We start from the raw sequence: 72,089 nt of genomic DNA on the forward strand, positions 1-72,089 counted from the left end.
ATTACACCAAATTAAATTTAACCAAGATTAATTAAAGCCATTATATTAGAGGTGAAAAGGGACTAATAACAATTTCGTCTAATAATTGAAGCTGCATATTATATTACATTTTATTTATCTCCTCAGGGAATCTTATATTGATCAGTCAAAAAAGGCAAAAGGAATACTTCTGAGTAGCCTAAGTTGGCAAATTAACATGGGATGACTCCATTTGGTACTTTTTTTCAAATATATAATAATAATTTGACCAATATTTATTGCAGTTTTTTTAGAAAAAAAAAAAATAGGGGCCGAATTTAAATGTTTGGGCATGATTTTTCATTAACACATGGAGAGATGAGGATAAAATTAGGAAATTAGGTGGAAATTCGATTGTACCAATTTTTTTTAAATTTACAAAAAAAAAAAAAAAGTTATATATTATAATATTCATCCAAGACTATGGTTCAAATTTAGAAAAAACACTAATAAATTAAGTGTATAAATCTTTTAAAGCTTATATGATGTTGGTACTCTACAATTCCTCGTTCGAAAAACATATTTCATGGTTCGGGTTAGATTAAAAATATATTAATCTCAAGAAATTGATCCATGAAATTGTTGAAAGTTTTTGTGGAAGATGTATTCTCTTGAGTATTTTTAATACAAAACATACGGTGTAACTTTGAGTCTTTGACATAATTTTATATTTAAAAAATGCATACATGTTAATATTTTGGTAGCTCAACAAAAGGCGAAATATTAGAATATAAATCTATTGTCAACATTGTTGATTATTACTTGGCAATTATTTGATTATGAAACTGACATGAAATCAAAACAAAAATGGGGAAACGGATTCACATTTTGTGGCCAAAAAATGAGTTAGAATTCGAAGCCATGAACTTTATTAATATACCAAATCAATGCCCAATCTTTTTGTGATCACCGATGATCTTTACAATCTCATTGAGAAGGCGATAGCTGCAACACGTTTCAGTTCACATTCTAAAACTATTATCGACTTCACACAATATATATATATATATAGTTACTATTTTATTAAGTGTGCATATCTTATTCTAACTGTTTTTGGTGTCATTGTCTGTTTTCTTCAAAAAAAAATTCCTTTTGTACCCTACACTCTCTCCAACTCACTTATCTCATCTTTTTTTTCAACTGTTCGCATCATCTATTCTTTTATCATATCTCTTTTTTTCAATTAAAATTGAATTTTATTTATGACTATTTTTTTATATTTGAAAAATAATAATAAACAAGCACTTTAAAATTAAAAAATTATTCAATATACAATACATTATATATATTTATATATAATATTTTACACACGTAACGCGCGTGCTCTGTCGCTATTATATACTTAAATTTAAGACATTTTAGTGTCATGGTCTATCATCGCAATATAAAAGTTACCATAAATTAATTTAATATTCTTTTGATAGCTCTTTAATTACGAAAATTTAATATTATTTTGGTGGATATTTATATATAGAAATGTCATTTTTGTATTTTTATTTCACATATTTTTTTATTTTCATTAAAAAAAATGGCTATATAATCATGCAAGTTGCAACACGTGCATATGAGTACTAGTATATCATTAAACATATACAATAATAATATTAAGAAAAAGAACCCTCTAATTTTCACAATTAAAATAAATAATTAGCATTAATAATTAAAGATTGCTCGGCGTACATGTCGCGGCACATGACTCCGAACAGCAAGGATTCCATACGTTTTCACGAGGAAACCTGTTCGATTTCTTTAAAATAATATATATTAATAATAAAATTTAATTTTCCTAATCCAAGATTTTCAATTTGAAATTAATTTTTGGAGTCCAAGAAAGATTTTGTGTGATCTTTTTGAGCATGCATGCAGTGTAATATTACTACTTTATTGTATTGGACGGGAACCGACTATCCACCGATCTCCCTCATTTTTTAAGGTTTTTTTTAATATAATATATATTTTCAGAAAATAATATATTGTTTTTCGGGATTTTTTTAATCATACCATCGTTCCGTCGGTAGTAGCAGTGACAAAAGGTTTTGTTAGCTTCTTAAACAAGGACATTTGGTTGATTTAATTTAATTAGAATAATCCATTTATTAATAAAGATGCATTTATATTCTCTTCTTTTTCCCCGTAGGATCACCTTTTACTTTTATAATTTAGCGCCAAATTAATTAAACTTTCATGGTAAACAAATTTGCATAAATTTCAAAATATATGCACCAAAATAGACCCATTAGATTTCTTGTGATACCTACGGTCTCACGAATCTATTTTAATGAGATAAATGATTCGGTCTATATTCGGAGTGAAAAATAAGACTTTTGACATAAAAACTACGTTTATTTGCTATAATAAAAGTATATGATTATATTAATAATCTTATCGATATCATGTTTACTTGTTTTTTAAGGTACATATTAACTCATAAAATCTATCCATATTTAGCTAATTTAAAATTTAAAATTTGATTATTTATCACAAATAAAAAGTGTGATAAATAATAATTTTTAACTAATTATCTTTTCAATTGAGAAAAATTATATTAATATATTTTAATTTCAAAAAAATAATATATGAAAACCCCCCATTTAAAAAAATTATAAAACATGAATAGAAATTTCAAATACTTCATGATATATTTAATAAATTTTATTTGATTTTAATATATTAAAAATAAATTTAAAAATTATAGATTAATATATTTTATTAGATTTTATCCTTATTCATGGAAAACTTTTTTTTTATTAAATTTATTAATTTTTGTTTTAAAAAATAAATAATATTTATATTCAATAATTTACACGTGGATTAATAATAATTTACATTATTCAATAAAAATCACGATCTTAATTTTACAAATACAAACTAAAAATAAGATTATATATTATAAATTTATAAGCAAAGAGCAAAATTGTAACGCTCATCTTAATCATTATTTCAATCACAAAATTGATCAATCAAAGTAAACATGTTATTCATTATCCATCATTATTTAATTTATTTCACATCATATAAAACTAGTTTAATAGTTTTAGTATTATTTATCTGTATATAATTAATCTAACTATAAACACATCTATAAAATAATATTTTTATATTAGCTAGGTCGGATAAAAAATTCATCTTATAAGACTGATTATTAAGAAGAGTTTTTGTAAATAACCAGAAAAGTTATTAATCTATATTTACAGTTTTTATTATTATTATTATTGATTTAAAAATTTCCATAACAATATTATAAGGTTTTTAACCGCCAAAACAGTCCATTCCGACCACCTTGTCCTAAAGTTTTAGCATCCTGCGAGTAATTATGTTAATTATGCTTGTAGGTTATTTGTTTAAGAGTTTGTATCTGTTTGTACGTTACCCGATCCCAAGAGTGCCTACACAGTACACGCTACGTAGTTTATTATTTTCTAGCTAGCATCTAATGTCATATCATTTCTCCCTACACACACATAAATAAATATATATATATATATATATATATATAAATTTTTTTCAAGTGCCCACCTATCATGCCCACCAATGATGTGATACTATTCTATTGAATGTGATAAACATGTGATAAATTGTAGGTCCAATAGAATAGTGCCACATCATTGGTGGACATGATAGGTGGGCACTTGAAAGAAACTTATATATATATATATATATATTATACCGTTTGATCGAGGATAAGATAAATAATACTTGGATAAGTAATATAATGTAATATAAAATAAATAAAAAATGATAATTAATTTAGTATTTGATTTGATTGATTGATTATAGTTTATTTGATTTGATTGATTGAATTTTATATTAAAAATATAAATTACCATTTGTTTTTTTAAGAATAAATAAAATATGAATAATATTATTTATAAGGGTAATATAGTAATTTAAATTCAATGATTTGATTGATTGAATTTTATATTAAAAATATAAATTACCATTTGTTTTTTTAAGAATAAATAAAATATGAATAATATTATTTATAAGGGTAATATAGTAATTTAAATTCAATGATTTGATTGATGTAAGATAAATGATTAATGATTTGATTGATGTAAAATAAATAATTAATAGATGGATAAATAATATGACGAGAATAACGCGAGATTTGATATGATAAGTTGTACAAGTACTAATTGTACTGTACCAAACGTTAATAAATTGTATATCCATCTTATATATATTTACATGATGTAAGATTATCAGATACGAGAATTAAATTAGTTGTATGTGGATGGAAGGATTTGTGTTCGTGTGATATCAAATCCATATATATAATATATCGTATCTATCGACAATATTACTCAAAATTAAAACAAAAAATTTTAAACTTTTTTATATGGATTTTTTTCATCAATTTCAAATCCACTTTCCAACTTAATCATTTAAAATTACGATCTAATTTTTGTCCATTCAACTAGGTCGCGAAACCAATTACGATCACCTTCACTCCTACCAACCACAAGGCAACCCGGATCAATTGATTAAAAAAAAAAGAAATATTTAGGCCAATTGCTTCCGAAATTGACTTTTTTTTGTTCTAAATAATTTTATAATTAGTTGACCTCCTTGATTAGTTTCCTTCCATGTATTTTTATTTATTTATTGATTTAATTTTTTGGAGTTTAGTCGGGTCGAAAACCCAGATCTGTTCCCATGATTTCGAACCATACAATTGCTGATGATTATAATATATAATCTCCCGATCTTGATCTCACCCATATATCCCAATGGTTAGTATTATAATAAAGATATCCTCCAATTAGATTAATTAAATGCAAATCAAGATTAAAATTATTTTCCTCGTGCAAGTTGATATCGCAAGTCATATGAGTGTGACATGAGGTTTTGTGTAAAAAAAAAAAACTGCTTGTAAAATTTGAAACTACTCAATTTAAATTTAAAATATTGAAAAGGGAGAGTACAGATGAAAATGGCACATATAGATGATCTGCAACACAAATTTTTTCTCATCTTTACACCGAACTGATTGTTTTCTAAATTTCTAAATAACAATGACTACGACGGCTGGATCATAGGCTCGACTTTTGCGCGTAAATTGATATTCATTGCCGTCGACAGCAAAAAACTAGCTCAAGGTGTCTTTCCAAAGAGAGGTATGAGTTGTTTCTCCAACTCTACTAATCTGGAACAACCGGAAAATAGACCATGCGTGTGAAATTGGAATAAGCAGATAGAATTTTACAGATTCGGAGCACAAGAATATAATCATTTACTTACATCTCATATTTCCGTGAAGCTTCACTTTGTTTCGCTCTGTACATCTCGCTGCCTTTGGGTATGGTGCTAGAATTATTGCCTGCGACAATCGACAAGCCATTAGAACTTCTTCATATGCAAAACAAAGGCAAAGCGTCCAAAAGTACTTACCCCACTGATTAAAAAATATATAGAAGAATTCAAGTAGGACATGTGCTATATGTCTATGCAGATGTCCTGATAACATGGATGACATAACCTTTGGGAAGATGAAAGATTTTCAATGGTCAAGATTGTTTCAAGTTAGTAATGAAGTTCAAAGCTTATTTCTACGAAGGACAAAAAGAAAAAAAGAAGATTCAATCCAATAGTTAAAGTACATGTAGAAACCACGGACATAGGTGTGGTTATTTGTTACACAACCAATTCAACAGTTTGCTCAACGATAATAATGCATCAGTTCCCATAGATACATGTTTGACAAATAAATTCAGTTACAAATTTATATTTGAGGGATTACCAGTAGATTGAGGAGACTCGGTAGCTTTCATTTGAATAGCCTGATGAACCCTAGTGGGAGGAGGCAACTTAGCAACAATCAATCCCTGATTAATTTGGAAACACAATGAGAGTTAAGAGTCTATTTCACTCATCAAAACGATAAATGTTTTAAAATAGAAAACTAAATGGCAACTTGAGATCTTAAACAATGAAAGAAATAAAAGGGCATTAGCACGAAATGTGGCCAAGTGTCTTGTCCTACGCCAATCTGATTCCAACAAATAAAAAGAAAGATTGTCAAACTTCAAAACATACGAAAATCCCATGCCAATCTCATGCTTCCTAGTGCCTTCAAAAGATTCAAGCAAATATTTCTTCAGAGATTCAATATCCAAAAGGCTAATCCAAAAAATGAATTGCATTTTCACCAGTGTGTTAGATGAAAGAGGCCATAGGCTATTTCACCTAGGGCAAAATTAAAAATGATGCTCACCAGCAACTTTGGAAATTTCAAAGCATTTAAAACAGTTTAAAAGTGAATGGCAAAATTACCTTCATCATTTTTTGGGGGGAAGAAAAACAGTAACTTGCACACGGCCACGATTATATTATAGCACTCTCCAAAACAAGAACTTTTTCTGAGAGATCAATGACAGAACAGTATCATCAAGTATCAGAAAAATCAGTTTCATTTGCTTCTGTTTTTGAGATTCTCCAAACCAAAAACCTAATTGTTGAAGGGTCTTTTTTTAAGGTGGTTTTGGCTTGAAGATGATGGCAGTGAGTTCTATCAAATCCAATTTCTTGCCTAAGTTTTGTTGCTTGCCATGATGACGATGGAGGGTGTGGAGAAAATGCATATGGTATTAAAAATTGTTGTGGTGCCCTTGATCGCGTATGTGAAAGAGGTGGCAGAGAGGAGAGGTAGCAGCAATTACATCTGGTAGAGGACTGAGCGTAAGGTGGCATCATAATTTTCCGTGCAGAGGCTTTGGAGTGGCTCGATCGATATACGATACTGGGGGCAGAACTGCTATTGTGAAGAGGGCAGTTTGGCTAGGGTGTACTGGCATGACTGAGACTGAGATGGCACATGTTATGATGATGTATCTCCAGGGAAGTAAGGGTACTCGAGGTTGTAGCTGGTGCGGTAACTATGGCAGTGGAGGATGACTGATTCACACTTCTATGAATGGCATTCATAGCAGTGAATTTCGAAAATAGAGTGTATAAGAATTGTGAATTTTGATTTTTCTGCGGCCACCATATAGTACCTTAAAGCCTTTTTCCCTCACTTTCTTATAGTTAATTTCTTATAAAAATGAAAGAATTAGAGAACCACAAGAAGCACAAAGAACTCCAATTTCCGCAATAATAAGGTAATCATTTGAGCAAACGAGTAGAGAGCACATCAACTTGAAAAAACTTTAAAAAAAAATCTAATTTTTATGTTCAATTTATCAAAAAACAAAAAGAGTTGAGGCAAATCAATTTCCTCGCCCGACTACATTTCAATCCGCTAACAAGCATTGTCATCTTAGAAACACGAGAAAAAAAAAAACCTGTTTTTCCTTTCGCTTCAAAATCTTTACATGACACTTCTTTATGTAATGCATCAAATGGTAGCGCGAATGCCTTGCAAACAGATGATCTCTAATTTCTGTGTTAGCATTCAGCCAATCTGATACGTCTGCTGACTTAATTACCTCATCAGTGTCCAGTGATTCTAGCCAAGAATACACTGGCATCCATTGATCGGTACGCTGAAATCTGTGATCGTACAATTTCTCCTGTTCAAGAACAAATTCAGAGCTTTAACAGTAAAATTTACAAAATCGCAAAATTATAGATGAAAAGGGAAATTGATTGTAGTAAACGGGAATTACCATAGGTTGTTGTTCGGAAGTGGCGGCGATTCGGTGGGTGAAAAGCTGTAAACTTGCCGCGATGCGGCTGCAGAAGAGGGGGTGAAAATATGAAAATGGTCCCTACACTTTTGCTTAAATATATTTGTGGTACTTCTTTCCTTGAGTTCTTGAATTTTGACTTCATTTCGATTAAGTTTATTTGAACAGGGAATCAAAATCAAAATCAAAAGTTCAAAACCATTATTTAGGTTGTATTTGAGAAAACTTTTAGAAAAACTTTTAAAATTTTTTTTAACAAAATTTCAAAATTTTGTGAAATAAAAACAAAAAAGTGATTCCTAGAAGATACACTTGTGATATTGAACTCGATATAAACTCTCAATGCAAACATCAATCTTCTAACAAGAAAGCTCGTTTCATGACGTAGTTCAATATATGCGTGAAAATATTTTAACTCAAAAAGGGTTGATTTCGAAGGAGATTTCATCTCACATGCGTCAGAGGCCCATTGACTCATGCGGAGTTAAATCGAGGATGTGCATAAGTGACAAGGATCTGAGGGAGGGAGCAACATAGCCAACCCAGAGCATACCCACAATATTTCAACAAGAAATATGCTCCACACGAGGATCGAACCCACAACGCTGAAAAATTTCTTCTCACGTTACCTCATGTCTTACCAACTCGCCCATGCTCCTATAAACGTGATAATATTTTAACACCGTGAAATAAAATGAGCGAAGGGTATATTACTCATTTGATCTACAGGAGAAAAAAAACAATCAATGCAAATATCGGTAAATATCATTATTAATTTTTTTAAAAAAAAACACACACAAAAAAAAAAGGGTCGTTATTTTTTATTTTTTTTAGTGACGTGGGAACCCGTAGCCGCTACTTCCGGTGTGCACTAGGTAAAACTCCAGACTAACGCAATAGCCTGCAAAATAGGTTAGTCTGTTAAACCACACTAGACAAACTCTGTGTAACATGCTAGTTCAAAAAAATATTGACAAAAAAAATCGAACTCCTCCCTCTAACAAAAAATTCACTTACTTCACTAACTCCACTTCACCAACTTTGAACATAGTTATTATTCTTTTTCTTTATTACAGTGGTCAGTGCATGCTGCTTTCATACCACATGACAATTGACAGCCACGTGTCGCTCTGCTTTCGTCCGCACACGCTTTACACTTTACTCTTTTGCATTCGAATAATAATATTACTTTTAACCAATTTTGGTTTTTGAATTTCTGGAAACATCCTGAGCGCACTCCACCAGATCAAGAAAAACACAACCTAAACAGCCAAAAATCAATCTTTTTTCTTCTCGCATATGGGGGGATCTGGAGCCGGAACCTTCCTGAAAGTGCTGGCCAGCAATTTCGACGTTCTTGCTGGGTAATTCCGCACTAAATCTTGGTTTTATCTCCATCTGAGTGTGGTGGTCTTGAGCTGTTCGTGGGCTATTGATTTGATGTGGCGGGTTTCGCTTTTGATTTACAATAATGTCATGTTTGTGGGTTTACAGTAATTGATCCCTGATATGACAAAATTCATGTCTTTTGAATTTTTTTTCTTGTAAATGTGTTGAGATTTTTGGTTTCTTATTATTAAATTTTTGTTTGTTTATGTTTGCAGGCCTGTCGTTAGTCTGGTTTATCCTCTGTAAGTTTGATTATTTGAGTTTTAGTGACCACTTGTTCCAACTATATGCTGTAATAAAAAAGATATTTGATTTGTGAGTGATAGTTTTTTTATTTTATTTTTGTGTATTCGGTAGATAATGTTTTAGGTTAATTGATGTGCACTTTTGAGTTTGTGTGCAGATATGCATCAATTAGGGCAATTGAGACGAAATCGCCTGTGGATGATCAGCAATGGCTTACTTATTGGGTGCTTTACTCTATGATTACACTTTTTGAGCTTACTTTCGCAAAGCTTATCGAATGGTAAGCATTTCGGTTTGTGTTCTTTTTTTTTGAGCCAGTGGAATTTGTAGCAATTATGGGTTTTTGTGGTGACATTTTACATGGAGTACTTGTTTTGATAGCTTGGCTACCAACATTCAAAAGAAGCTGTGTAGGATAGCTGGATAGGGGTGTTTGGATGAGATTTAATTTTTTAATATCCGTGCGTTTCTCCTTTTCTTTTTGGGTGCAAGCTTAGTTAATAACGAGAGTATAATTTGTGTTTTGAGTGCAAGCTTAATGAGAATATTCACATGGAACTGAGAGATGAGATGTAGGCAACAGTTGAAAAATTAAACATATATAAGCCTGTTTTGTTTCTGAATGTTGTGGTACTGTTTGATGATTTTATTGATATGGAAAACTTATTGATTCACTTTTTTCGTATGCTTAATTGCATTTTCTTAATTTGGCAAGTCCTCTTCCATATAGGCTAAGCTAACGTTGGCTGCAAAAAAATCTAGCACGTGTATGTTTTTTCACTGATTCTCTGAATATACGAATCATTTTGCTGGTGAATGTACTAGGATACTGTGAGTAATGAGGTTGGAATTAACTTCTAGATGGATATAGTTACCACATGTTCTTTTGTTATGGTAGGACATTTTTTTTTTCTAATTTACACCGGTTTTAGATTATGGGAAAAATTTGATTGTTGTAATTAGGAAAGTATTGGATCGACGATCAGGTAATTGTTAGTCTATCGAGATTATAGATCAATTGATGGAATTATATAATGTGAGTTATGTAACTACCTGAACGCTTATGTACTTGTTCGTTCGTTTGTCTTGGTGTGTCTGTTGTACTTGTAATCTCATCTTCGTGAGTAATACAATTTTGATTTATGGATAAAAACAAGAAAGTTGCATAATGCCAGTCACATATGTGAGCTAGTTATAAACATTGGACACTAAAGTCAAACAATGATTGGTTATGCGGTTGAAGAAACACAATTTTCTTATGTTAAGTAGGTGCACCCGTACTTGATAGGCTTTGGGTGGAATCTTTCAAGGCACTTTTACAAAAAGTAATCATTTAAAATCGACTAATTCCTATATAGCACTCAAAATTTATGGTCAAATCCGAATCAATCCAACTAAACATAGCCTGAAAGAACTTTGTATGATTTTAATTTATTATTATTTTTTTACCTGTTTTTCGCCTGGCTAGTGTCTGTATGGCTGATAAATCACACCAATTATCACCGTTGTAGCACCGCCTCAATTATTATGGCGTTCAAGTAATCTGAGAGGGGATTTGTTTCTACATATATCATTCTTAAAGCTCTGATAGCTCTTTAACCATCTTATTGCACATTCGGAATTCCATTTTGTGGTGGAGCTATTGCTTTTCAAGGAAAATGTATTGGGTCCGAGTCACATGGAACCACTTATGTGATTGTAAAAGAAAAAATCGTTTCTTTTCCCGTGCAAGGAAAGATGCGATAGATCTGAATGGTTCCAGGTCTACTAACATTGAGTGCCTTGCGAAGTACTTCCTATGAGATTTGTTCTTCACACAAAAATTTACATTCTTCGTTTACTGTTGCTAGATATGTAATATGTAACTCTGGTCGCGAATTTTATCGTGTTCCAGGATACCGTTTTGGCATTATACGAAGCTAATATTCACCTGCTGGTTAGTTATACCATACTTCAGTGGGGCTGCATATGTCTACGAGCATTTTGTTAGGCCTTACTTGGTAACCAGGCAAAAGAGTGTTAACATATGGTATGTCCCACGGAAGAAGGATGTGTTTAGCAAGCCAGATGACATCCTAACTGCAGCAGAGAAATATATCGAGGAAAATGGTCCCGACGCATTTGAAAAGATGATCCATCGGGTACATGTGAAAACTTACACAAGCTATGAGTAGCTCTGTGTTTTCTTTGCATGAGTATTCTCTGATTTAAGTTCGATCTATATTTGTTTTATACAGGCTAACAGAGAAACTACGTCTAAGGGCAGCCATTACACTTTCTACGACGACAACTACAGGTACGAGGATGACAGGTACTGATCATTGTTGAGTTTCGTGTTCTACCTGTCTTGTACATGGTTACCTAGTGAAACATGGCCTGGTAGCATCGGACCATATCGACCGTGTGTTTTCTAGACACCCGTTTTCAATGTTGTGGTAGACTGGAAGATCTCTTTTCTAGTATCTGTCTGGTTGTTAATCTAATGTATGTGCATGTTCTATAATGAAATCTGGTTTGTTTGTTGCCATAATTTTGTTGTGCTTTCATGCTCTTTGTGCAAAAGCAGCTTCAAGAAGTTGTGAGGAGAAAATAATATATTTAAATAAAGCATTGTTTTGGTGCGGCTAACCTTTACGAATTTCATTATCCACTCGATTTTCTCATAGATTTATACAACAATGCCCACGAATAGGAAAAGCTAACTTTGAAATGTTTCAATTTTGAGATTAATATTCTAATCACAAGAGAACTTATTTCACCCATTTTCAATTTTTCATATGGAGGAATCATAATACTACTTTTTTCTCCAAATTATCTCACACAGAAAAATTGAGTTTTTTGAATTAAAAAAAATTCTGTCTAGTCTGCCAATCACCTATTTTTCAGTTAAGATAAGATAAGAAATAATTTTTTTAAAACAATCCAAAATGATTATATTGCTGTCTAGATAAGTTTAGTTAACTTTTATGCTAATAACCGAGTGTTAGTAATAACCTCTCCTTTATCAGTATTTTTACCATATGTTTTCAATTATTTTATGTTATCAACTATATGCATATAATCAGGAATCGACCCAAATTTGATTTTAAATTCTGAAGTAAAATGCACATTTAACTCGATATATATATATATATATATATATATAAATAAATACACACACACATACGTTGAATTATATATATAAAAAACATACGTTACACTCAATTCAATTACTATCCGGTATCATTTTAAAATATAGGTGTAAATAAAATCACAAGTTTCCGGTTAAAAAAATAAGTAAAGAAAAATTTCTTAAAATTCAACCATTTCTTACTCCGGTCAGAAAAATTAATCGATTCTCCGTTCGATCCATCTCTTTATTTACTTTCACTGATCTGGGTCTGCTCAATAAAGCAAATAATTTTTTCGATTTGTTAAAAAAAATTCCCAAATTCCATTTTAAATTTCGATACGTGCTGAATAACCTTTTAGATTTACCAATAGTTTGCAAATCACATCAGTCAAGTAAGTACAATAAACTCGTTCCAAAAAATATTAATAAAGAAAATCAACATCGTGACCATGAAATCAACATTTTTCCTTTCTACCCAATGGCGAATCCAAGCTAGCTAGCTAGCTGTGACACAATACAATGTCGTATGCTGTAACAATAAGGCTAATTTAATTTAATTTTAATTTCCAAAATAAAAGACAAGTTCAACTCTCCCAATAAATTTGATACTCCAGTACAATAATTGGACGTAGCTGGAGAGACGTCAATATCAACAGTGGGCCTTTTGAGTTGAAAGAAACATTAATCATAACACCCCATAACCAAAATCATCATATTTAAATTAGTGTGGGCACTTTAAATCCCCAAATTTAGCAAATCTTGTTTATGTTAACTACCTAGGGGGAAGATTTGCTCCCAAATATGCTGCAAACTGCTCAATTTTTTGTCACATTCACATGATTAAGTGGCCCCATAACCATTTAAACGCCAGCTATTAACGACTAAATATCTCACTAATGTAATGACGTATAATAATATGCTAAAAAAAAATTCGATACCGCCTGCTATGGGGGTTGGATTTATTTAGGAGACAATTTCGTGCTATGTTAAGCTTAGAGGATTTCATTTATTGGGGCCGATTTGTTGTGAGAATTGGTTCCAATGCATGTGCATTTTCTTGCTACCTAATGACAAATTCAATGTGAATATTATGATGGCTAGACACCGATGTTCCACTCATAAACCAATAAGCTTGCTCAACCACGACTAAGGTTGGTTATATGTATAAATTTGTGTTTTTTTATGTTTGACATTCTACTAACACAAAAGCTATACATCTCATATATGTACATGCAAATAAAAACTCTTATAAGACCGTCTCTGGTTAATTTTGTGAAACGAATCTTATATTTGATCCGACCCTTGAAAAATATTCTTTCCAACTAAAAAAATATCACTTTTTATTGTAGATATAGATTGAATCCATCTCACACGGTTATAGATATGTGAGGCCATTTCAATAAATATATATATTATAAATAATTTGTCTATTAGACAAAAGAGGACATCATCTCTCTCTTTTTTTTTCCCCAAAATTGTCCTTATATGATATATATATATTATACTTTTGTTTTTTGTTTTTTAATTTTGACATTTTAAATTGCAGTTTCGCCTCTCGATAAATTTTACAACTATTATATACTCCTATTTTAATATAAATCAAACTAATTAAAAAAATATTATACAAGTACGTAACGCTGGCACCGATACATTATTATATATAATTTTCTTTGGTTTGTTTCATGGGAAGGTATTAAATTTATTTATGAAATTTAGGTACAAAATATTGAGATTCACCTCCACCTAATTGGAAACTTGAGAGGAAAATAATTAGACTTTTTGAGTTATATATATATATTGGTTGCTAATTTTGGAAAATCAAATGGAATTTTTTAATGAGAAATTGTTGGCCACGTGTGGGCATCAATTGCACGCCTCTACTATGCTATGCGACAATTTAAACGAGATTTAATGCGAACTTTTACCATCAAGTATTATTTTTGATGCCTCCACGGCCGCTTGGCAATTTTTGTGTAACAAAAACATGTTAAAAGTATTAGTCAAAAGGGAAAAAAGAAAAAGCTAAAAGTTGAATGGTTCAATTTGGGAAATTATCACATTATTACAAATCAATTCTTTAAAGAAGAAAAGAAAAGAACAAAACAAAAAAAAGGAAAGGAAAGGAAAATTGTCTAATATATCCTTGACAGCTCAGATCTTAAGTCTAAAATTTTAAATTATCGATTAATTTACTTTCGTAAATATTTAATTTCCCAAAAAATCATCAAATTTTGATTAAAATCTTCTGCATTGGTTACCCTTACCAGGCTGCATGCATAGAATATAGAAATAACAATCGGGATTCCACACGTGCAAAAATACAACTTTATCATCATCACTATGTTTTTTGAATAATTACAACTTTAAATTTCAAGATTCAACTTTAACAAGAATCTACCCAAAAAATAGTTAAAATAGATGATAATAATAAAAGTTTAGTATCTGTGTTTTTCAAGGAAAGGAGGTCTTATTATTTTTTTTTCCTTCAAACGGAAGAATATAAACAACAGAAAGGACAAGGATGTATAAAAGGTGATTGTTACTACCTTAGAAACCAAGTTTCTTAAATCTAATTAATACGAAGCCAACTGAGTAAACCCTAGTTCCTTTGTTAATTTAACTCTAAAATATCATTTAGTCTCGGGTTTTGGAGTAAAAATAAATCCTATATATATTTTTTTTAAAAAAATTATGGGTGACATGATGTTACTACAATAAACAATTATCAACAATCCGAATCTTTAAAAACCGTGTATTTTTTTTTTTTAAATCTATCGTATGATTCCGCCATAGATTGTAAATTCACCATCTAAAATGGTATATTTGAGTTTGACATACAATGTAAGATTCATTTGAATTTACTATGCTGCAAGGTGAGATAGTGAAAAAAAATTTTAATCCATCCAACTAAACATATTATTATTTATTCATAATCAATTTATATCCTATCAAATTATCTTAATAATCATACTTTAAAGTTTAATCTATCCTTGCTCAATCCCATAATTTAAAGTAAACGCAGTCTATATATATATAAATATATATAACAAATATGATTATATATACATTGATTCCCATCATAGAATGCATCGCTAATTAATGATTGTCATCAACACGAAGTTGAGTGGCAAAACTCTAAGAAAATGTGGTTCATTGATGAGATGATGAATAATGTGTGACATAAAAATAACAAATCAATATACTTAGATAAGATAATGGTGTATGACACTAATTCTTTCTAAAACTTGACTAGTATATTAAATAAAACAACGATTATTAATCAATCAATATTTTATCTTTTGTTTAACAAGTTAGCAATTGATTTTGAAGTGGGATCAAGGTAACATCACAATTTGGCAAAACTATTGAAGATTCCACACCTTTTTTTTTTTTTTTTTTTAATTTCCTCTTTTTTTCTTTTTTAGCAAATTCTTACACATTTTTTTTAGAAAAAAACAAAGAACTAATCATTCAGTGAGCCCATTAAAGAATGGGCCCACATAATTCCAACGGTCCAGATTAAATATAAACGTGGGCCAGTCTAAACCCACCACCGATCCTCATGGCGCCAGCGATGCCTACCTCTAATTTATATATGCATAAAAGAAAGAGTGATCCATCTGTTGCTCATTGATGAATTGTACTCAATGGTTAAGCCAATCTCCAGCATGTGGGCCTCACCACCTGAGAACACCTGCATCTGTTCAGATATGGGCCCCCACTAAGCCCAATTACCCGGCCCACCACTCCTCCAAGAACACTTGACCACAGTATGCTGTAAAACATTACATCCCCATATTTTCATTGCAAAGAGAGAGAGATAGTGAGAGTCATATCATATTAAAAAGTTCCCTATGTTCCTTAACTCAAGTTTTATTTATTTCCCTAACTAGTAAAATTTAAGGGTGGTCCACTTGTGTTTTTGGACACATTAAGTGTTCACAAAGTTAAAACAAGATACCATTCATTATATACATGTTGAAATCTTTGGTACTTCAAAGCCGTTGAATCAATATCTTTTGGTTTTATATTTTTATATATATGCAAAAAAAAATCATTCGATTTAAGCTCAATCGCAATCATTCGATTGCTAAAAACAATTAAAAAAATGAAAATATCATTTTCGTTTCTTCAAGATATATGAGTAAAAAGATTTAAATTGCATGGTGGAATCAAACGACATGTATGATGTATAACTAATATAATTTCGAAATTGAAATATGAAATCCCTTATGCAATAAGAATATATTTTCATCAAAAACATACATGGAATCTGAGTCACGTGTGAGTGATTGTCCCAACCAATAGTCAAGAGGTGGAAATGCCTCACGGTTTAGAAACAAAATTGGAAAAGAAGGGACGAAATGACAACTTTACAATATGCTCAAAAATTATGCAAAAGAAGTAAAATATAACCAAAAATCATAAACAAGAGTTCTCTCAAAACAATAATGACATTAATCAAATATCGTGTGACAATATAATTTTTTTTAAAAAAAGAGAGAAAATCAAATGTGGGCTTATCACAAAACCAACATCCAAAATCCCAATGTCAAAAAAAAAGAAGGAAAAAAAAACCAAACTCTAATTTCATCATATTTAATCACACAAAAATTAGGACCTCATCAAGAATAGGAGAAAAAAAATATTTAGAATAAAAATAAAATTAAAAAACTACTTAATCAAGCCTCACGTGTGTGCTTTTACACAACCAATTAAACAACACCGAGTTGGCGGCAGATTTGTAATCATTCAAGAATGGTGGCTCGTTCCGTCGTGCCGATCATTGCAGCCGCCGTGAGATCCATCGGACGGAGATTCCGACACCCCTGATCCGCCGCCGCTTCGGTAAGGATTAAGACCAGCTAGAAGGCCACCTAATTGACCATCGCCCAAACCATTACCACCACCACCACCTCCTCCTCCTCCTCCGCCGCCACCTAACTGCTGGTTAGGCATCAGCGCCACCGGCGTCGTGAAATTCATGAAATGCAGCCCACTAGACATGGTTCCTCTATACAAAGCTGCGGCGGCGGCGGCGCTGTTATTGATGTTAACCGGAGGAAAAGTCCAAATTGGATCGCCGCTCATCCAAAAATTCGCCGGGATCGAAGAATGGCTCGCCGGAATTGTCCCTGTACTTGACTGCAACAAGTAGTTTCCAATCTGGTGGTGCTGCGGATTCTGCAATAATTCATGCTCCGCCCTCCGCTTCCGCGACCCTAAACCTTCCTCCGCCGTCTCCGCCGTTAAATCCAGGGAATTACTCTCACGCATTTCTTGCTTCGTCTGCATCAAATTAGGGTTTAAGTTCCCCGCCTGAAAATTCAGCAGAGTCGTGGAAGAACTCTCCGGCGACAACCCAATGCCCGGAAACATCCCACGGCGTTGCTGAAGATTGTAATTCTGATTAAAATAAGCAGATCTCAATTGGGAAGGCACGGACATGCTCGAACCGGAGCTACGTAGAGAGATATTAAGTGAAGTAAAGTTGGCGGGAATCGTGCCGGTCCCGGTGGCGGCGATGACGGCCGGCTCCGCCTGTTGTAGCAGCCACTCGATGGTTTCTCCGTCGGACTTGTGGCCCAGCTCTCGAGTGAGCTGGAAAACCCTAGCAGCACATAGAGCCGGCATGCGGATGCGCCGCCCACGGCCGTCGACTTTGGTGTGGCGATCCTTGGTGGACGTCCGTTTGGGTGGCGGCTTCTTGGACGGTTCGGCGACGGTGATTTGGAGGCTCGATGATGGTGTGGTGGTGGAGCTAGGGTCGGAGATGGCGAGAGAAGGATAGGCGGAGCTGGTGGAGCAGCCGGCGGCGGGGTCGTCTTCTTTCTTCTCAAGTAACTGAAAAGGGAAGTTGTGGCGGCTGTGTTGGTGGTGGTGGTGATGGTGGTGGAGATGATCATCGCCGCCCTCCATGATCGCATTAGAGATGAAACTACCAAGAAAATCAAAACCCCACAGTACTGCTTCAAAAAATATTTAATCTTTTATCTCCTATCCTTTGTCAAAAGCAAGATTGCTCCCTTATATATTATATATGAAAATATACCCTTAATTCAATTCATATAAGTATATATGTAAAAAAAAAAAAAAAATCATGAAATGGGGGAGAGAATTATAAGTAGCAATTGCTCCCTCTGTATTTTTATTTTATTTTCTCTCTTTTTGGAATTTCTATCACAATCTGTGTGTTTTTGGTGAGAGAGAGAGAGAGAGGATAAGGGAGGAGGAGGAGAAGCTTTAAGCAACAAAGATAATGAGTGGGAATTATATGGGGTGAGCTTTAAAAAGCTAAAGAATTAATAATATATGAATAATAAATAAATAAATAAATAAATGAGAAAACAAGTGCTTTTGTTGGGTTCTATATGTGCCAGTGAGATGTGGGAAAATATAATATTTTATTATTATTATTTTAATTGTATGTTGAATTTAAAATGTTGGATACAAATATTATAACTTTATTTTAATTTTGTAGCTTGTAGAATTAATATAGGTTTTGCATTGATTGGATTCTCTCCCTCTCTTTTTCCCCCCTTTCTTTTTCATATCTTTTTGACAAAAATCCCTTTGTTAAAAAGAGGATGAAGAAAATTTGTGATGATTCTTCTTGGAGTTAAATAGTATTATTTTTATTTTTATTTTTATTTAATTTAGGGGGAATTATGTGGGATGATTGTTTTCTTTCTTTTTTTATTGTGGTTGGACAGAGGTCTTTGGTTCAGACTCCACGTGAGGTGCTCTTTTTATCATTCAATCCATAAAGACAATGGTGTCCAATGTGGGACCCATTCTCAAGTCAAATTAATGGAGTGACGCTCAAATATACTACATTATAATTATAATTATAATTATTATTATTATATATAATTTTATTCCACGCAGCTTAGGGCTTGTTTGGTTCAAGTACAAATAATATTTGTATAACTTATTCTATCTAATTTTTCGTTCTTCTCGTCATATTATATATCTATCTATTAATTATTTATTTTACATCAATCACATCATTAATCATTTATTTTATATCAATTAAATCATTAAATTTAAATTACTATCTTACCTTTATAAATAATATTATTCATATTTTATTTATTTTTTAAAAAGACAAATGGTAATTTATCATGTCTATATAAAATTCAATCAATCAAATCACATAAACTATAATCTATCAATCAAATCAAATATTATATTAACTATCATTTTTTATTTATTTTATATTACTTATCCAAGTACTATTTATCCTATCATCGAACCAAACGGTACCTTATAGTACAAAATTTTCGTGAGCGACCACTCAAATTTGTCAATAGGTTTTAGTGATTTTTGTTTTTGTTTGTTTGCACTACTAAAAATATAAATTCACCTGTGAGTTTTAGTGGTCATTCGCGAAAATTTTGCATTTTAAGACACATGCATGTGATCAAAACTATATATATATAGATACTCTAGCTTACTCAATAATTTAAACATTATCAATGTTCACAAATTAAATAAAAATGTGATTAGTGTAGCCTTATATATATATATGTTAATTTAATCATTCATCAACATTTGATGTCAATTTCTACTAATACTAACATATTTACACACACGATATGTGTGACAAAAAAGTATTTTTTTAATTATACTTAAATTCAATAAAAAATCTATTAAATTTATAGTAGAAAAAAAAAAAATTGGGTTAAGAACGGTAATCATAAGAAGTAGTTAATGCATCATTTCTTCTATTATGCATTTCTCGTTCCATTAGTTTTTTTAAATAATTTGAAATTTGATAAATAAATAGAAATTATTATTAATTTTGTGTGATCATAAACAAGAGACCAAACAGTTTTTGTAAGGCTTTTTTACTTGATATTAGTAATCAATCACACGCACGCGTTGCGTGCTATTCACTTTTTTAATTGAAAATAAAACAAAAATAAAAATAATAAACATTAAAATAAAAAATGACATTTTTGTAAATAAATATCCATAAAAAGAAAAAAATACTGAAAGTGGCATTTTAGTAAATAATTAGCTATCAAGGGGTAAAGTAAAATGATATTTTCGTAATTAAATATATACTAAAGTACAAACAAATAAATGGGTTAGTCATACCAACGTACCAACCACTCAACTTTAATAGAATAGTATAGATAGTATATATATGGACACACTTGATCTAATCACAAAAATTCTATGATATTTTTCAGGATATTACGTTAGTCTGAAGGTTTACCTAGTGCGCACCGAAAAGTAACGGTTGCGAATTCCCCCGTCATATATATATATATATATATATATATATATATATATATATATATATATAATTCTATGAGTTCATCTCACAATTTAATTTTGTGAGACAAATCTCTCTTCGTCTCGTTGATATAGATTTATACGACCGTCTCATAAGAAACTTACTCTCTATTTCAATCCATGACAAATAATTAATAAACTTTATCAATTGTAACAACTCGGTTGTTGAATTTAACTCCCATGTCATGCATAATATAATAGACAAGAATGTACCCGTTTGACACAAATATTTATTATCTTCTGAGTTGTTCGTTGTCTGAAAGTAATTAATATATCAGATTTGAGTTTTTATCGAAGTTTTTGAATCCTTTTTTGAATTATTCAAATACACTGCCATGGTAATTTAAGGGTATATATTTTATCTACATTTGTACTACTACGAATTAATATGATGAATATATACTAATTAATTTCGTAAGTTTTTTTGATATAGCGTTTGAATTTGTCCTCTTAATTAGTAATTAATTAGGAGGTTGTGTGAATTTACTTATAAGTTTGAAACATGGCTGATACTGTGACATCAAATAGATCACCTGTTGGAATCGTAGTGACCAAATGTCGTACGAGATAAAATAATTTATGATAGATATATAATCGAGTAACCTCCGGCTCCTAGCTAATCTTACGTAGCAAAATATTACATGCACGAGATTATGTCTTCATCTTCACATGCCACAAAAATCTTGGGCAGTTTTTGCAGGAGCTTTGCTTTTAAATAAGTATTTAAATTTATATATCTTTCCATTTAATAAAACCTCAAACCCATGTAATTAAAAACTGATTTGGTAATTTATGTGTGTAGACTTAAATACCCCTCAATTTTATTGACTGATAAAAATAATTGAATGATATCGTAATATCCATGACCCATTTTAAATCCAACTTCTCATCCTAAGACCCATGTTCTCCCACTAACCCTTATTTTATGTACATTATATTTCACACACAACGTGTGTGTGTGTCTGTAGCTAGTATAGATAATGAAGAAGCGGGTAATGTTTGAAAAAAAGTGGAACAACTGAAAATAAAAAGGGGACGGAGCCACCCCAAAGGCTAGGGTGAGCTCCAGCCCATTCTTTAAAAAAATAATTGTATTAGTTATAATATATATGTAATTATTTAAAGTTAAAAGTAATCTTAGTCCATGTTAATTGTTGATTTAGCTCAATACTTAGTCCAACATATTTTTTGAAACATATTTGTAATCCTATATTTTTTGAAATATATTTGTGAAATTTGTGTTGTTTGATTTATAAAATTATTTTTTAAAGAAAAAAAATTAATTAATTAGATGAAGCACATCCTCTTCTTCATGCCATTTTCATATTCAAGTTTCTTCTTACTTGTTTTAAAAGTTCAATTTTTATCTCGTTTTTGTGTTTCTTTAAATTAGATTTTGTTGTTTTTGAACTGCTTGATTTTATTGATATGTGTAATTATGAGTTTCTTGGAAATAATTAATTGTGAAGTGTGATTTCTGATATTTTTTAGAAGATGTTTTTATTTAGTTTTTATTATTTTCTATGTCCTTTTTGCATTTTCTTTGTTGAAAAATTGGAAATAACGCGTGTTTTCAGAATATTTACTTATAGGATTTATAAATTTTGCTGGATTCATTCAGAAAGCTTTTGCACCTCAAAATTTCTTCATTATTTTATAATAATTAATGAGGTATTTTTTTTTAGTAGGTCACATATTAATTTTTTCATGATGTGCTCTAATCTCTATATATTATTTGAAAAATCATATTTTACCTTCTAAGTATATTGTAATCTTACCGACTGAAGAAGAAAATTTAATATATAATATATGTGAAACTCTTATTTTTTTATAACCATCAAAATGTTTTCGGAGTCAGTTCATTTGAATCGTCACTTCTTCAGTAGTTTATAATTTTTACCATTAAATATTTTGCAAACGTTTTTTTTATATAAATTACTATTTTTATTATTTTTTATTTTACATTATTTATTTTACATTATTTTATTTTTTTTATCGAATCAGTTAGCCTAGTTTTAAAATATTTTCTGACTACGTCCTGTGAGTAATGTTTCATAAAATAAGTGTTTAGATTTCAATTAAGAATGAATTTGGTTGGAAATACTTGGAATAGCCAATGGTCATAAGCATTTCCAAAAAAAAAAAACTAAAAAAAAATCTAGCGTTTTGTTACAAAACTTGTTTAAAACACTTTTAAAAAAATAATGTGTCCTCCATGGGCGGATTCAGAAATTTTGTTCAGGGGGCGCAATTAAGGACAGAGTTATGTGTTGTTCCGTCAGGGTGGTCGCTTGGGGGACCTACTTTTTTTTTTCTATTTTTTATACATTAAATTTAGTCCACTTTATCAATATATGAACAATTTTAAAAATAAAAAGATAAAAGCTGAATACATAAAAACTAGAGAGCATAGAAAAAATAAAAATTTGGCTCCGTTATTGAATACAATTCATAAAAAAATCATAAATGTGCATTTTATATCAACTAAAAAACGATCAAAAAAATTAAACATTATCATCAATTCATAATAATTCATTATACAATTATTTGATGAGTTGTTAAAAATATTTTCTTTAAAATATAATACATAAATTTTACTTAAAATTGACATATACTATATTTTATTTTATTAAAAAAATAATATAAATATATACTAATAATTTATTTAAAAATTTGAGTGCGGGCTCATGCCCCTAGACCCTACATGGGTCCGCCCCCGCTGTCCTCTAAAAAAAATATTTTGTAGAAACTAGTAATTATGGATGTTTAACTTTTGCTTCTACTTCTACTAGAAATAAGAAATAAATTTTTTTTCAAAATTTATCTAAATTTCAATACCATTTATTTTATTAAAAAAATAAAAACACTTTGAAATACATATAACTTATTTTGTTTGAGCCAAAAAAACAATAATAGTTTTTTTTTAATGTTACAAAAAATCTTTAATATCAGTGGATTAATTTTGCATTGCCAAAAAAACAAATCGCATCTTCAAGACTCGTCGAATATGAAAATTTTATAAAAAGGTAGCTGGTAAGGTATATATGATTGATTCTCCTAGTAATTATTAGTAGAATTAATTGTATAAAGTTGCAACGTAGTGCATAGAGTGATATGATTACTGCTTATACTACAAATAATCCATGTTAAAATAAAATAGAATAAAATTGACAGACATTTTTTAAAAATAAATAAAAAAATTGTTTTAAACAGAAGAAGTTTTGTTAATAAGGGGTGGGTCCTTCCTCCATTCACGTAATGATTTTTTTCGCCTTTGGCGCTTTGCCTTTATAATGCACCTTAAGGATTCCTGTTGGAATTTGCCCCCTTTGCTTTTTGGCCATTTGTTTAGCCTCTTAATCATTTATTATTTTCCACACTTAATCAATAACTAAACATTCTTTTTGTTGCCTTTACATTCTTAATTATTTCTCTCCATTTAGCTATCATTCCATTTACAAGAGACCCATTAAAATTTAAATCATATTTATGATTATATATGATATCTCCAATGAATGTATCATAACTTTGAATCTATCTGCACTCAATACTCGTCTTATTCCGTGTTTACCTGTTTTGCAAATTTTGTCAACCGTACTTCATGCTATTGAAATTGTTGATGTGACACTGTACATATCACGAGTATATACGACTGTCATATCAATTCGGCATCGCAATATAGATTGAAAATTTAAAAAATAAATTAAAGATCCCAAAAAAAACACTATGCTCCTGAATATTGGAAGAATGCATGAAGATAAAATATATTTTTAGGAAGAAATGATTATAATTAGCCATGGTGGTGGCCTAGGGTGGCCAGGAGGATTTGGTTGGATCAGACAACATATTAATTAATCAATTAATTAAATTGGACACGTCTTTTGGTGAGATTTAGGATAAGAAATGGTATGGCTGCTAGACTGGCATGCATCTACCTCTCGGAATTAAGAATGGCAGGTGTCGTATATATTTTTTTATATCTAATAATAATAATCTAACTAATCTAATTAAATATAATAGTAGCTACAGTACATTTTTATTAATAAATATCATATAGAAAGGACATGAAAAATTAATTTGTGCATTTGCGCATTTATTATAACGATTTTGGATTTATTTTAGCTTTCTTAAATCAAATAGCTTGCAAAGTTTCTGCTGTAAATTATCCTTTTAATTTTACGATAAGAGTTCGATTATGTTTCAAAAATGAATATGTTACTAGTACTATATATGATATGAAGTTATCTCAACGCCAAGTCGAAGCATATTTTGAAGCAATGACAGCGTGATGAGAATGCCAATTATCATGTTAGATAAAAATATGCTACATCGAGTGAAATTCACTTGATCGATGATCTATTTTTTATTTGTGTGTTAACGTGTGTTACGAAAGCTTGTACCAACTCAAAGGTCACGGTTATGGCTTCGATGAATATGTACGTATTGACTAATTATTTTACTATCGACCATGCATCCTTAAATTTGAAATAATTAATTAAATGTGTTAATGAGGGCCAAAACCCCAAAAAATTTCATTATTTTCCACAGCTGATCATTGTCCGAAGATTTAACATATGCGTACAGAAAACCATCGTACGTACATGTCCTTGATCTGACACTATATTCCAGCCTTGAAAATTTTATATATAGATGCCATTCTCCGACTGAAAAAAATAAAATAAAAATCAATAAAAATAATTTAATTATGTCATTCTCCGTTTCTATTTAATTACTTGCAATATATATTTATCTATTTTTATATTTAATTTAATATAAAAACAAATATATACGTCTATACGTAATCGTAATTGTGATGTAATTTAAATTTGTCTAAAACATCCTCCATGTTATCCAACTAAATGCACGGTTTTATTATATTATAATTATAATAAAAAAATTTATATTTTATTTTATCTTCCACCATTTCAATTTTTTAAAATAATCATTTACATTTTGAATTTTTTTTAAAAAAAATTACTTCATTATTTAATTATTTATTTTTAGATATACGCATGTCGTGGCCACAATCCGCTAATGGATGTAATGAAACGTTACAAGTTACAGCTAAACCCTTTTCAAATGATTGCGTTTTTTTAGATTTTTTTGAATAATCTCGATCGTTATAACTTTGTAGTTTTATCCAAGATGTAACATCAAAATTTGTTAGAACAAAGTCCATTTTTTATTAAAGAATGTAATTTCTTCGATTTTTAATACATATTTTCGAAAGTTATTATTATGGCAAATTGTGTTTATATTTCTGTTTCTTTTCGATTTTAATTATCAAATTTATGTTGTAGTGTTATATTCAGTTTTGGCAATTTTAGGCATTTGTAATTTGTTATCAAAAGTGTTACGTATCATATATATAAATATATATTTCATGAAAATATTTAGTCATGCACCTAACTGGTCAGAATTTATAGACCATAAACAACAAAATTTATTATCATTAACTGCTAAATTGAAGCTGGATAAATTAATTAACGAGACTCAGACTGACGAATGTTGACCGGCCACGTTTCAATTAAATATATATATGCATATGTGTCAACTGAATGAAATTCATCATGTTTATATATCTATAGTACTGTCAACTCAGTTAGATTTCTCATTCAAAACTTTTATTGGTTATACGACACTCTGATCTTTAATTATAAGTAACAACATTAATTGTTCCAGTATCAATTAAATTTAAATAATTCCAATAATATTATAATAAAATTAGAAAAACAAAAAATAAAATACTATATATATTGTAAAAACATCGATCATGCATCACATTTCGGTGTGTGAGTTTTTATATATAAAATAAAAAAATAGACAAAACAAATAATAATATATATATAAGTGGTTTCCTTTGTCAAATCAAAAAACGTAACAAAGAAATGAACAAGATTGCAGTTAGAAAACCAAATTAATAGATCAGTTTCTGTTCCCATGTGATGGCTTTAGTGGATCTGTTGACAATGCTGCTCCTTTTGAGACCACAAGCTTTGCCCCCCCTTTTCGTGAAGATGACAGCTCAAACCATTTTCCCTTTTTTTCTAAGAAAAAAAAATCATCAAGATACTATTATATCATCCAAATGCTATATATTCAAATCTTTTTATTATTATTATTATTATTATCATCATATTTCGATATACAGTTCAACGATGTACGTATATACTTGGAGATCCCTGAGCCGATCGAATAATCTTGAACAATGAGATCAAGTAAATTTGCACCTTGATCGCGATATATATGTTTTGAAGATGGATTTTTTGAACCTCAAGTTGAGGTCACTTGAAGATCATGGATCCAATTTATAATAAGATGACCATATATAGCTGAGCTGTGATGTGAAAATTAGACTTTTAATTCAACGAAATGGAAATGCAAATGGGCTCTTGAATATTATCGAAGGTTCAATCCAAAAATAAAGATCCATGTATATGGTGCTGATCAAAATTCAAACACATGCTGAATATTTTTATAGAGGCTCACAATATATTCAGTTAATTAATTGGTTTGATGATCTTCATTGTAGATGGATACATAAGTTTTTATTTTAAGCCCCATGCATGTTGCATTTTTTGTCAGAGCCATTTTAGGCCAGTGCCGAATATTTACTTTATTTTTATTAAAGTGTGATCCTAAAATGTTTCTTTAGAGAATTATATAAACAATTTTATGAATATTATTGTCACTCCAAATTAATGAACTTTTAAACAAGTACAAAAAATAATTCAAAATTGCGGATTTCAAGACAAGTGGAATTAATTTATTATTATGGTTTTGAGTTCTTCAGTTCCATATCATATCCATCGATCCAAATTAATATAATATAACACATATATATCATATACGATAGTCGAATATCGTGTGTGAATTCTACCGAACACCAGTCAGCGAAGGCTCTCTTTAATTCGAAACGTTTATCAACTTACTTTTGCGGAAAACATTAATTAATAAATAAGTTTATAAAAAGATGAAGAATAACAAATCATGAATTGTAATAAAACAAAAAAAAAAAAAAACAAAACAAAAAATCACGAATTTAAATGCCTTCCCACGTGGCTAGCTCTTGCGCCTGTTTTTGGTAATCGGGCTTGACGGAAACACATTTTTTTTAGGTAATAATAATAATAATCCTGATTATATTATAATAGTTAAACCCATTAAAAAAATTATTTTTGATCATTTTAATTTATTTTCAAATTTATTTTTATAATTCTTTTTACATATTTAATAATTAAGAGGCAAAAAAATAATTTATCATTCAAAAACTTCTCACATCCTCTTCCCACTATCCTAATTTATAATTAATACTATCTCTTTACCCATTATCTTAATTTATAAATAAATTTAAATTTATAAAAATATATTTTGTGTATATGTGCTTTGGTATACTAATAATAATAATAATAAGTTAACATCCCAAATGGAAATATAAGATAGTGAGTCATTTTCGGAGACTTTATAAACCATTATCGACGTGTATCTTATCCAAACAAATTTGAGGATGTCCAATCACGAAGCACCAAATAAGCATGAAGACATTATTATTGTTTCGAACACATTTTTGTTATTTCACATCTTTTTTTCATCCGAATAAGGCCTTATTTACTACTCCTCACATTAATCACCTCTCTGTCACTTATCTATCAAATTTGTTATTATTCAATGCGCACCGAATAAAGTGGTGGATTGAGAAAGTATGGAGTTTTTGCTAACATATAATATATGCTCGTGTACCTTTAACTATACAAGTTTTGAAGGCGAATTTGCCAACTGAAATCATTATTGTATTTCTTTCGGTGTGTGAGGTTGATCCCAAGTTATATTTATTTTGGGCTCAGGTTCAAGATCGCATTCTTCTCCTCTACAACTTTTTTAAAGAGAAAGAAATACACAATTTTTTTTTATATTTTTGTCATTTTTGTTAATGAAATGACGAAAGAGCTTTATAAAACTAAAAATAGGCAAAGAAATAAAAATAACAAAAGCCCTTCACAAATAATTCTGGACTATTAGAACTCAATTGAAAGCCCATAATCCAACTTTGTACGAGGCCCACCGAGCCCGTTAAATCCAGTTAAATATCAGCCTCGGGAATATCCGATCCAGTAAGGGTCCTCTATAGCTTCTCCAAATAAATAATAATAATAATAATAATAATAATAATAATAATAATAATAATAATAATAATAATAATAATAATAATAATATGAACATATGTTTTGATTTTTTGCTTTTGTTTTTTTTTGTTTTGTTTTTTTTTAAAAATCTTTCATGCATACCTATTTTGTTTGTTGTCCTACCAGAAAATTTAGTGCGAAAATAAAAATTGTTGATTTTGAACGAAGTTTTTCGATCCATTCGTCGAAAAAAGCTGCATTTCGATATTATTTTCCAAACTTGTCTTTTTTCAAATGCAAATATCCTATATATCGAAAATGCATTATTTGATTATGTCCATCACATGATAATTTGTACTTGATATTTTTAATTTTGGAATGGAGATGAAACACATTACAACGACGGGACATTTTGTGAGAAGTGACAAGAAGACAAGCTAATATTAATTAAATAACATGTACGTGGAATATCTAATTATAAAAAAATATATTTCAAATATAATAATTTAGAATATATTAAAAAAATTATAATTTTGTCGTTAACCAAAGTGGTCCAAGAAGTGTAATTTATATTTTATTACTCACGATTAATTTTACGCGAAACCATTAAATAAGAAATGGATATCTAACCTATACATTGGGTTTTGCCCCCACAAGAACATTCTCATTCCGGGGACCTCTTTTGCCTTTAATACTTCTTTCCACCCATAAGTTTTAATTTATCTACTTGTGACATTAACACATATTAATATTCAATATATACTTGTCACTTACTACAAAACATTCTTTTCTAAATCATTGCAATGTAGTTTTCACACCAATTAATTAACATATTTTCAAAATTTTAGGAATAAAAAAAATAATTTTTTTTCATAAAATTGCATAAAAGTTTCTTGCGTAATTTGATAATTAAATTCATTCAAGCTTCTTAATTAATTCCATTAATATAAATACAAATTTTATTCCCTTATGATGGATCTATCAAGAAATAATAATCCATTAATAATATATTGCAAATAATAAATTGTTTAGCGACAATGAAAGAAGAGATTAGATTGGTTCCCCACTTTCCTTATCAGGGCTAGCTGTTGGGGAATTCAATGTTGCTAATATATATGTGGCTTAAATACATTTATTTCTATATTGTTACATATAAGGCAAATCAATATATGAAAAATAACTATAATGGATAAGTGATAAATAAATTAATTGCATTCTGTCGAATATATATGTCGTGGCACTATTATCCCGTAGATGGAAAAAATTGAGTTTCACGTAGTATTAATTGCTGCTGTAAAACTATATGATTTTTGGTATTTATTTTATGTGAATCTAATATTCAACTAATGAGCTATCTCTGGGCATATGATATAAATTAGATCACCATGATATAAAAATAGATCAATAATTAATATACATCACGATTTTACATTATTTCTCCAACCTTTTTTTTGTTAATGACACGATGTTGTCTGAATAATTGAATGATATCGGGTGTTCATACAGAAGAAAGTATATATTATTGTAATTGATTGGGTGATGAGTACTGTGTTACATTACGATATTTTGAAGCAAGATGTGTCTTTGTAGGACCTTAATTCAACCTTGTAGCATGCATGCACGGCAAACGTGTAAGAATTCATACTGCTTTTTTCCAAAAATGTTGTCCAATTTGCAAAACACCAACGACAAGCCCATCTACGTACCACAATTGTCTCGAATTGATTTTTTTTTTTTTTTAAAGAATAGAGATTTCATCTATTTGAAATTATTATTACTAGTCGCACCTGCACACGCGTTAACTCGTGTGTGATTAAAATATGAATATTATTTATTGTATATATATATTATATTTGTTTCAATCAATTTAAATTTGAAAATAAAATGAAAGGACAAAAATGGAGAATCGTGGATAAATGAAGTTTGAAACAGAGATAGATATTTTGTTTTGTTTTGTTTTGCTTTTTGAAAGATATTTTGGATATTTGGTCTTTGACTTCACCAAATTAATTTAATTCGATTACTAAGTGGTGCTTTTTTTTTAATAATATATTAGTATTTCGTTGCACGCGTTGCGTGTTCGTACATTTCGTTTTTTAAGAAAAAAAAATAATACATTGTAAAATTTAAAAATAATAAAAATATAACGTTTTTCTAAACAAATATTCACAAAAATAAATATATATTATAAAGTGAGTGTCATTTTTTAAATAAAATAATATCAAAGGACACAAAGTGAGCTTTTAATGGCTAGAAAAGAGGAAACCATATAAAATGACTATTTTGCCCTAATGGTAGTTTCAAATCAAGTTTCACCAATTAATTAAAATTTTTTTAATTAGAGGGTCTCTACTTTAATAATATAGTAAGATATAATATATATAATAATAATAAGATTATATTATTCTTATCAAGAGAATAAAATTTAAAATCCCCTCCGAGGATTATCATTATTGTAGAACCTTTCAAAAGCAAGAGTGCATGGTCACGTTTGCACTAACTACAGAACCCTAGACAAACATCGTGAAATTAACTGTTGAATTAATGGATCGGAGAAATTACTCAAACAATGGTGGTCACCTTCTGTTGATATAATAATTTAACAATCCGGTCCATCTACACTGTCACAAGTATAAAAGAATAAAGTTATGTCTTATTGAATAGATATAGATTTTGGCATAGTGATAAACGTTTCATCTTATCAAAAATTTTGACCGGTTTTAGACCTTTGATATAGTGCATGACTTCGATTTTCGTCAGAATTTATATTTAAAAATTGTTGACTAGTTAGACGTAAAGCTTGAAGGAAAATAGCGAAAATGAAAATGTAGTACGGCGCCAAACCGAATTTTGACAAGTCAGCAGACTGAATTAAACCAAATATGGGATCAGTTGATAAACTAAAAATTTATTTTCGCTTAATTGTATTATAATTTTGCTTCTCACGAAAGATAAAAAATCTAGACCTTTCATCAGACACGAGGACTTTGAAAAAGTAACTAAACCTAGGGAGGAGCTGTTAAGAAATGAGAATTGGATCGAATTTGGGACACAAATTAACACACCAACAATCTATAATATTAGGTTAATTTATTCAGTTTAAGAATAAGTAAAACGACTTTTTTCCTTCAAAGTTTCACTTGATACCATAAATAAACGAAATTACTTGAACAATCCATCTCCATTAATTTGAATGAACAATATATATATACATGTGCAAAATTGCGGTAACCGTGTTGTGACTTTTGAAGACAAAAAAGATATGTAAAGCTTTGTTCTATGATGACAAGATAAGATTAATTATCATTTGATGTCACAAAAAAGGCACTAATTAAGGAAACACAAATGATATATTAATCTCCAAAAATCAAGAAACCATATTACAAACAGCAAATTAGATGCAAACACCATTTCTCAACATGCAAGCTAAGCTTCTCAAATCTTTTTAAGGTGATAAATCTTAAAAAATAAAAAAAAAAAAATACATTCCATAATATATAATTACATATAAAATTTAAACATTTCGCTGCTGCCTCCAATAATTCAGACAAATTAAGCCCCCCTTAATCTTTTACCTTTTCCAGAGCCTTGAGACACACTGTTTGATCAGCAACATCAACTGATTTCTGACTCTTGCATCCCAAAAGCCCGCCGGCCCGGATCTTTTGTGCTTCCTTGCCCCCTCCATTTCTGTTTCTTGAGACCATGTCACCTGAAATGCTTACACACCTTTCTTCCGTGTCCGAAAGGATCGACGAGTAGTCGGCGGCGCTCGCCGTGACGACGCTCCACTGGATACTGGCTTCACTCGGTGCATAATGGGATATAGGACTCATGCAACAAGAAACAACATCATCTTGATTATTATCTGTTTTCGAGGATAATATTTGATTTATGCATCCCGAGATGTTCTCGATTTCGAAAAGGTCGGAGCTTGCATCACTAGCCATATCATCGCATATTATGGTGCTTGTTCCGATTGTAGAGGCTGCGGGGATACTATTCTGATGGCTTTTCCCTTCTGGGATGGCGTCCCATGTTAACATGGAGAGTTTTCTTTCCAAATTCGTGGCTATGTCACCTTTTGATGAAATGCTTGATCCAAACACTTCGATCGAGTTTCTTGCCTCTTCAAGCTTTTCTTCTTCGATCTTGATTTTGTCTACTATGAAATTCTTATGTGATTCTTGATCCGGGATCGTGGTGAGATGATGACCGGATATGCGATCTGATCCGGCTCGACTGGCCTTGGAGCTCTTGTATGTGATGTCGTGTGGGATGATTTTGTCATTGATCTTGACATTTTTCTTGTCGAAGCAAGGAACCTGGCAGCCGAATCCGGGGAAGATTCTCCAGCTGTTGGACTTTTTCGGCTTAGTTTGCGAATCGTTTCGTCTTAGAGATTTCATCATCGCGGTTTGGCTGGTCCAGCTATTCGTTTCAGAAGCGAGGCTTCGAGTTTCTTGAACCCCATTCGAAGAGATTCGGGGTAGATTTACGGGCCTGTTTTTGTTGAATTCTCTTTTCAAGCCTGATGCGTATTCTAACTTCATGTTGAAGTACCTGTCAGCGCCAAAAACACTGATTTCTCCATCTTTTGGATGGTGATCTTGAGAGAAGGTGAATGCTGAGATGGGATCTTGGATTGGCCCCGGGACTTTAAACACAAAGTTCTCTCCTGAAGCATTGAGATACGAAAACGAATCGGATCGGGCGTTTTTCAGGCCATGATCTTGTGTGTCTTTGGAGTGTGGGAGGTTGGCATGGAATGGAGATTTTATTGAAGAGGACTTGCTTTTTCCCGAGCTCATCACAAGACTAGGGGTTTCTTGGGCCGAAATCCGGCGAATCAAGTTCTCTTTATCCCTGTCTAGGTAACACGAAAACGAGGCGACGCGAAGACTAGTATTGTCTTCATGATTCTCCATATGGATATGTTGAATAGATTTTGGTTACAATAAATTGGTGACCGGGAAGAATGTATGTGTAGAGAGATATGATTGCCTGAAAAATATATCAAATGCAAAGTTGTAACATTAAAGAAAAGGGATCAGTATTTAATTTTAGAGCATTGATGCACGAGGAATTGGAGCAAAGTTTAGAGTTCATAGAATGGCTTCATGAAAAGCTATCCCTTTAAGTAGGCATGGCAAGAGGTTTAAAGCAACAAGGGAGTGGATCCTACTTGTTTATTACCTCGTGAGACGGTCTCACTCTTACGGCCGCCGCAGGGAATATCAACATGGTTATAAAAGCAAAAGCCACTCTCTTCTAAGTCCACTTACGAGTTGATCTGTCGTACGAAAAAATTCAATCAACAATACGTTTGATTTATCTATTTCACTTTTCAAGTGTAAAAATATTATAACTTATAAAGAATGTAAGTGTCAAACATTCAATTGTTATTAGACGTATATCTAACAGCACCTTTTATGCCAGATAGTCACATCGATTGAAATGTTTTCATGTGTCCATAAACATGTGATACTTGAGAATACGTGTTAAAAGCTATTAAATGCACTATAAGTACATTTATTAAACTGTGGATGGAGAATTTTACTGTGTGGTTTAATGGATAAGATGTGAAAAAAAATGGAACACACTCGGTCGAGCATATATATACCCGCTCGGGCATTAGTATGACCATTGAGAATAGGCATGAAACCATGCTTTATGAGTGGGCATATATATATCCTAGCTAGGGTCGTCCCCACTACTTATTCAACTAGATCTTTGGTCTCCATGCATCCTAAACTCCATTTTAATCACTAATACAGTCTCAAATTAATTTCCCTTAACTATCTTCAATGACATATATGAATTCTTTGGGAGAAGTTATATATAATAAATAAGCCCCCACAAACATACATCTTTCCCATATTTAATATTGTGATAACCCTTGCAATTTAATGATCACTGGTTTCATTATGTAGAGTAGGATGAGTGAAACTAAAACTAAAAGAGATGGATCAAAATCACTGGAGATATAATACATACTAGGTTGCAAAAACCAATGATCGATCGATCCTGAACCATTTGTCAGAGATCTTCATTTTGCATTCGAAAGTAAGAAAAATGCAGGTAGTTATAGTCATTATTAATATCATCACTGGAGATTTGGATATGATATGTATGCATTTATTACATGTTCTTTGGTTTAGGAATATACATTTAATGCAAAGTTTGAAATTCTTGCAAAGCCACCAGAATAAGAAGTGGCTCAGAACCAAGGTTTAAAACCCACCATTCGTTCGACCTATCGAGCCTGACGTAGGGGCTACAATGTCCAAATCATAATGAATTTATGATTTAAAGCTCCATATAATTTATTATCAAGGAATTTTTGGTAGTTGGATTCCAGTGATTGACAATATTAATGTCTGAAAAGTGACTAATGCATTCTTCAATTGTACATATATATCTTCTTGCTTTCTTCCCTTTTTTTCTTTAACAAAAACATCCTCCCAAGATCAAATGCACAAAACCAGAAATTAATGGAATATGTATATGCCTCCAGATAGACTGTGCAATGTATCTTTGGGCGACTACAGAAACTCGGTGCTGTCTTTTAGGCCAAGTGTTCATTTTTTCCTTGAAACGCAGTATCGGGTTTCCGTAGTCGTCCAATGATACCCTGCACACCTTTGTGCAGGATCTCAGAATTAGGTAGTGTTTGAAAGATGCTTCCAAGAAGCACTTCCTAATTTTTCCTTAACAAAATTTCACAAAATTTCAAACTTTTATTAAGAAAAAACTAATTGCTTCCTAGATACTCTCTCACAAACACTACCTTAGTTCCTGAGATATAAAATGTACTGACCTTAGCTTGTTTCCTGAGTTATCAACTACGTTTTGATTACATTTTACTCAAAAAAAACATATCCCACTTGATCTAGTGGTAAAGCTATATCCAGGCATCGAAGAGCGAAATTCCTTCTGAGATAAACAAGTTGTGAAAGCGAAATTTTTGCTTTTCAACTTATAAAAGTTTGCATCATCTTCTACTTCAGCATGCACTTGAAGCATAATTTCACCCCAACCCTTTCAAAGTCGATAAATCGTTAAAACCGCAAATTTTTACCAAGTGATCACGAAAAACACATTTTGCAAACAAGATTGTTTGTCTAAAGAGTGTATGTTAAACTTTGAAAGATATCAGTTTGAGTAGGAGACTGCATTTTCATTGTATTCCCGTTCGGTCCCCTCACGTAAAGTGCGGTAAGCCGTAACATGTTCCTAGCTAGCTCAACAAGGACCAGATCATTTATTGGTATGAATGATTATTCTTACACAGGGGATGAATCAGATTGTTGGTGTAAAAACTTATTCTTATACCAACCATGCATTCAGCAAGCAATCGAAACACCGAGGTTCTTCAATACATCATATTAAGTCAACAATACATTACTATAACGGCAATTGTTGCCATACAAATGAAGTCATGCTGTCATGTGCCTAAGACAGTGGCTAGTTCTTGCAATTTGCCCAAGGTGGAACCCTTAAATTCAAGCGGAGAACAATCCATATCTGGAGACCGTTTGAAATTCATATATAATATTGAAAACTTATGTGTTTAATAAAAAGAAGAAGCCATTTGGACTTCGGAGTAAATGTTGAGATGCGTCCAAAAATGTTGATATTTATCGACACAGAGCAAATAATTTCGTTTAATTCGATTAAAAAACCACCTGTATCTTCAACCATTATGGCATTCGCCTCACATATACCCCACAGCCTTCTCAACTCTCATAAAATACACAGATAAAATCGAACTGTAAAATTGCAGCAAATAATGACCACATTCCGAGAAGATTGTTTGATGCTTTAACAATGCAAATTTCAATCACTAAACTCAAAATATGCTGAACTGGTCCTCCCCTTGTATAGGCACTATTTTTCATCACACCTACCCATTCACCATTTGGAAACAAGTAATTCAGGACTGATATGAACCTTTCACAAACTATCCAAAGACGTTGCGCACTAATCCATGTGCTTCATAAACATCGAGCTTGATGAAAAGAGCAGAAATGCCAGGACGTACACAAATGGTGAACAATATTTAAACATAATAGATACAAAGAAGGCTAAAATTAATGATAGTTTGTAATACTAGACGATTTCTTCAAAGAAAACCACATCATCCTGCTTCCAAAAACATAGTTTTACTTCAAACTTCCAGTGATTACACGGTTTCAAGTTCATTGACGCCATATTGTACCCTACCACTTATCTCCAAACAGATGCCATGGCTCAATTCTTTGTTCTCCTTAGTTCTCCTAGGACCTGGATCGATAAAAACAGGTTGGATTTTAAGATTCGGATTTGGTTTTATGCGAATTTCATCTCTTTCCTTGGATGTTCGGAGAAAATTTCCATTTTGCAGTTCTTCAGAAGCGTCATCATTATTGAGGAGCACCTGCAATGTCGAGGGGTTGAAAAATAGACATGGTCAAATAAATAAATCTACATTTTCAAGGGTGTTTTTAATTGAATGGAAAAAATGTATGTATCATGGCAACTTTTACTGTAGTCACCCCAGAAATAGCTGGAACGAAATCAAGATTAAGGAGGGGACAGAGGTTGGGTAAAACCCAGGGATATAATCAAGCCGGGGAAGACTTCAAGTGTTCGAGGGGGTGAAACATAAAGAACTATAAAATTTACTCTTCAAACTGAATATCTTTTTATGAGGGGGCAGCCCTTCGATGGAGATTATGCTGAAAATGTCATCACCTTGCGGCCTAGCATATCGAATGTCATGACTACTTTACTACGCTTGGCTCGTTCAGCTTCTTCTATCTCTTCCCTTTTTTTCCTCAGAAGTTCTTTTTCCTGAAAACAGGCATAATGGATATTAAAACTTGGATTGAATATCAAACAGCGCATGCAAGGACTTCCTGATTTGCGCATGCACTTAAATTGACGGGAAAAAGACCTCCATTGAGAGCCAGCTGTTCCCCTCAATCTCATAGTAATCACTTTGGTCATCTATAACCGTTGTCCGAGCTGCAGAGTCACGATCATATTCAACAAGCCTCTTTGCAAACGCTTCGGCAGCTGCCTCGGCGTCTGTCATAGGTACGCCAACTACATCCAGACCAGCATACGTGCTTCCTTCCCTCAGCACAAGAGCACCACAAAAATGACAAGGTCCTTCACCTTCTTGCTCACAAACTATCTTTCCACAAGATAAACAGTTGCTTATCAAACTGTGCCGACGAGCTTGACAAGAACATGGCTTCCCCTTCTGATACACAATCGATCCTTTTGCAGCCTCTGCTAAAGAAACAACTTTTCCTGTCTTTTTCTTTCTGGAATTGCCTTGCTGTTTGGTATGTATAGTTTGGGGTTCAGATGTCTCTTTCTTCACTAGAGTGTCCTCGCTTTTAGAAGCTATAGTTTCTTTCTGTGGTTTGTTCAGTTTTTTAGCCGCAAAAACTGCACTCTCATCAGAACGTGGTTTGACATATGCATGCAAATTTGAAGTTGACATAGATATGCTTGAATTGTATATATTTGATAGACCCCTCCTTTTTAAGTACTCCTCAGTTATGCTTTTAACAGCTTCCTCTCCAACAATGTTCTGAAAAAAAGTTGTAAAAAACCAAATATGAGGATTTCAGAAAGATGCTACAAGAAGGATTCTGTGAGACTGAAATGATAAAAGTAATGGAATGGTCAAGGTGAAAAAAATGAACTTCAACGAGGGGTTGCAACCGAGCCAAGCCAGTAAAAAGCTCAACTCGAGTTCCATTTTGACCAAGTTAGAGTTCAAACTCGAGTAGCTCGAATGTTCTCTTGAGCTGAGCTGAGCTCAAGCTTTGGGGTTTTATGTTTGAGTACGCAACGTTCTGTATTCGTGGAGTAATTGAACTATATAATTATTTGTTTTCTTTTTTCTTTTTATTTGTCGAAAATATTGATTATGTTATCTGTTTACCTTAATGTCATCTTTATTTGCATATTTCTATATTCAATTTTAAAAAAAATTCAAGTTCCATTTTGTAAATAAAGTATTGATACACGCGCTCAGCTTGAGCAAACAAGAAAAAAAAACAAAATTGAGTTTGTGTTCAATTTTGATATCGAATCTAACAAATTACTCAGCTTGAATGCACCCTATTTTCAAATCCAAGTATCTGTTTTTCCGATTTTTATCTATGTGGTAATGGCTCATAATAAAATAGATCTTTCTGCATTATACAAGATGCCATGTTCAAAATCAACCAAATCTTTAAACAATTGTGACTGCAAAAGTCACGAGCATGTGGCAAACAAAGACATAACATGAGACCAATTAAGGTGATGTAAAAAAGGATGATGTGAAAGTTGAGCTATTATTTTATTTATACAAGGATTTCTGCAGCAGGAAAATAATGAAACAATGATGCATTTCTATTTAAATTGAACAAGCCTGCTAGAAGGGTAAGTTACCCTGGATGATAATAGTCCGATCCTCAACATTTCATGATTATGTGAACAGGCTCATTTACAGACGATGCATACGAGATTTCATATATCAGTTAAAAATGGAAATATAAAAATGTTCACTGAATCAAAATCTGAATGCAAGAGACTGTGTGATACTTAGGTCTATCCATGCAAAAGGGAATATTATTAGTAATATGAAGATCAACTGGTGTCATGCATGAAGGGGAAATAAATTATAGTAAGTCAGCTTACATGCAGATTGGTGCATATGCGTACCCTGCCCTTGGCGATAACATGTTATTGCAAGCATCATGTTTTATGAACAGGAAACAAGTAAATCAAAGCAAAACTTTGCATTTCTACATTGGCCCTTTGTTTAATATTGAATCTATAAAATGTGTTGAGAAATATCATTGGAAAATACTGATGATTTTTGTAAAATTATTATTATGCAACTATGCAAGCATGAATACTCTTCCCAAGTGTATTACAAACTAACAAATATGATTTTTAGGACTAATACTGATTCAATACTTTATACCATCATTAAGAACTGCATGTTTTGACTTTGCAAATGAACACTTGTCGCCAAATCTTGAACAAGAAGTGTATATTAAGTTAAAGCTATCTATTAAAGGCGATCAAATTGTCAGATAACTTATTTAGCAGAGTAGTTTTGGTACCTACCATATGCTGATGGCATGATTGTACAGAGTTTCATACATTCCATTTGTAACTAGAGCAACTACAGCTGCGTTACTTATCCAGCACCAAAAGAAACATCTAATCTCTACACAAAATGGAGCTGAAAAATCACTAAAATGTCAACAAGACAACAAAATGCTCTAGATTTGGCGATTTTTTACAGTGTTCTTAGATTATATTAATCATTAATCCAAAAAGTTGAAGGCTGCAACATCATCATGGCAACTTGGGAAACTTCAATCATGTCGGTTAATTTAATCAAAAATTTAAATTTGTCAAGGACATATCATTTCCTAATTGCTTACACTATAGTGGGATCAACAATCTAAACCTACATATTAATAGAAAAACACTACAATTTCGATATGAGGTTAAAGGTACATACTAGTGGAAAAGATGCAAAATTTAACCGTAACAGCCTTTCAACAATCAAACCTTGTAAAAACTAGAGACTGATGAATCTAGCAGTTTAGTCAGATGAAATCAGTTGATACATTTTGAGTCCAAAATCAGAAGTAAACTTCGATTTTCTTTTTCATTTGAAGCCAATCGAATCTTCTTTCTTTTACAAACCATAAATTTTCCAAGACAGATAAATACAGGTAACGTTTACACGGCCGTACAATAAAAAAACACGGCAAATAATCATCAAAACCATAGCAACAGAGTCATGAAAATTAAACACCAGAATGAAATGAATACACAAATTAAGTAAATTTCGTACATCAAGGTATTCTTTAGCATCGAGTGGGGACGCCATCTCGCAGTACGAAACGAGTCCTGATATGATTTCCCCGTCTAATTGCAGCCCGTTTTCCAGCTTGTTGCACAGTTCCATTAATGCATTTTCCAACCACTGTCCTGAAGAATCGAACGCCATTCTTCCCCGCTCTGCAAATCAATATGCCGATCGCCTCGATTCTACAGGGTTTTTATGTCGGGTTGCAACACGGGTCAGCAATTCGGGTTTCTACCCGTTTCATTTGTCTTTTTGTTTTTTTATGGGCTTAATTTTGATTTCTTTGTTCTCAATATAAGTTGGAATGTGATATAATATAGGCACTATTTGAAAAAACTAACACATCAATTCTTGGCTCAGGTTCTTCCAAAGATTAATATCATACACCATTGTCTAATCCAAGTATATAGATTTAAAATTTTTATATTATTAATACATCATCATCCAATCCATTAACAAAACAGTGCTTATACTATGTTTTATATAGTAAACCGCATTTTTCAACTTTTCTTAAATAAGATTGTGCTTCTAGAAGTTATTTCAAACACTATCATAGTATGTTTGATATCAGCTTTTTGTCGCAAACTTGACATAAAAATCTCGAAATCAAAGTAGTTTCATAACAATTTTAATCTCCAACTCAAATACGATTGTTCCATTGAATATTAAATACATTCCTTTTAAATATAATTGAGCTGGAACCATTTTTTTTTTCTCAATAGAATGAGATGATGTTTTTCTTAATATTTTTATAGAGAAGATCAATTCAAATTTTACGAGACAGATCCTTGTTGGTATGATTTTAAGTACCGATTTTTTTTTTTAATTCAATAATAGAATATTATTAAATTGGGCATGTTCGATGGCCGATGCTTGTAAGGGGTTTAAAAATTAAAAGTCCGATATTTATTCGGACTTAGAGCCTTTGGATAGCCCATTGAATTTTGATTGAACCATGATCATATGGATGGGTCCAAATGTATGAGTTGCAAGGGAGAGTATGTGGGCTGAGCTTAACAGATTGGTACGTGGGCTTGGGTGGAGTCCAATTATGCAACTTTTTATTTTTTTTTGGATCGTATTCATCGTCCATCAAAATCCACTCTGTGATAACTGATACCTAGATCGAAATTGATTATTTATTTATTTTTGTTTGTAGCAATCAAATTATATATAGGTTTTTCCCAGGTGGATGACTTTTAATGTTAAACTGAATTTATAGTATTAAAATATAAGTTAACAACATAACTCTTTTGGGATATCTAAATATAAATATAAGGATTTTTTTTTTAAAAATGATTATTAAAAATTGAAATAATAGCGCTGTTTCAATTAATACATAGTTTTTAAATTTTACAAAGATCCTATATTTAACCGTTTGAGTCATGATATAATTTTAATTTTTCTAAAATACTTTTAGTGCTTAATTTATTAAATGACAATGTGTTTTCATCAATAAAATGTATTTTGATTATGTCGTGTCACATAAATTTGTGGCAAAAATACTATATTTTAGTCTTTAATTACTCTTCAATATTAAACAACATCTATATCGAAATAATTTAAAAATATAAATATATTACATATATGTCATATATAATATTTGTATTTATGTTACACACGCAACACATGTATCTCGACAGCTAGTTCGTATATATAATTATTTTGTATACATGTTTGAATTCGGATGGTATCAAGCGGCGTGGCAGCGGAGGGGTGCCGTGCATGTAGGGATGACAACGGGGCGGGTCTGGGGCGGGTTTGGCTAAATCCGGGACCCGCCACGCCTCCCTTTGGACCCGCCCCGTTCCGACCCACGAACCCGGCGGGTTTAATCCGGGTTAGACCCGTTGGATCCGCCATAAATTAAATAATTTTAAATTTATTAAAATAAAAAAATAAAAAGTTTAAAAATTAACAAATATCATTAAATTTAATTTCAAAATTAGATTTATAATATTTAATACAAAAAAAAATTTATTCTCACAAGTTTAAATTTATTAACTTGTAATTAATTAATATTTATTATCTAAAAACATAATAATGATTTATTTTTATACTAAACATATCATAATAAAATAAATTCATTTCAATCCAATAATATTACACATTCAAATTATAGATAAAATATTAATTATTTAGTATAATAATATAATTATATATTATTAATATTACATATATATTTTATATTTATATATATACATGAATATTTTTAATTTATATATATATATAATACTTTGGCGGGGCGGGTTTGGCCAAACCCCAAACCCGCCCTGGACCCGCTTGTGGATCCGCTTTGGCGGGTCTAGACCCGCCCCGTCGGGGCGGGTTTGATGACCCGCCCCATTGCCATCCCTATGTGCATGTACATGTGATATGCTGTGTGTATCAAACCAAAATTACATGACGCAATATATATATTCACCAATTTGAACTAAGTAAATTAATATGATCCGTCTTTTGGATGATCTTCTAGCCTGATATGTACAATTAAATTAATTGCTGAACTATAAATGAGGTAATATATTTATATTTTAAATTTTCATTCGGTCAATGCATATATATATATAGTTTTAGTTTTTCATATTTTTATAGCATATTATCGGTGATGGACGTTGAAATAAATACGTTAAACATATATTATAACATAATTAAAATTGTTTCAATCTTATTTTAAGTGTATAGTATACGCCTTCCAAATTTGTTTGTTTTTAATTAATTTCCCGCGCATATATATTTATTGTGTGTTTATCTCGATTGAGTTCAAGCTACTCTAACAATATTATCCTAACAATCGATCTAATATATGCGTGCAGTTTTCACTCAGTATCATGTGATATATATAGTTCTCAGTAAATGTCCAAAAAATGGATGACATGCAGAAGCTAGCTAAAAATAGTGATGTTGATGAACTTGGTGGCCTGGTCAACTATAAGTTTAAGAGTATGCCCGCACGTGCCACCAACAACGTATGTAAGATTTATAATATACAGACAATACATGCATAACGTAATCAATATATTCTTCAACTTTGTTGTATCTGTCAAAATTTTGGAATTGAACGAATGTTTATATATAAAATAACATTTGACCTTCCAATAGTTTAAAATCATATTATACACTTTCTTTCTTAAAGCACGTATGTCGTAACCCAATAATTTAAATTGAAAAATATAGTTACGTTGTTGAAACTTCTATCTTCCAATGATTTTCATATATATATATATATAACTCTCAGGAATACTATCCAATTAACCTCAACACACCCCCATAAACCAAGAAATAAACATCGACTGTAATGAGGAGACATTAACTGGTGACCCAATTATGAGCGGTCTAACACATAACGGTAAACATGTACATATATAACTCTCAAGAACTATATACAATCTTAACAACGTGCGCACATTAATGTTCATGAATTTTTCTCTTACGATTAATTGGAATACGTACGTGGTTCTCCTTCATAATCTTACAATTAATTGGCATACATACGTGGGGAGAAAACCTGGAAGATAGCTAGCCAACAGCATACGCAAGTTCTATATGATTGGTTTGTATCCGTTTCTTATCCATGTCTTAAAATTTCAATATGATTTCAACCTCTGAGGTTTTGAGGCTTATCCTTATAGGATGATAAAGGATGAAATGATAAATTAAGATAGAAAAATAACATAAGTATTCTGTATCGATCTCTCGATCATTGTCGCTCGTACGTTAATGCAAATTGTTAAAGTTAAATGACTTAAAATAACGAAGTTTGGTGTTTTTTTTAATTATATTTTTGAATTCTAAAATGATTATATCACCATAAATTAAAAAATTATTATTAAAAAACATTTTTAAAGTTATTAATTTTAATATAATCTATGAATTATTTAAAACAAAAAATAATTGATATCGTATAAACATACATGGCGCAAGAATTATATTCATAGTTTATACTAAAGGTTCTCAATAGTAACTTCAGATTTCAGTAAGACAAATGCAGATAAATTAAAACAAAGATTGAACATCATAAATATTTGCATTTCACTCATTTTTTTTTTTTGTCAGCTCTCAAATCAACAAATTACTTTCTAGCAAGGTTTTCAACAAAAAAATTTGACAAAAACTCTTATGAGACGGTCTCAATGGTCATTTTTTTTAGACGAGTCTCTTATTTGGTTATCAATTAAAAAATATTACATTTTATGCCAAAAGTATTACTTATTATTATAAATATGGGTATGATTAACACGTCTCACGGATGAGACCGTTTCACAGGAATGTTACTCAAAAAAAAATATGTACAACTAAGCGCAATCTATTTTTTCGATATAATTTTTTTTAATATGAGTGAAATAATATATTTATTCTCATCACAACCGACAAAACATATCATCAAATTGAGATGAATGTACTTGTTTAATTTATTCATAAGATATTACAAGAAAAAGGGCAAATAAAAGATTCATATGGACCATGTCTATGTGAGGTAGAGTATTGTTTAAGACATGAAAATTAAATAATTTTTTTGAAAATAAAATGAATTAATTTTCTGGTGTCGACAAAAGTGTCAATTCAAATGTTGAGCCTAATAAGTAATAACAACTTAGCTAGCTCGGTTTATTTCTGTGTCACGTCGCAAATTTTGACATTAAGGCAATTGCGGGCCCAACCCGATCTTTTATTGCCTTCTATATTATTATTACGTGTTCATGAGAAATTGAATGTGTTGCCACCTGGTGTACCTTTCGCAAGACATGTGGTACATTTAGGCCCGGTATGGGCTGTTCCGCATGGAAGCCATGTAGGGCAGGCCCTATTTGGCTACTCTTTGACAATACACAAGAATTAAATACAAATCTTTAGTAATTCAAGGGATTATGCTGGAAATATATATATATTCCGCCGTCACAATCAAATTCTTCGTGTTAGTTAGGCATGCACTATGTTTAAATTGCCGATGCCGAAATTGATGCCTTCTATTTGAGAAAAAAATATAGATAAAGAATTATATAATTTTGATATGTTGTTCACATATTATGTCCATTTTCGTGTCTACCAATAAGATGACATTTATATATTGTATGTGATGAGTATTGTACATTCAATGGTTGAGTGTCACATCGATGATAAGCACAAAAGTAGGTACGATGGATGGACAGCAACTCAAAAACTATTTTTGTCTAAATTGTTTCTTCATTTCGAGGAAAAAATAAATCCATATATCTAATTTTTGATCTTTTGTTTAAAATCGACGTACGATTACGATACATTCTAATCGTTGATGCATGTTATATATATTTTAGAGTTCGTTATTAGTATGTTTATTGTGAGACTTTATCCGTGATGTTAGTCAAATATATTTAAAATAAAACATCAAATATTTGACATATATAAGAGGTAATATTTTTTCATTAATTAATATGTCTTAGTGATGGATCCAGAAATTAGAGTTAGGGTGGACTTGAATTTAATCAATAAATTATATATTATAAAAAAAGTCGTTACGTTGTACTACTCACAAAAATAGAAAAATTGTGTTTTTGCTCCTATATGTTTGTCTTTAGGATTTTGATCCCCTATGTTGCAAATTTCAATTATAGTCCACTATGTTTGTTTTTTTTTTTTTTTTTTGAAAACTTTCATCTTTCTTCCGACTTGGCTCTAACATGACAACAATTCAGCACTGCTATGAAACTAGAGTGTAGTGTCGCATTAGCACTTCCAATAAAAAATACTAAATTACAAAAAAACAATTGCATGACTAAAACTGAAATTTGATAACATAGAGAATCAAAATCACATAATGACAAATATGCAGGATCGAAATGTATTTTTTCTCTCAAAAATGAAATTGTGCACTAGAATTAATAAAATGGGCAAGGTTTCCGGTGTCAAAAGTAAGTTTTATTGGATTAAGTATAAATATGTAATAAAAATTTTTTGGGGTGGGCTACAACTCAGGACTGACCTAAACTAGATCTGACCTTGTGTCTCACAAAATTTATCCGTGAGATCGTCTCACAATAGTTTTTGTGTCTTTTTAATAAAATCAAATTAAATGTTACAACCATATTAGATTAACTGTGTATAGTTTAAATTTGTGAAAAGAAATCGCGAATAGTCTTACCACACCGTTGCTTCATCTATACATTAACGTAATCAACATGAACCTCTAAAAAAAATAAAATTATCAAAAACCATTCAATGCAAATGTGCTGAGGTTTTATAATATATGTAGGGGTCAATTGTGTTTGCTTTTTTTAAACGAAGTATGTATTAGCTTATCAATATTTTAAAGAATTCTTGTGCGTTTTAGACTTTTACATTGTGTTTGGATCACGGGAATTGAACGGAATTTGGTGGGATTTAGAATTGAAAATACCGTTTCACTGTTTGGCAACTTGGGATTTCAAAACGGGATTGGTATTTGGTGGGATTTGATGGGATTTCAATTAGTTATGTGAAATCTTGACAAAATTGGTCGGATTTCACGGGATTTCACGGGATTTGAGTTTATAAAGCAATAAAATTATTTTTAATAATAAATTCATATACTTTACTTATATATTTTAAGTTTTTTTTTTATAATTTTTTATAAAATATCATTTATCCAAAATTTATAATATCAAATTCCAAAATATATTTTAACTTTTTGCCAAACACAAAATGGAATTTCAATTCCATGGATTTTAAAATCCAAATCCAATTCCAAATCCAAATCCAAATCCAATTACAAATTTCATTTTTAGACATCCAAACACACCGTTACAAAGTTCGGCGCAATTAACACATCATATATACTATCTACTTCAATAAGCATTTACCCGAAATCCGGGGGATTCTTATTTTTTTTTTTTTTGTTAAATTTGCATTGATTGATAGCCTGAGGTTCGATTGAGTTTAGGTACTTTCCCTCGATCCACCCAAATTCAATTCGTTGACTTCTAATTGATTTTAATGGGAATTGGCAAAGATGATCGCCATTTTATTTACCGATGTCAAATTTATATTTTGTTAATATATATCATATTGAGGGTTTTGTTACTCAAGAATTACTGTAAAAATCCATGATAACACTTTGTAAACTAATCTAAACACTTTTCGCAATCTAACTTGAACACATACATATTCTTATCGTGGCTTTTAACCATCCATTTTACTAGACTAGACACTTGCGTTGGCTATGGTGCTTACAATGTCGTGTACCTTATGATCGCATATTTCTGATATCATATTTTCACTCCTTGAACCTTAACATACATACATTCGCTATCATGCACTACGGCTCAGATCCACTATTAACAAATATTACACACACGTTCTTAATCCATAAAATGTTATGGTGCAACTAAAGAATATTTAAAAATAAACATGCTTCTTCACGTTTTGATAAATCTTTTTTTATGGAAGAGACATGTAAATGTGTGGACTTATAACATGCACTTCTTTCTACTTTAAGTCCAATTGATATGAGTATATTAATTTCTAACACTCATCGCAACGTACACCAACATAAAATGGATCTAAAGTCCTTGAGTTTGGTGAGACATTTGACCTTAAGAAAAGACCCATGAGTTGACGTCTTTCCATAAACATCCAAACCTAAAAAGGAGGCCACCATTTTTATTGTTGCTGTAATTCATTTTAGCCGACTCACTGTCATTCTTTCAATTCCTAGCAACAAATTTTAAAATTTATTAATGCACAAAATTTCAACCATGTGAAAAAAAAATGTAATTGTTACAGGATTCAAAATGGTTGATCTCTTATAAGACGGTCTAATCTGTGACGAGTCGACCGATCTATCAATGTTGTGAAAAAGTAATATTTTTTTATGAGTCGGATCGAATCTGCGATCAATTTAATATTAATTCTCTAAACTATAATATTATTTGTGCAAATTTCATATTTCTATTTGAAAAACATCTAATATTAATTCTCTCTGTTTTTTTTTTCTCCGAGTCATCAATTTATACATTAATAGATACAGCCAAATTGATTGGTCGATATTTTCGATATTAAAATTTGATTGGCCGACTTTTGATTTGTTTTGCCCCGTTTCATCCGAGTCTCTAAATTTAAACATTTAATAATAATAAATAATAATAATTTGATAGCCACAAATTTATGCCACATACATGATTTCGTGTTGACCTTTTCCTTTCCTTAACTCGTCGCTTTACGCGCAATAATTGTTCTTCTGGAGTATCATATCATATCATTTTTTTTTTGTCCGATCATATCATATATTTTTAAAATAACTGTATAATAGTTATTTTAAAACGGACATCCACTGAAAGCGAAATAGTATGTTAATTATAGATATAGCTAATATAATCCATATATATAGGATATTTTTGGAAGAAAAAAATATAATTATTCATTTAAAATAATTTTAGATTTTTATTATTTATATATGCATTATTTAACAGAGAAGAGACAGGAGACAGAAAATTAGGTTTCAAGGCATTTTTCTTCGCGATTTACATTAGTGAATAGCCTTTTCATCCAGGTTTAACTATTCAGGATATTATTAGATATATGCAATATTCTAGTATTATTTCTTAATTAAAAAAACAATATACAACTGTCTATTTTTTTTAGACATTATACAACAGTCTATTTACAAATGTATGATTCGCATAAGTCACCATAGTAGAATATGAGACGCTTTTATAAGAATTTTTTTTATATAATTTTATAAATTTTAAATATCTTTTTAAATCATATGTATATTGATTATTCCAGGGACAACTTACAAATTACTCCTCAATCCAAACATAACTTTGTGTTTACTCCTTAGTTGGTTTAAACTTTGTTTCAACTCTTTATTGCTTAAATTGTTCCAAAAATGCCCTTATTTTTAATTTTAATTATCTCCTGAATTATCAAATGTGGAATCGAATTCAGAATCTAATTCACTTGATTCGTCAAGATAATAAATATTTTCATCTTCTGATGAACATTCAATTGTTTCAACTTGATAAAATCCAATAGTGTATAATTCTTCTAAATGTTTAACTTTGTTTTTCTTTTCATTTTTTTTTGGACATTCATTTGCATAATGACCTTCTTCATTGCACAACCAACATGTGCAATTCTTTCATTTACCTTTTGGGCAAGGTGGTTTTTTTATTATCAAACTTTTTATAAAATTTTCGTCTATAAGGTTTTCGGAAGAAATTCTTTTTAAATTTTTTTTTATTATAGGGAATAAATTTCCTATTAAAAGATTTATAAGGTTTATTAGATTTATTTTGTTTCTGTCTTTTTAAATATTTATGTGACATGTTTGTTTTACAACCATATTCTTTTACCGTGAATTCCATTTTGTCACAGCAAAATTTATTGTTTTGTTTGTAAGATTTGGATATTCTTTTATTTAATGTTACTTCATGACACTTCTTTGTTATTATATCTTTGATAAATTTAATAGCTCCTCCTAAGGTTTTGGCATAAGAGCTAGTTAAAAATTCATCTTTATTATTTATTGGTATATTAGGTATTTTATTAAAAATACTTAATTTATAATGTTCTTTTTTATCAGCATCTATTAACTGATAATAATTTATTTCGTAATCACAGATAAATTCTTCTAAATAGCATAAATTGTATAATTTTATATTATCCAAGATAAAAATTGCTCTATTTTGTTCTATGGCTTTTGCTACTAGATTAGCATCATGTTTGATACTCCTAAAAATTCTTGATATATGACATCAACAAATAGTTCAAAATATCGATGTCCTGTCATCCCTTATAGTAGGTTAGTTATTATTAGGTTTTTAGCCCAAGTTCTTACTGCTCCTACCAAAGTCATTTTTATCATTCCATGAGTTAATACTTGTATGTTCTCACTTTTATCTAATAATGGTGTTAATTGAATTTGTATTGATAGTTCATTTGCCCAATGATCTATCCTTGATTTTCTTTCTTTTGCAGTAGAACATCCTAAATCTAGAATGTTTTGTTTTACAAATCCTGAAATTTTTGATTCTCTAAGAATATCTCTAACATCTTTATATGTTCCAGAATATTGGTCCTTATTATAATCGAATCTTCATTTTTGGTGCCACTACCGCTACCTACATTCAATATTCGTAGAGTTAATCGTGGTCTAGAATCATCTTCTGATTCTGATTTTGAGATATTCATATCTCTATATTGTTCTGTTTCTTGATGAGAATGATACAGTTCTTCTGTATTTATTCCTATTTGTTCATAATCAGATTGATCTGTTTCACTAAACATCTTCATACTTAGTTTTTCCATAAATAAGGGGATTTCTATACCATGATTCAATTTTGAATTGTGGTTCTTCTTCCAATTTTCTTTTTCCTTTATCTATTGGAAGAACTTCCTTAAGGTGGTTAATATTTCATTACTATATTTTCTTGTTCTATTATTAATCTAGTCGTAGCTAAATCAATATATTCTTTAAAATTTCTTTCTAATTTTTGTATTGTTGGATTGATCTCGTCAATTTTACTTTCTAATTCTCCTAGATCTTTTTCTAATTTTGTTAAGGATGTCATTACAATGAGGTTGATTTAGTAACAATGACTTGTTTAATTTTAAGGATGTTTTGATTCATGGTTTCAATCTTTTCAAGGATATCTTCATCATTTCTAGCAAATGATAACGATCTTCTTGGAAAAGAATGTTTTGTTATTTGGAGGTCATCTGAACTCCATTTTTTACAGAAATCTATTTCTTCAATAAATGTCTTTCGGAAATGTTCAATTCTTGTAATATTTTCAAACATTCTTTCAACATAAATTGTTGGTTTTGTTGAAATTATTCCTGTTTGAGAATTATTACTCATTGCTAAACCGACAACATAGTTTATGTTGATTGGATGGTTTCCTGTTAACATAAGATTATTTCTATAAAAACAATAATCTAGTGTTAAAACATCATTTATGTTTTTATCAAAAATAGATATATTGTATTGTGGATAAATACAAAATTTCATCTTTTTGTAACATAAGTTTCCTATAATTTTCCCAAGGATTGAATCCTCAAGATTACGTATTCTTTTGTCACGAACTGTGATTTCAATTGGTGTATCTATTCCTTCTCGATAGTGAGCTGATACAATTATTTTAATTCCTCCGATATGAACATATTTCAGTTCAGATCTTTCTTTTTCATTGACTTTTGTCATGATGGTATCAACATCTTGAGTTGTTAATAACTTTAGAGTGTTAGATCTTAATTCGTTATTTATTTTACATGATCGTTCTTTTGTTCGTATCAAATAATAAATTAAATTCTTTCTGGGATTAAGAATATTTGAAATTTTACTTAATATACCACGTTGATTTATTTAATTTGTTTTTGAATTAGATGATCTTGTTTTCTGTATTTCAGCAAACTTGCTTTGATTGAATATAATATTCAAATTATATTCTTGATGTTCTTCAGATTCATCAATCTGAATGTTTTGATTTGAAATTGTCACTTCTGTCATTTTAACAGATAATAGAATTCTTAATTTTCTTAAAGATGTTAAAATCCTTTTGTTGAATCTATTTGTTCTAATAGATTCTGGAAATCTTCGAAATTATCAATTGAAGATTGACAATTCTTAAGATGTTTCAAATTATTTTCACAATATTCTATATCAAAATTTATATTTTGAGAATATAAATTAAAGATATTCATTTTTGTATTTTCATACATTTTCCATTTAGTAAAAATTGTTAGTTTTACTATTTTGTTTTTGTTGATCGGGTTTCGATAACAAAGCTTATTCTTGTACATAATAGATTGTTATGTCTTCAATTTTTTCATTTTCAGAAATTTGAATTATCATTTTCCAGGTGCTTGAAAAATGTTTTTGTTTATGGTTTTTGAAATAAAAGGTTTGAAGATCTTTTATTCTATTCCATAATTGATTTATTTGGTGTAAATCTTTTAGTAAGATTATTTGATCAAATTAATAAGTTTTTAATCTCAATGTCTAAAGTTAATCCAGACATTAATAATCTGCTTTATTAACCGCTCTGATATCAGGTTGCGGAATTCTTACGAACTTTTTATTCATTGATTTACAGATCTGATTTATTTGTAACAAATAAATGATTTAATTCTAATTTGGTTCCATTCATTAGTTACTATTACAAATTTTAATTGATAAATTGATTCGAATATGGTTAAATCAAAATTATTATATGTAATTCATGAAATGTATTATATTCATGATCATCCTCTGTTTCAAACCAGTTTTTAATTATTAATTTTCCATTTCTTATAAAGGATGATGACATGATTAATATATTTTGAATATTTTTTTAATTATTATTTTCATCATCAATTTCATCATATATTTCTTTTATACTCTGTTCACCAAATCGAATAATTATATAAGTTTCTGCAATGAATAATCGTTGATTTATTGTATTCATTTCGTTATAGATCTGAATGTATAGTGGATCTGTATTTTTTAGAGTTTGAATTTTATTTCTCAAATATCGAAACTTTTTATTTAACATGAGTACTTCATTCTTGCTTCAGATTCATTCCAGACATGATAAAGTTTTGAACAATTTTAAATTAAGGGCAGCAGGAGGTTCAGGAAGGTTACCTTAATTGATTGATTCTTAGTTTTGAGCAGATGCCAAATCTTTGCTTTTCCTTAAAGATCTCCTAATCAAATGGTACTTGCCTTTTAGATCTCCAGGTTTACTCTAACGATGAATCTTCAATTATCAGCTTCCAGTCTTCTTACTCCTTTCGCCCTTCTTGGTTAGTTATTGGCCATAAGGCTTAATTTTATTTTTGATTTTTATGTTTCTTAGTTTCTGATATTTTTCATACGTCTTGTATGAACCAGATTGTAAGAAACTTAAGAAGAGAGAGAGATACTCAAACTTCGCCCCGTACGTTCATTTACAACACAAACATCTCCTTTTATAAGTGTGGAGAAACGCGTACATAATTAAAATAAAGGAAAAGAGGGGAACCACCCGACGCTACATAATGGAAAACAGCTCATTTTACATCTGACTGGATGCCTTTCACATGTGGTGGGGTCCACGATTTCATTTGTTTTTACATTGTGTCACTATCTGAATCATTGGTACATTCGAACCATTTCTTTATTGGTTTGTCTTCTTTGACAACTGCTTCTTCTGTCTGAATTGGTTGGCAATGTCCACATCTGTGAGTGAAATAATTGTTCCTAGTCTTTGACATAGCATTTGTTGAGTTTCTCTGGTCATGTCAACTCTTGCTTCATAAATCGGAGCTTCAAATTGAGCTAACATGGCTTAATCTTTCTTTTGGATGATCTCTTTGTGTCCAGTAGTTAATAAAATTTTACTAGATGCAAAATTTATTTTAACTTTTGAGTTTTCATCAATCTTTTCAGTTTTGAGATCATGTCGATTAGTGTCTTTATTCTTATCTCCGGAAGTGTCGAGATATTCATTACTGGTTTCTCTTCATTTGATCCTTCAAATAAGAATTTTTCTTTATTTCTTCGGCATTGGATGTATATCATTGGTTGGTAGAATTTGTCATTATCCCAATCTGAAAGGATTGAATGAATACTCTGTAGTAGCCCGTAACCAAAATCAGTAATTAAGGGATTAATCATAATTACTTGGGTTGAGTTCGGAAGCTCCAAAGGTGAGTTCGAAAGCTCCGATCAGGATCGGAAGCTCCGAACAGGATCGGAAGCTCCGATCGATATTACGTCAGGCATGATGTGTGGCAAGATCGAAAGCTCCGATCAGGATCGGAAGCTCCGATCACCCCTATCCGAAGTCAACAAGTGATATTTTGACACGTGGCAGATCAGGATCTTCGAAAGCTCCGATGGCAGGATCGGACGTTCCGATCGAGGTTCGGACGTTCCGATCAAGGATCGAAAGTTCCGATCGTTGTCTATAAATAGAAGGCCGAGACTTCACTTTCATTTGCCAATTCCGAGTTCTCCTTTCCTTTCTAGTCCTTTTGGAGCTGTTTTAGTCTTCTTAGGCTTGGTCCGGGGGTCGGCGAGGCGTTTGGTAGTCGTAGCGGAGTTGTGCCCAAGTTCTGGAGGCATCGACATCAAAGGGCTAACGACGGACGAAGGTATAGCTTTTGCTTCCTATAAATATTTAGGAGTATGCAATAGCTTAGTTAAGGCTTTTAGAGCACTTTAATGATAGTAGTATCATTTGGCAGTGTAGAGCAGACTATAGGCGTGGACCTAGAGTTGGTAGAGCTTGCACTGTTTTGAGGTACGGAAGTACTGTTCGAGATATCCTGACTGAGTATGCATGTATTATGTGACTGCATGGTTTATATGTCATTGATTTATGCTGCATTCATTTGCATCTTGCTGTATCTCTTTCGAGATGTCTGTTAGTAGGGTTGTACCCTATCCTGTTAGTGGATGGACTTCCATCGATTTGGGTCCGGCGTATCCACGGTTATCTCGGTATGGGAGCCACCTCCTGAAGCGACGGCACAGCGTGCTACATACCAGGGCCCGGTCTGTCTCTGTTATCTGATCCTTGACCTCGAGTCTATAGGGAGTTCACTTTGCATGCATGTATACTCATACTCTCGTACTGAGCGTTTTATGCTCACGTCTCATACTCTGTATTTTCTGGACACCCTATTCCATGGGGCAGGTTTGCGATTGGACGAGGAGGGTGGATCCAGGAGGGGCTAGTCAGTGGTTGGCCAGCTGGAGCTTCGCTTAGGTTTTATTACTGTTGTTTGGGTTTATACAGCTATTCGATTTGGTTGTATATTATTGGATAAATTACAGATTCCTTTTCTTGGGATTGTATATTGTTTATGGTTTCCGCAGTTTTATTCTGATATCTGTTTAATTAAGTTAATTGCATGCCTAAGTTCTGTTTAGTAGGTGATCCGGGTAAGGGTCTCTACATACTCAATGTTAATACTGGATCGTCTTTGAAGACTGCTTTCATCAATTGAATGATACTATTCCTTAACTGATAAGGAAATAGTTCTATTTCTTGATTGTTTGGACTGACTTCCAATCCAATTAATAATCCGTTTGAGAAGAATCTTGCAACTTCATGTGCTGGAGTGCCTTGCAATGTTCCTGATGTATAATTACATAATTCTTCACTATTTCTGGTAGCTGTTTTAGCAAGCTCTTCTAAATTTATTTCTCCTATATATGCTTTTAAACATGCTCCCCAGTATTCATCCGATGCATCCGTTTCAATTATTATTATATCATGATTTGATGAAAAATGTTGTGGGGACCACGGGTTGCTAATCTCATCTCAAGGAACAATTAATGAATAATCATCAACAAAGTATGATAATTAAATCAAGCCTCAAGATAATCAACAAGCACAAATTTTTTTTTTTAAACCCATGGTGGCTCGCTCGAGCGAGAGCCACTCGGGTTTTCACACCCATGGCTCGCTCGAGCGAGCCCAGGCTTTGCTCGAGCGAGCTGTGCTCTGCCCGACCTGCTGAAAATCTGCTCTTGAGCTGTTCTAGGTTGGTTTATTCAAGTCTATCCATCTACAAATACCAAATATGATATATAATGAAGACTTACACGAAACATTACTGATATATAGATCTAAATCTCAATTGTTTACAACAAATCATAAATACAAAAGAGATGTCATCTTATCTAAGTTCACCATATCATACGACAGCTGCTAAGACCCGAAGTCACCATGTGCTATTACTCTTCTCTCGAGCTATCCAAGCTATGACTGACTTTCTCATGCCCCAACCTGATGCAATACACACATACAAACAAAGCAACATCCGGATAACTCCGGTGAGAAGAACTCTCAGTATGAACAACATGCATATAAATCAGTTAAACATATGATATCTATATGCCAAATGATTCATAAATCTCCAATCATGTAATAACAAGTAAAACATGATAGTATATTTGTTCTAATACCAAACATATAAACTCATTCAAATCTTGAATGTCATAACATAACATGCTAGCATTTATAAACGCATATTCTAAACCATAGAAATCTCTAGGTTAATGCATAAATGCAATGCATGTGCCAAGGAATAGGCTATCAAATCTGGTATCAAGAAAATCGTAGTTCTGGGATCCCGGGGAAATAAAATTTTTAACCGACCACCGACTCTCCCAATCTAGGTGGTGTTAAATCTCTCAATTCCCCTGACTTTGGTGCAACTATAGTGAGTCATCTAGCTCTGGAAAAATAAATCTATATTCCGTGCTATGAGTTATCTGACTCTTGAAGTAAATCTACATTCCATGTCACTCACTACAGTTCTCCAAACGTCATCTGCACTCTAGGCCATTCTGCCCTCTGTGCTATTCAGGCTGGAGTTCAAGATGAATGCAATACAATCTGGATGCATCAAATATACATAAGCTAAAACAACATCTTGAACACATCAATCATATAATCATATGACCATATAATCACTCAACGATACCGACAAATCTGTAAGTATCACATGTAATACATAAAACATGTTCAATACATAAAATACTATAAATCAAAAAAGACAAGTAAACATTTACATAAATATTCTGGAAATTCAAGAAGATATCTATCTTGAATAATCTATCTCATTTATGTAAACATAAACAATAACATATATGAAAACATGCATGTATGTGATTTTAGGCAACTTGATAATCAAAAACAACCTCGAGTTATTCTGCCCATCTTATTAATGTCTATTCATACCTTTCATCGCGATTCAAACCTCTTGAATCTGTTTCCAATGCTGATCATCTCAAAGCTAGCCAAATCGGTCATACAATCTGCTCATTTCAATCAGTGCTACTTGAAGGTATTCTTGATTCAACTTCAAACACTTCAAGTCATTCGAATTCGAACTCATCGATTCGACTTCGATAATCTTTGATTCAATCTCGTTATAATCTATTCAAGTCTGAAATGAAGTGTTAAACAATATCATATCAGCTCTCTAACTTATCTCAACTTATCAAGGCTTAAACAACTTCAATTGTTGATCAAGTGATCAAAATTCCAATCGACGACGCCATAATTCGAAACCGACAATTCCAACAACTTAATCGTCATCTAAACATTGATATCTAACTCATATCATTCCTATTTCATTGCTGGACATTCGAAATCAATAGCATGTATTTCTAATATTCAACCAACACAAACTGACGGCGTAACGGTTCGAAACCGAAAATCCCAAAGGCTTTAACATCTTCATAACAAGCATTTAAACTCAATGTCATCACAAATTCAGTAGATTACACACGTGAATATCAATCCATAATTTTCAGATTTTTGATAAATCTTTCAAAAATCATAAACATGTTCAAACGACGATCTTTTCTCGATCTGTCTTAGATATGCTATCGTCGTATATGCTAGAACATATTTATACAATCAAATCTTAATTCTAACAACATCATAAAATTCAAACATGGTAGAACTTGATAAAACTTACGTCAAAACGTAGCATTCGAAGCTGTGATCGCAAATATATGTTCAATCAGAAATTCTATCGGGCGGATCAAAAGATATTGGAGCTTAAAGGGACAAAAATGGCTTGAAACCCTTATTTCCCCATTCTCACGGTTCTTGTCTGATTACATTCTGATTCCCACGTGAAAATACAAGGAAATATGTGAATTTAGATATATATTGGCCTATTTGCAGTTAGTCCCTGAACTTTGGCCTAATTGCAATTCAGTCCCCGGACAAGCGATTTAATTCAATTTCAATCCTAAATAATTTAAGAATATTAGAATTTAATTCTAAACTCTAAATATTCTCAAATTAAATATTTTTTAATTAAAATTAAATCATTTCGGACCTTATCGCATTTTAGTCCTTGAACTATTCAATATTTGCAAATGGGTCCTTACTCGGATTTCATCCTCAAATTCAATCCTTGATATTTATATTCTTGGAATTACATCTTAAATTCCATAAATATCAATTCAAATTTTTTTAATCTTTTAATTTAAGAATTCCGGATATTAAAATCTTAAAATCCAAAAATCCTCAAATTAAATATTTCTGACCCGAAATTGAAATCTCTAATTTCATAAATTCTTAAATTCATATTTTCTCTCTTATTCAAAATTTAAATCTTAAATCCCGTCATTAAAAACTTAATATTTTCGGGCCTTACATTTCCTTCCCTCTAAGGAATGATTTCGTCCTCGAAATCGCATTCGATCTTACTGCTGATTCTCATAAGTTGTATAGCTGACTGAAGTAATACTGACTTCAATTCTCTGAGCTTTAGATATCTAGTCTGATATCTTCTCTTCTATAATATCTTACTCTGCTTTATGATCACTTCTGCAAAACATATAATCACTGAGTCAACTTATATCTAAGTTGCTCTTTCTCGTGATTTAATTCTGCATTGGTTAGTCTGTTTTGCTTACAATCTTATCGACTTCTGTTATATCTTAATTGAATGCACATACATATTCTAGCTGATATTCTTCAGCCAATGCATATGGATAACAATTCATCTATCTGACAATTCGAGTATTAGTCAATAAGCTAGATCAAATACTCATAGGAATCAATTCTGAAATTTCTTTCTGAACCTAATAATGCTCGGAAAAGAACTTCTTGACTGATCATTCTGTTCTGGCTTCAAAATCTATATCTGTTGCTCACTTGCTAATTCTGTCTATGTTGTTCTGTTCTTATTCTGTTCAAAGCAATCTTCACATTCTTTATCTTTTCTTGACTCATATTTGGTCTGCTAGTTGATATTTCTGAAATATTGTTTCAATATAAAGACAATTCTGTGTTTCTGATCAATCAATCATCCCAAATACTGTCTTTATATCTATCAAATAGTTGTTACAGGAATTATGGTAATCACGTGGCACATAATCAATCAATTAGTGCCGAATCTAGTACTATCGTTCTGAGCATATCCTCAGAAATCTGCATAATCACATCTGATATTCCACTAATAGGAGGATGGTATAATGAAATCTCATACAACCAAACACTCAGAACATCTGACAATCGATGCCACAATCTAGAAAACAAATCTAAAGTTTCTATCTCGACAATAGATTTCAATAATTCCTGTAATCTGATCATCTTGCTAAATGCATGACAAGTATATTTTTATGTTTGTATCATATCTAATACAACATATTCTTGAATCAGTCGAAATCTACTACACTCTAAATCGCAAAATCATGACGATTCATGTAGATTCGAACTAAAGTCGTTCACAAAGTTGATCTTATTTCAACTCTTATGTACCTAATCTGTTACATAAACCGCTTGAGTTATTCTTTTCTGCTTAGTATTGGTAATATTAATTATGTCGTATCTGTTTTCCGTTCTTTCACCAATACTGATTTCCAAGTAATAACTACATGTTGACATATGCCTCTTTCAGAATCTGATATTCCATGTCTAGAATATCTGGCATAATCAACGATTATTTACTGCAAAATTCATCTGTTCTGCTCTGCTGTCTTATCTCATATCTTAATCTAGCATTCTCAATCATATTCTATTGCTTGATCTTAGATCAATGTTGCTTTTATCTTTCCAAACCAATCGAGTTTAGCTTGGATTGCAACAATTCAGATCGTTTAAGTATCTGTCAAGCATAAACATACAACAAGTACAGATCTGTACCTAATAAATCCAGCAATTAGCTAAAACCCATAAATCTTGCTGATAGTCGAAATCATAATATCTATCAGTTACGAGCCAAATATTTCAAGATACACTGAATAGACACATCAAATAATCAAGAATTCTCAAATTTCAAATCAAAGGAACTCGCTCAAGGAAATGTCAGTCAAAATCAAATATTCTGAATGACAGCAAGGGAATCAAAGCAGACTCTCGCAAAAGAATAAAAGTCAATCAATATCAATCGAGGTCAAATAACACAACCTCTGAATCGATATCAAGAAATTCAAGAATCATGATTTCTATGATGTAATAGCTTCAGCAAAATTGAAGATAAAGCTCAACTGTAACTGATTTTTCTTATTCTCTCTTGACATGAGTTCAGCTGACAATAGTCGAATATAATATTTTCGACTTAACTTATTGTCATAGAATTAATCATTATTTCGGTACTATATAACTCTTTTCTACTCAATCTTCTAGCTGTTTCTGGAGTTCTTCAGTTCAAGTAATGCTCTTCTATAAAAGTTGTCATAATACCATCGTACTAGACACCACTCTATATAGAACTGCATTCATGTCGTAGAAAGGTCGAAATATGTCATTGAACTATTTCTGTACATTCTAACCACTGACATAGCTGTTAATTCTAAGTTACTTCTGTACTAGTTCAATATATCGACTAGACTTCTACTGACATTCTTCCACGGTCATCGTGATATAATCAGTACCGAATGAACCAAATCTAATTTCTGAAACTCATATCATAAATTCTATTCATTTCTATTGCTTTATCAGTGCACGAATTTAATCAGCTGTTAACTGGTACTCAGTTATTGCATTAATATCTATAATGCATTCTAGCTTAATATCTCACACCTGATATCAGCACATTTAATCTTATTTCCTCAATTCTGTATTTTATCTTCTATGACTAATCTTACAAATTTATTCCATCTACTCAAAGGCAAAATCTCAGCAATTACGATGAATAAAGGCTCATCAGATACGGATTATAGCATAACAAATCATTGATCTATGCATGGATGCTATGCAATCAATATATAAGCGGTTAACTAGAATTAACTCACTTACCTGTACTATTCTTATCTGATACAACTTGAGCCTTTCAGCTAGGGGAGCTATGCTGATAGTTCTTCCTCTGCTGGCGTTTAGACTGACTCGATCTTTTCTGCTATTGTCACTATCTCTTGCTTCATAGCTATACTGCTATGAAAGTTATAGTGAAGGTGATGATCATAGGTTTTCATAATTACAGAGGCGTGAATAAAAATTCAACTCTGCCTCATACTACCGGTTCATGATTTCAATTTTCTATTACTGGCTTGAAATCAACTTATGCTTCTATTCTGCAAAGTCTACTGTTCTATCTTCTTTAGCATATACGGAAAGAAACAATTCTGTTTACTTACCTGCCAAACAATTTCAGTACGTCTTCTGGCAACTTCACCAACTTCTTGCTAAGTCCTGGAGGTGATATAAAATCAAGCTGATTCTATGTTCATCTGAATATTTTTCTCTTGAACAACAGATCCAGCTCTTCAAATCAACTCCTTTCTAGACATAACATATTCTGTATCTTTCTGAGTTGATGATTCATAACTTTGGAGTTGTTCAACTAACATACTCCTCAGTGCAATCGGCTCAAAAACTTACCTCAACACTGTTCTGTTCTGTCTACGATTCTGTTCTGTCTGAGGTTCTCATGTTATCTGCATAATCTGTCTTATTCGATAACAGAAGCAATATATGTGGCAGAGATTATAACATACAATGTCAGTATAACATACATATAATCTCATGCATCTGAATAGAACACATGCTTGCAAATTCTCATGTTTTTCAATTAATACATGCTCGCAACGAATTCATTTATTCTAATGAATTCAAGAAATCAGGCATACATATCAACATATAAGCATGTAATTCGCATATCAGTAAAGCATGCAGTGTTCACTCAAACAATCATCGTCGCATACAATTCTGTAAATCAAGTAAAGCATACTCATACAATACTATAAATGCATGCGACTCAATATATCCCTCTCAACTTTTATCTTAGTCCAAGACTTTATGCTCTGATACCACCTGTTGTGGGGACCTCGGGTTGCTAATCTCATCTCAAGGGGCAATTAATGAATAATCATCAACAAAGTATGATAATTAAATCAAGCCTCAAGATAATCAACAAGCACAAATTTTTTTTTTAAACCCATGGTGGCTCGCTCGAGCGAGCCTCACCTCTCGCTCGAGCGAGAGACACTTGGGTTGTCACACCCATGGCTCACTCGAGCGAGCTGTGCTCTGTCCGGCCTGCTAAAAATCTGCTCTTGAGCTGTTCTAGGTTGGTTTATTCAAGTCTATCCATCTACAAATACCAAATATGATATATAATGAAGACTTACACGAAACATTACTGATATATAGATCTAAATCTCAATTGTTTACAACAACTCATAAATACAAAAGAGATGTCATCTTATCTAAGTTCACCATATCATACGACAGCTGCTAAGACCCGAAGTCACCACGTGCTATTACTCTTCTCTCGAGCTATCCAAGATATGACTGACTTTCTCATGCCCCAACCTGATGCAATGCACAAATACAAACAAAGCAACAACCGGATAACTCCAGTAAGAATAACTCTCAGTATGAACAACATGCATATACATCAGTAAAACATATGATATCTATATGCCAAATGATTCATAAATCTCCAATCATATAATAACAAGTAAAACATGATAGTATATTTGTTCTAATACCAAGTATATAAACTCATTCAAATCTTGAATGTCATAACATAACATGCTAGCATTTATAAACGCATATTCTAAACCATAGAAATCTCTAGGTTAATGCATAAATGCAATGCATGTGCCAAGGAATAGACTATCAAATCTGGTATCAAGAAAATCGTAGTTCTGGGATCCCGGGGAAATAAAATCTTTAACCGACCACCGAATCTCCCAATCGAGGTGGTGTTAAATCTCTCAATTCCCCTGACTTTGGTGCAACTATAGTGAGTCATCTAGCTCTGGAAAAATAAATCTATATTCCGTGCTATGAGTCATCTGACTCTGGAAGTAAATCTACATTCCATGCCACTCACTACAGTTCTCCAAACATCATCTGCACTCTAGGCCATTCTGTCCTCTGTGCTATTCAGGCTGGAGTTCAAGATGAATGCAACACAATTTGGATGCATCAAATATACATAAGCTAAAACAACATCTTGAACACATCAATCATATAATCATATGATCATATAATCACTCAACGATACCGACAAATCTGTAAGTATCACATGTAATACATAAAACATGTTCAATACATAAAATACTATAAATCAAAGAAGACAAGTAAACATTTACATAAATATTATGGGAATTCAAGAAGATATCTATCTTGAATAATCTATCTCATTTATGTAAACATAAACAATAACATATATGAAAACATGCATGTATGTGATTTTAGGCAACTCGATAATCAAAAACAACCTCGAGTTATTCTGCCCATCTTATTAATGTCTATTCATACCTTTCATCGCGATTCAAACCTCTTGAATCTGTTTCCAATGCTGATCATCTCAAAGCTAGCCAAATCGGTCATACAATCTGCTTATTTCAATCAGTGCTACTTGAAGGTATTCTTTATTCAACTTCAAACACTTCAAGTCATTCGAATTCGAACTCGTCGATTCGACTTCGATAATCTTCGATTCAATCTCGTTATAATCTATTCAAGTCTGAAATGAAGTGTTAAATAATATCATATCAGCTCTCTAACTCATCTCAACTTATCAAGGCTTAAACAACTTCAATTGTTGATCAAGTGATCAAAATTCCAATCGACGACGCCGTGATTCGAAACCGACAATTCCAACAACTTAATCGTCATCTAAACATTGATATCTAACTCATATCATTCCTATTTCATTTCTGGACATTCGAAATCAATAGCATGTATTTCTAATATTCAACCAACACAAATCGACGGCGTAACGGTTCGAAACCGAAAATCCCAAAGGCTTTAACATCTTCATAACAAGCATTTAAACTCAATGTCATCACAAATTCAGTAGTTTACACACGTGAATATCAATCCATAATTTTCAGATTTTTGATAAATCTTTCAAAAATCATAAACATGTTCAAACGACGATCTTTTCTCGATCCGTCTTAGATATGCTATCGTCGTATATGCTAGAACATATTTATACAATCAAATCTTAATTCTAACAACATCATAAAATTCAAACATGGTAGAACTTGATAAAACTTACGTCAAAACGTAGCACTCGAAGCTGTGATCGCAAATATATGTTCAATCGGAAATTCTACCGGGCGGATCAAAAGATATTGGAGCTTAAAGGGACAAAAATGGCTTGAAACCCTTATTTCCCCATTCTCACGGTTCTTGTCTGATTACATTCTGATTCCCGCGTGAAAATGCAAGGAAATATGTGAATTTAGATATATATTGGCCTATTTGCAGTTTAGTCCCTGAAATTTGGCCTAATTGCAATTCAGTCCTCGGACAAGCGATTTAATTCAATTTCAATCCTAAATAATTTAAGAATATTAGAATTTAATTCTAAACTCTAAATATTCTCAAATTAAATATTCTCAAATTAAAATTTAATCATTTCGGACCTTATCGCATTTTAGTCCTTGAACTATTCAATATTTGCAAATGGGTCCTTGCTCGGATTTCATCCTCAAATTAAATCCTTGATATTTATACTCTTGGAATTACATCTTAAATTTCATAAATATCAATTCAAATTTTTTTAATCTTTTACTTTAAGAATTCCGGATATTAAAATCTTAAAATCCGAAAATCCTCAAATTAAATATTTCTGACCCGAAATTGAAATCTCTAATTTTATAAATTCTTAAATTCATATTTTCTCTCTTATTCGAAATTTAAATCTTAAATTCCGTCATTAAGAACTTAATATTTTCGGGCCTTACAAATATAATTCAGAAAGATTACTAATTATTTTCTTCTTAATTGTATCTATGTAATTAATATCTTCTTTTGACCAGTTCCATTTATAATCTTGCTTAAGTTTTATCTGTAAAGGTTTTCTTATCTCTGCTAATTTCTTATTGTAATTTCCAGAATATGTAAGTAATCCCATGAATCTTCTTAATTGATTTTTATCTTTAATTTCACTAGAAAAATCATGAATTTTCTTAAGTATATGTTGTTGTAAACAATGTTTACCATTTTCAATTTGTAATCCTAAGTAATTTATCTTGGTTTTAAACAACTGTGCTTCCTTTTCAGAAAGTATAATTCCATCTTTATGACAAATGTCTAAAACTATCATGAGGTCTTTATAATGTTGATCTAATGTTTTTGAGTAAATTAATATATCATCTATATAGACACAACAAAAATCTATATAAGGTTTGAATGATTCATCCTTGTATCTTTGAAAAATACTTGGTGCTTGTTTTAGTCCGAAAGGTAATACTGTCCATTGGTGTTGTCCTTTTGGACAACTGAATGCTGTAAGTAATTGAGTTTGTGGATCTAGCTGAATTTGCCAGAATCCTGATTTACAATCTAAACTGGAGAAATATTGCATTCCTCCTATATAAGATAATAAATCATTTTTGTTTGGGATGTAATATCCGTCCATAATTGTTGCACTATTCATTTTTCGATAATCAATTACCATTCTTTTCTTATCAGTGTCTTTCTTGCTGACATAAAAAGCTGGTGAAGAGTGAGGACTTTTACTTGGAATGATTATCTTGAGTTTGAGTAATTCTTGAAATTCTTTCTCAAATATTTTTGCATCATCCATGTTGCATCTTCTAGGAGCTTCGCGAATTGTAATATTTGGATCTTTAAGTTTTATTGAAGCAATAAATTGTTTCATTTTCTTAATTTTATCCTGAGGATTTTCAGAACAAATATCATGAAATCTCTTCATGATCTCTTTTTATGGATTAATTGCTAGAATATTTTCTATTTTTAATTCTATCGGATTTGTATTCCGTTTGTGGAAATTCTTTGTAAATCCTTTATTTCCTACACGAAATGTCGTTCTTATTTTGGGAATGTAAATCATTGATGATATTTTGTTTAAAGTTATGTGATCTTCAAATTGTGTAAAAGGAAGATATTGTCTTAAAAAGTTATTTCCTATTATAATATCCATTTCTGATTCTATTTGATATATAATGGGTATTATAAATTTTGTTTCCTCAATTTCTATTTTTAATTTTTCTGCTACTGTATTTAGCAAAATAATTGATACATCTTCTATTCGAACCTTTAATCATTTATCATATTTATTCCAATAATGATTTGGAAGTATATGTTTGCTTCCTAAACATATACTTGCTCCTGTATCAACATAAGCATGTATATGATATGTTTTATGTTCTTTAATTTTAATTTGAATTTTTATATAAATATTATTTGGATTAGTCTTGTTTTTTATGTCCAGTCTCTTATTTTTATTTTTATTAATTTTTTTTAAAAGAAAAAGGGTATGTTGGGGATTTGTGGTAAAAGTTTCTCTCTCCAATGAGTGCAAACTAAGTTTTAAAGAGGTGAAAATTTATAAATAAGTTGATTATAAGTTTAGAGATTTATAAACAATTAACCGTTATCCCAGATACCTAATTATATTATATATACCATAACAGTCCAAAAGTTGACCAGAGAGAAACTCATTTTGTATGCCGAACTTCATCATTTACGTGGTTTAAACTTTTTCCCTCACAAAACTTACAGACCTTTACATGAAGGGGAAAAAAATGTAATATTAGTCTTATATATTTTTCTTTTTGCATTTTCTATATAAAAATGTAATCTTTATTTATATTTATTTTTTGTAAATTGATTTTAGTCCAATTTTTTAATATCCCGGTGGTCCAATTTCAAAAATAAAATTATTTGAACTCGACTCATGAAAAAAAGCTAAGAAAATTAGCAAACAATTGAAATCCAAAGATAAAACGAGTGACACATATGCAGAACTTATGTGGTCCCAACATGATGCCAATGTTTGAATGTTATGTCATTGCAAATGACATTTTTCAATGAAAAATAAATAAAATTTCTAAAAATTGAAAGATACAATTCTAAACTTAAAGTGAAAATCATAGATGACGAACCAAAGTGGGGAAAAAAAAATATAAGATCAAAATTACAGTACTTCTTTTACATGAATGTGTCTCAATTTGAAGTTTTATATTCTGAAAGCTCAACACATCTAAAAATAAAGTTAGTATTATTTGATTGAAATTTTGATTTTGTGAAAGTCTGAAATATAGAACTCGCAAAAATAAATTATATTCGAAACTTAAAATTTAAAAGCATTCATTTTTATGTTATATATATCCCAGTCTTGTTCGATATATGAACATTTATACAACTACATATATTAATTAATAAGAGCTAGAGAAAAGTTAATCTACTACCCCTACTCGTCTTCCGCCTCATTCGAGAGTGATCCTTATGAAATTTATCAACAAAAAGTGACGTTGAAGTGACCAGTTCATGAAACTAATTAACTAATTTCCCACAAGATTTGGATATATATTAAATGTGATTTTTGTAAGTTATCTATTTTGCATTCATAATCTTATTTCATTGAAAATATATGAGTTGCTAACGGTAAATGATTGATATTAATTAAACAAAAGAGTCTTGTACTACCAATATTTAATTTGTCTTTGTTTAATTTGTGACATCAAAAGGGTCTTTTTTATTTAATACCCACTTTCAAAATTTCAATTATTCACACATTATTCCTAAATTTAAATAGTAAGGCATTATCTCCTTGGAATTACATATGTAATACACTTGCAACATCTCTACAACAATTAAAATTATAACGAAATAATCACGAATCGTATATTTATTGAAAAAACTGTAATTTTGGTCATGTATGTTTGTAACTTTGCAATTTCGGTTTTTTATGTTTTTATTTTTTCAGTTTTAGCCCTGTATGTTTTGATTTTTGGCAATTTTAGTCTTTTTTTCTTCAAAAAATACTTACGTGACACTATACACGTCAGCTCCACATGATCAGCCGTGCATTAGTGCCACATCGAAAAAATGACTAAAATTGCCAAAAAAAAAAACAAAGATAGCGGACTAAAACTGAAATCTGAAAATATAGAAGACCAAATTCGCAAAGTAACAAACATATTGGACCAAAAAAATAATTTTTCATATATATATATATATATATATAACCAAAATGGTGTAAGCACACAATGTGCACTAATTATATATAGAATTCTTATTTATAAAAGCAGGCGTAATTAGGTCGACAGGAGTCTCTACTATAGCACCGTCTCACGTTCTAGAATATCCTGTTACCACATTGTGTGACAACTGACAACTGACAATTATCCAATAAGCGATCTTCTTTTAATTTCCTCCTCTATGACCAAGTCAATATTAGCTAATGTATGAATTATTGTTATAAGCCACATCTTGATCAATTATTGAATAGGATTTTTGTGTTCTAATATTATCTTCTAAAATAATTAAAGATTTGTTATTTTTCTAAAAGATTGTTTCTATTAGTCTATGATACATAATATATATTAGTGTACGCGTTGCGCGCTTAACTTGTATAATATTTTTGTAATTAATTTGATTTATATTCAAATAAGAGTAATATCATAGTTGTAAAAATTATTGAGGGATTAAACTACAATTTGAAATATTAAAATAAAAAAAAAAAGAAAAATACAATATCAATATCACATAAGGACAATTTGGGTAGAAAAAAATGTTGTCTAAAGAGCAAATTCTTTATATATAGGAAAATATATGAAATTAAAGTACACGAGTCAAATTATTCTTCCCAACACTATATCGGTCAAGTATATCGCAGAGAACTTCCTAGTACAGTTTATCCGACTAATCAGGATTACCCAAAAGGCACGTACTTAAGTGAAGTAAATATTTTACTTAGCGAGCTAGAAATACAGTTGATGGATACCTAAAAGGCTAATATTCGAGGAATTAGTTACTGATCCATATATACAATATAAAGATGTTGCACCAGCACGTCTGTGTTATGTTAATGTCGAATAAAATTCAATATCTATGTGAAAAATTATTCTTATTTGGAATGATATATAATCATTTCAATCAATATAAAACTAAAATAGAGTAATAACATGAAAGTAGTTTTAAGCATTTCAACTAAGAAACAAATTAGACGTTTAATAATTGTCTTTATATATATCGTTGATTATTTAATAATGAAAACAGATTATACATGCAACTTGAAATCAAAGGTTCAAACATGTGAAGTTAATTTAAATATTAAAACCGACGTACGTAGAAAGATAAACTATAATATTAATACATATGTTTTTAGCTAATTATAAAGGGTTTCATTAAAATTGTTAAAGAATATTTTCAGTCATGAACGTATATAATATTTTCATGAAACTGATAAAATCCAAAGAAAAGAAATGATACCACACGCAATATATATATATATACATATCATAAATAAAACCTTGTAATATATATCGAATCCATCTCGATCCACCTATTATAGGATATGATAAAACCGAAACAGATAATAATTAAAGGGGAAATTAATTAAAGAAAATATGGTGCATTGAATGCCACGCGTTTTGTGAGGAGAAGAAAATAAGGAGGCCGAGAAGCCCATTTCACTAAGCAAGAAGTTGACTTTTGCAAGCATATGAGTAAATGCTCCCATGGCTGTCAGCATTTTGACTCTTTAATACTTAAATATTGGCCCCCCTTTTACTCATTCTTCTCTTCGGAGTCAGCCCATATACGTACGTCTCCTCTTCAGTCTTTCTATATATATTTCCCTTCCACACATTCCCACCTCTTCACTAAGACTTGTGTCTCTTACATACTTGAGCACTCCCCAAAAAAAATTAATAAAGGCAAAAGAAAGAAAGAAGCCCTAAGGACCCATTTTTAGTTTCTTGGAGAAAAAATATTATATATAAGTTTAATTTTGCCAGTTTTATAGAGACAGATTTTAATGGGAAGACCTCCTTGCTGCGACACAGTTGGTGTGAAGAAAGGGCCATGGACTCCAGAAGAGGATATAATCTTGGTTTCTTATATTCAAGAACAAGGCGCTGGGAATTGGAGAGCTGTTCCTTCCAATACAGGTAACAAAAAAAAAAAAAAAACAATTAATTAATGTAGCTAGGGTGGCACAATATATGTTTATTTGATTGATTTTTTTACTGTTTTGGAGTTAGTTCTATGAGGGGTAGTACTTGTTTTTGTTTATTGGTTGGTTAGAGTCATTTAAAGCTGTGTAATAAATATCGTAGAGGTCTCCACCGCTATCTTCTTGAATGCATGTGTGTATGTGTGAACAGCAATAATTAAGTAGCTAGCTAGCTAGCTCCATGGTTTAATTTTATTTGTTTTCGGTACTATTTTTTTTTTTAATTTATCGATCTATGAAGTTTATACTGATTTTAAAATCTGGGTTTTTTTTTTTTTTTTTGTCAAAATGGATCGATCAGGCTTGCTCCGATGCAGCAAGAGTTGCCGACTCCGGTGGACTAATTATCTTCGGCCGGGAATCAAACGTGGTAACTTCACTGAACATGAGGAGAAGATGATCATCCACTTGCAAGAACTTCTTGGCAACCGGTAGGTGTAAATCTCTTTACACATGATTATAATTAATAATTGGATCAAAATTATGTTTCTTGAAAATTAGGGCTAGCTAGATCTAAATATTAATTAATGGATCCAATTTCAAAAGGAGAGATTATTTGACCGACAAATTGGCTAGCTAACCAAGTAAAAATAAATGATTTCATGCCACCATTAAGCAGTAAAAAAAGAGTGATGATCACATATAAAATCAAATCTTAAATGACCAAAGAATTTACAACCAATTAAAAGTATAGACTTTAATTTCTGTTAATGATTTCATATATATTTTTTTTGTTGTTGTTGCTAATTAATAACAATTAGTGTTTGCAACCTTTTGATTTGATTTGCAGATGGGCAGCCATAGCTTCATACCTTCCTCACAGGACCGATAATGATATAAAGAACTATTGGAACACTCATCTGAAAAAGAAGCTGAACAAGATGAAAGGGGGAGATATGAGCACTACACATGATGGTCATAATTCATCGACTATCTCCAAAGGCCAATGGGAGAAGAGGCTCCAAACAGACATCCACATGGCCAAACAAGCCTTGTGTGAAGCTCTGTGCATCGATAAATCAGACCCGAAAATGCTCCCTCATTCGGCTACCTATCCGGTCATCAGTACTCCACCGACGACTAAGACAGTTCCAGCAGCTAATTCCAGTACCACATACGCATCCAGCGCAGAAAATATAGCTCGTTTGCTCGAAAACTGGACTAAAAAGTCTTCCAATTTAGCCCACAACCTCTTGAGTTCCAGCCCGAGTGAAGGAACAATCTGCACAAGAATGCTGAGTTTCAATTCGTCCAACTATTCGGATGTCTCTCATGAGTCTGTAATATCAGCCGAGGAGCAGCTAGATCCTCAAACACATGATGATCAGCAAGAGACGCAAATTCCCTTTAGTATGCTGGAGAAATGGCTGTTTGATGATGCAATTGCAGCTCCGCAAGGGCAGGAGCCTGATCATTTCATGGAAGACTTGGCTTTGGCGGAAACTACTGTTGATTTGTTCTAAAGGAAACATTAACAAATTTTTTTTAAAAAAATGGATTCTTTAGAACAAGTTAGCAGTTTGGACAAACCGTACGTACGTAGT

At 31.3% G+C, this 72,089-nt stretch overlaps 6 protein-coding genes across 7 annotated transcripts; 2 read left to right on the top strand and 4 right to left on the bottom strand.

Annotated features, from left to right (window-relative positions):
• Nucleotides 1-4,902: 4,902 nt before the first annotated feature.
• LOC140884195 (uncharacterized) lies at nt 4,903-7,752 on the bottom strand. Of its 2 annotated transcripts, none has more exons than XM_073290873.1 (5): nt 7,626-7,752; nt 7,446-7,529; nt 5,759-5,843; nt 5,260-5,338; nt 4,903-5,164 (listed from the first exon to the last, which is right to left on the bottom strand). In XM_073290873.1, exons 1-5 carry the CDS (start codon nt 7,626-7,628, stop codon nt 5,113-5,115), a joined length of 303 nt encoding a protein of 100 aa, XP_073146974.1. In that variant the 5' UTR covers nt 7,629-7,752; the 3' UTR covers nt 4,903-5,112. The 2 variants fall into 2 exon arrangements, with proteins under 2 accessions (XP_073146974.1, XP_073146973.1); XM_073290872.1 differs by having other exon boundaries at nt 7,302-7,529.
• Nucleotides 7,753-8,809: 1,057 nt separating this feature from the next.
• Nucleotides 8,810-11,811, top strand: LOC140882080 (HVA22-like protein a). The gene is made up of 5 exons (XM_073287824.1): nt 8,810-9,010; nt 9,251-9,277; nt 9,439-9,561; nt 11,176-11,422; nt 11,519-11,811. Exons 1-5 carry the CDS (start codon nt 8,946-8,948, stop codon nt 11,597-11,599), a joined length of 543 nt encoding a protein of 180 aa, XP_073143925.1. The 5' UTR covers nt 8,810-8,945; the 3' UTR covers nt 11,600-11,811.
• Nucleotides 11,812-16,861: 5,050 nt separating this feature from the next.
• LOC140882831 (transcription factor TCP15-like) lies at nt 16,862-18,628 on the bottom strand. Its single transcript, XM_073289042.1, has one exon. The coding sequence runs from the start codon at nt 18,310-18,312 to the stop codon at nt 17,146-17,148; it is 1,167 nt and encodes a 388-aa protein (XP_073145143.1). The 5' UTR covers nt 18,313-18,628; the 3' UTR covers nt 16,862-17,145.
• Nucleotides 18,629-32,354: 13,726 nt separating this feature from the next.
• On the bottom strand, nt 32,355-33,799 carry LOC140885164 (protein PHYTOCHROME KINASE SUBSTRATE 3-like). Its single transcript, XM_073292098.1, has one exon. It carries the CDS (start codon nt 33,746-33,748, stop codon nt 32,384-32,386), a length of 1,365 nt encoding a protein of 454 aa, XP_073148199.1. The 5' UTR covers nt 33,749-33,799; the 3' UTR covers nt 32,355-32,383.
• A 3,109-nt stretch (nt 33,800-36,908) lies between these two features.
• LOC140883653 (uncharacterized) lies at nt 36,909-40,980 on the bottom strand. The gene is made up of 4 exons (XM_073290211.1): nt 40,684-40,980; nt 37,759-38,406; nt 37,557-37,655; nt 36,909-37,239 (listed from the first exon to the last, which is right to left on the bottom strand). The coding sequence occupies exons 1-4, from the start codon at nt 40,837-40,839 to the stop codon at nt 37,006-37,008; spliced, it is 1,137 nt and encodes a 378-aa protein (XP_073146312.1). The 5' UTR covers nt 40,840-40,980; the 3' UTR covers nt 36,909-37,005.
• Nucleotides 40,981-70,139: 29,159 nt separating this feature from the next.
• LOC140879519 (myb-related protein 306-like) lies at nt 70,140-72,029 on the top strand. The gene is made up of 3 exons (XM_073283264.1): nt 70,140-70,480; nt 70,847-70,976; nt 71,336-72,029. Exons 1-3 carry the CDS (start codon nt 70,348-70,350, stop codon nt 72,006-72,008), a joined length of 936 nt encoding a protein of 311 aa, XP_073139365.1. The 5' UTR covers nt 70,140-70,347; the 3' UTR covers nt 72,009-72,029.
• Nucleotides 72,030-72,089: the final 60 nt, after the last annotated feature.

The sequence above is a fragment of the Henckelia pumila genome, chromosome 2 (assembly GCF_033568475.1).
Source record: "Henckelia pumila isolate YLH828 chromosome 2, ASM3356847v2, whole genome shotgun sequence".
Classification (NCBI taxonomy): Eukaryota; Viridiplantae; Streptophyta; class Magnoliopsida; order Lamiales; family Gesneriaceae; genus Henckelia; species Henckelia pumila.

What these genes read in the sequence shown, in the direction of transcription:
- LOC140883653 (XM_073290211.1), bottom strand. Translation starts at nt 40,839, where the DNA reads ATGGCGTTCGATTCTTCAGGACAGTGGTTGGAAAATGCATTAATGGAA. An exon ending in ACAGCTGGCTCTCAATGGAG is followed by an intron (nt 37,656 to 37,758) that starts GTCTTTTTCCCG and finishes GCCTGTTTTCAG; the next exon opens with GAAAAAGAACTTCTGAGGAA. An exon ending in TCGATATGCTAGGCCGCAAG is followed by an intron (nt 37,240 to 37,556) that starts GTGATGACATTT and finishes TCGACATTGCAG; the next exon opens with GTGCTCCTCAATAATGATGA.
- LOC140884195 (XM_073290872.1), bottom strand. An exon ending in CGAGTCTCCTCAATCTACTG is followed by an intron (nt 5,339 to 5,758) that starts GTAATCCCTCAA and finishes CGATTGTCGCAG; the next exon opens with GCAATAATTCTAGCACCATA. An exon ending in GCTTCACGGAAATATGAGAT is followed by an intron (nt 5,165 to 5,259) that starts GTAAGTAAATGA and finishes CGGTTGTTCCAG; the next exon opens with ATTAGTAGAGTTGGAGAAAC.
- LOC140882831 (XM_073289042.1), bottom strand. Translation starts at nt 18,312, where the DNA reads ATGGAGGGCGGCGATGATCATCTCCACCACCATCACCACCACCACCAA.
- LOC140885164 (XM_073292098.1), bottom strand. Translation starts at nt 33,748, where the DNA reads ATGGAGAATCATGAAGACAATACTAGTCTTCGCGTCGCCTCGTTTTCG.
- LOC140879519 (XM_073283264.1), top strand. Translation starts at nt 70,348, where the DNA reads ATGGGAAGACCTCCTTGCTGCGACACAGTTGGTGTGAAGAAAGGGCCA. An exon ending in AGCTGTTCCTTCCAATACAG is followed by an intron (nt 70,481 to 70,846) that starts GTAACAAAAAAA and finishes TGGATCGATCAG; the next exon opens with GCTTGCTCCGATGCAGCAAG. An exon ending in CAAGAACTTCTTGGCAACCG is followed by an intron (nt 70,977 to 71,335) that starts GTAGGTGTAAAT and finishes TTTGATTTGCAG; the next exon opens with ATGGGCAGCCATAGCTTCAT.
- LOC140882080 (XM_073287824.1), top strand. Translation starts at nt 8,946, where the DNA reads ATGGGGGGATCTGGAGCCGGAACCTTCCTGAAAGTGCTGGCCAGCAAT. An exon ending in GTTAGTCTGGTTTATCCTCT is followed by an intron (nt 9,278 to 9,438) that starts GTAAGTTTGATT and finishes GTTTGTGTGCAG; the next exon opens with ATATGCATCAATTAGGGCAA. An exon ending in TTGAAAAGATGATCCATCGG is followed by an intron (nt 11,423 to 11,518) that starts GTACATGTGAAA and finishes TGTTTTATACAG; the next exon opens with GCTAACAGAGAAACTACGTC.